Source organism: Heptranchias perlo, unplaced genomic scaffold (genome assembly GCF_035084215.1).
Source record: "Heptranchias perlo isolate sHepPer1 unplaced genomic scaffold, sHepPer1.hap1 HAP1_SCAFFOLD_47, whole genome shotgun sequence".
Classification (NCBI taxonomy): Eukaryota; Metazoa; Chordata; class Chondrichthyes; order Hexanchiformes; family Hexanchidae; genus Heptranchias; species Heptranchias perlo.
In genome coordinates, this window is record NW_027139484.1 from 506,637 (window position 1) to 578,513 (window position 71,877).

General features: G+C 45.9%; 1 protein-coding gene and 7 non-coding genes across 8 annotated transcripts in view; 6 read left to right on the top strand and 2 right to left on the bottom strand.

Annotated features, from left to right (window-relative positions):
* Positions 1-15,573: 15,573 nt before the first annotated feature.
* Positions 15,574-15,645, bottom strand: trnae-uuc (transfer RNA glutamic acid (anticodon UUC)). The gene has a single exon. It is a non-coding gene; the product is annotated as a tRNA-Glu (tRNA).
* A 264-nt stretch (positions 15,646-15,909) lies between these two features.
* On the top strand, positions 15,910-15,992 carry trnal-cag (transfer RNA leucine (anticodon CAG)). Its single transcript has one exon. It is a non-coding gene; the product is annotated as a tRNA-Leu (tRNA).
* A 5,220-nt stretch (positions 15,993-21,212) lies between these two features.
* trnaw-cca (transfer RNA tryptophan (anticodon CCA)) lies at positions 21,213-21,284 on the top strand. Its single transcript has one exon. It is a non-coding gene; the product is annotated as a tRNA-Trp (tRNA).
* Positions 21,285-21,947: 663 nt separating this feature from the next.
* On the bottom strand, positions 21,948-22,020 carry trnav-uac (transfer RNA valine (anticodon UAC)). The gene has a single exon. It is a non-coding gene; the product is annotated as a tRNA-Val (tRNA).
* Positions 22,021-23,153: 1,133 nt separating this feature from the next.
* trnak-cuu (transfer RNA lysine (anticodon CUU)) lies at positions 23,154-23,227 on the top strand. Its single transcript has one exon. It is a non-coding gene; the product is annotated as a tRNA-Lys (tRNA).
* A 78-nt stretch (positions 23,228-23,305) lies between these two features.
* On the top strand, positions 23,306-23,383 carry trnav-cac (transfer RNA valine (anticodon CAC)). Its single transcript is given in 2 exon segments — positions 23,306-23,343; positions 23,349-23,383. It is a non-coding gene; the product is annotated as a tRNA-Val (tRNA).
* Positions 23,384-35,767: 12,384 nt separating this feature from the next.
* Positions 35,768-35,839, top strand: trnaw-cca (transfer RNA tryptophan (anticodon CCA)). The gene has a single exon. It is a non-coding gene; the product is annotated as a tRNA-Trp (tRNA).
* A 33,579-nt stretch (positions 35,840-69,418) lies between these two features.
* LOC137313325 (probable G-protein coupled receptor 139) overlaps positions 69,419-71,877 on the top strand; it is a gene marked incomplete at its 3' end in the record, with an annotated part of 3,220 nt that continues 761 nt past the window's right edge. The window contains exons 1-2 of the mRNA XM_067979438.1: positions 69,419-69,488; positions 71,752-71,877. The exon at positions 71,752-71,877 is cut by the window's right edge and continues 761 nt beyond it. Coding sequence (XP_067835539.1) covers positions 69,419-69,488; positions 71,752-71,877 — 196 coding nt within the window. The remainder of the gene's footprint in view (positions 69,489-71,751) is intronic.

The following is a 71,877-nucleotide window of genomic DNA, read 5'->3' on the forward strand; positions in this document are numbered from 1 at the left end:
AGAACTCAAGCAAATTTGTCAGACATGACTTCCCCTTCATAAAGCCATGCTGACTTTGTCCTATTAAATTATGTTTATCCAAATGTTCCGCTACTGCCTCCTTAATAATAGACTCCAAAATTTTACCCACCACAGATGTTAGGCTAACTGGCCTATAATTTCAAGCCTTCTGCCTACTCCCCTTTTTAAATAAGGGTGTTCCATTAGCAGTTTTCCAATCTGCCGGGACCTTTGCCGAGTTCAGAGAATTTTGGATCCTATTCTCATTGTCGGTTTGTTAAATCGTGAAGCCTCTGTGGAATGGTTTAATGTTTCTACAGATCATTCAATTCTCTATTTGTTCACCTACACTGTTCACTTCATCTACAAATCATGGAATAAACAGAATCGAATGCCTCTTCCAGACAGATCTCTCAACAATTGGGATTCCTTTTCCTGCAATTATAAAGTAAAGGGATAGATGGCGGGATTGTTCAATTAACAAGCCGCTAACATCACACTTATTATCTACAGATAAATAGAAGGACTCCTGATTCCAGCAGATACAGTGCAAACTACGAACATACGGACATACGAATTAAGAGAAGGATTAAGCCATTCGGCCAGTCAAGCCTGCTCTGCCATTTTTTAAGATCATGGCTGAACTGATTGTGACCTCAATCTTACTTTCCCGTTTACCTCCTATAACCTTTGACTCCCTTGTTAATCGGGAATCTATCTAACTCAGCATTAAAAATGCTCAATGACCCTGCCTCGAGCGCTCTCTGGGGAAGGGAGTTCCACAGACTCAGGACCCTTGGAGAGAAAAAAATCTCATAATCTCCGTCTTAAATGGGAGGCCCCTTAGTTTTAAACTGTGACCCCTGGTTCTAGTCTCTCCCATAAGGGGAAACATCCTCTCAGCATCTACGCCTTCTGGTCCCCTCAGGATATTGTATGTTTCAATATGACGACCTCTCATTCTGCTAAACTCCAGTGTGTGCAGGCCCAACTCGTCCAACATTTCCTCATAAGATAGCTCCCTCATCCCAGGAATCAGTCGATTGAACCTTCTCTGAACCGCCTCCAAGGCAATTATGTCCTTTCATAAATAAGGAGACCGAAACTGCACGCAGTATTCCAGATGTGGCTTCACCAATGCCCTGTACAACTGGAGCAAAACATCACTACTTTTATTTTGCATTCCCCTTGCAATAAATGACAACATTCCATTTGCCTTCCTAATCATTTGTTGTATCTGCATACTAACTTTTTGAGATTCTTGTACGAGGACCCCCAGGTCCCTCTGCACTTAAGAGTTCTGCAATCTCTCTCAATTTAAATAATATACTGCTCTTCTGTTCCTCCTGCCAAAGTGGGCAAGTTCACATTTTCCCACATTATACTCCAGCTGTCAATTTTTTGCCCACTCACTTAACCTATCTATATCCCTTTGCAGATTCCTTACGTCCTCTTCACAACTTACTTTCCTACCTTCATTTGTGTCATCAGCAAATTTAGCAACCATACATTCGGTCCCTTCATCCAAGTAATTAATACAGCATAATATCGAAACATTTAATTTCACAGTGAAGTCCAGTAACAGTCAGCGCATTCATCCAGAGTGAAGCAGAGAAGGAGATGTGAAAGAGGCAGCAGCAAACTCAGTTCAGTAACCAGACATCTGAAGCGGCGTCAGAAACACACATAATGAAATAATATTTCATAACAGTGATCACCAATAAATACATTGAAATCCAAGTTAAACTGAAACATATTATTGGGGATGGAAGACACGCGCTGCCTCCTTGTAAACACTGAGACCTTGATCTGTCTCATTATCAATCACTGAAAACACATTGATGAAAACATATTCCACGACAGGTTAGTTCAACAACAAGAAACTGTTATCAGCTCCTGATGGTCTCATATCAACTCTTAGCCCAGACACCTGATTGCAATACATTCAGTACAGAGAAAAATCCAGTGACAATGCCAGTGTTGGATATACAATGTTCATTACAGATATCTGGACTGTGATGGAATACTCTCCACTTGCCTGGATGAGTGCAGCTACAACAGCACTCAAAAAGCTCGACACCATCCAAGATAAAACAGCCCGCTTGATTGGCACCCTGTCCACCACCCTAAACATTCACTCGCTTCATCACCGGTGCACAGTGGCTGCAGTGTGTACCATCCACAGGATGCACTGCAGCAACTCGCCAAGGCTTCTTCGACAGCACCTCCAAAACCCGCGACCTCTACCACCGAGAAGGACAAGAGCAGCAGGCGCGTGGGAACAACACCACCTGCACGTTCCCCTCCAAGTCACACACCATCTTGACTTGGAAATATATCTCCGTTCCTTCATTGCCGCTGGGTCAAAATCCCCGCACTCCCTTCCTAACAGCACTGTGGGAGAACCTTCACCGCACGGACTGCAGCGGTTCAAGAAGGCGGCTCACCACCACCTTCTCAAGTGCAATTATGGATGGGCAATAAATGCCGGCCTCACCAGCGACGCCCACATCCCATGAACGAATATAGAAAAAAATGCATCTCCTACAAGATCCATTCCATCATTCAACCAACAAAACAGAACAGGTAACTGTTAAAATATGCAGGGTGAAGGAACAATTTTCCAAGTACAGCAGCAGAGGTAACACCGATTTACACCATTAACAGATGAGATAACGGCTTACCCGGAACACCAATGGCTGCAAGAACAGGATAATAAATGCGTGTTATCTGAAAAATTACTGGATATTCCATTTCTGTGAGAAGCACTGATTTCTGTTACCCTGGAAACCACAGCTCCAGCAGGCACTCTGAGCTGATCCATTCCAACAAGCCCTGATTTATACAGGGGATAAGTCTCCACTGACACGGTTATACTCCTGACCATTGCTATTAGTTGCAGTCAGTTTAACAAACACATTACATCAGCAGCTTTGACTCCGATGTAAATAATGTGGCGAATAAAACACAAACATCTCAAAGTCCAGCATATTATCTGAATCAGATCTCTCTCGGGAATAAAGTTTAAATCTGTTCTCATACAGGACTGATCCAATAATAATGCGCGGGTCCATTTACAGTTTTTATACAATTGTATTGACCATGTTCACTCCTGGTGGTTCATTCATAAATATTACCGATTCTCCGCAGTGTCGACTGAATCCAGGGACACAAGCAGACCCGTTTCACTCTGTTCCTTCAGTATCCCAGTTAAAATATGAATTGTGAGTCTCTGACACGGGGACAGTTAAAGGGCAGGTTGAGGATTGCAGCCCAGAAATGACTGTGGGTGATATTAGGGGACGGACACTGAACGTGTCCCATTGACATTCCTCTCTCCGCTATTTTACTGCAGATGTTTACCCGTTTATTCTACATTGGTTAACGGCTGCATTAAAATTGGTCCCGTGTAAAACCGAGCTGAGCTCATGACCCGATTTGACCTCCATCACAAAGGCCCCGTGATTCCATCACCCGTCTCCATTCCTTCCTCAGCCCATTGCCATTGAAACCTTCATCAAGGCCTCTGTCCCCTCCAGACTCCATTCCTCCAATTCACTCCTGACCGGCCACACAACCTCCACCTTCCATAAACGTGAGCTCGTCCAAGGCTCTGTTGTCCGTGTCCAACCAGCACCATGTACTGCTCGGCCTCACTGACCCTCACTGGCTCCTCGTTCCATATCCCTTAAATTTAAAATCCTCATCCTTGGGTTTAAAACCCTCCATAGCCCACCCATCCCCGTCTCCATACCTACAGACAACTCACCCGTCGCCTCTTCAATCATCGGACACTGGTCTCTTTTGCTGGGACTTCCCTCACTTGGTTCCATTCACCTATCTGATCAGAGCCAGGAGAAGCTTCTCTTCTCAACCCAAGACCATTATCTCTGATGTTTCTAAAGGTTCAGTCCTTGGCTCCCTCCTCTTCATAAGAACATAAGAACAAAAGAAATAGGAGCAAGAGTAGTCCAATCGGCCCCTCGAGCCTGCTCCGCCATTCAATAAGATCATCGCTGATCTGATCCTAACCTCAAATCTAAATTCATGTCCAATTTCCTGCCCGCTCCCCGTAACCCCTAATTCCATTTACTTCTAGGAAACGGTCTATTTCTGTTTTAAATTTATTTAATGATGTAGATTCCACAGCTTCCTGGGACAGCAAATCCCACAGACCTACTACCCTCTGAGTGAAGAAGTTTCTCCTCATCTCAGTTTTGAAAGCGCAGCCTCTTATTCTAAGATTATGCCCCCTAGTTCTAGTTTCACCGATCCTTGGGAACATCCTTACCGCATCCACCCTATCAAGCCCCTTCATAATCTTATATGTTTCAATAAGATCGCCTCTCATTCTTCTGAACTCCAATGAGTAGAGTCCCAATCTACTCAACCTCTCCTCATATGTCCACCTCCTCATCCCCGGGATTAACCGAGTGAACCTTCTTTGTACTGCCTCGAGAGCAAGTATGTCTTTTCTTAAGTATGGAGACCAAAACTGTATGCAGTATTCCAGGTGAGGTCTCACCAATACCTTATATAACTGCAGCAATACCTCCCTGTTTCTATATTCTATCCCCCGAGCAATAAAAGCCAACATTCCGTTGGCCTTCTTGATCACCTGCTGCACCTGCAAACTAACTTTTTGATTTTCTTGCACTAGGACCCCCAGATCCCTTTGCACTGCAGTGCTTTCCAGTTTCTCGCCTTTAAGATAACAACTTGCTCTCTGATTTTTCCTGCCAATGTGCATAACCTCACATTTTCCAATATTGTATTGCATCTGCCAAATCTCCGCCCACTCACCCAGCCTGTCTATATCCCCTTGTAGGTTTTTATGTGCTCCTCGCTCTCTACTTTCCCCCCCATCTTTGTATCATCTGCAAACTTTGATATGTTACACTTGGTCCCCTCCTACAAATCGTTAATATAGATTACAAAGAGTTGGGGACCCAGCACCGACCCCTGCAGAACACCACTGGCTACTGGTTGCCAGTCCGAGAATGAACCGTTTATCCCAACTCTCTGCTTCCTGTTGGATAACCAATCCTCCACCCATGCCAGAATATTACCCCCAATCCAGTGATTCTTTACCTTGAGCAATAATCTTTTATGTGGCACCTTATCGAATGCCTTCTGGAAGTCGAAATACACTACGTCCACTGGTTCCCCTTTATCCACCCTGCACGTTATGTCCTCAAAGAACTGATGCAAATTTGTCAGACATGACTTCCCCTTCGTAAAGCCATGCTGACTTTGTCCTATTAAATTATGTTTATCCAAATGTTCAGCTGCTGTCTCCTTGATAATAGATTGCAGAATTTTACCCACCACAGATGTTAGGCTAACTGGTCTATAATTTCCAGCCTTCTGCCTGATACCCTTTTTAAATAAGGGTGTTACATTAGCAGTTTTCCAATCTGCCGGGACCTTTGCCGAGTCCAGAGAATTTTGGAAAATTATTACCAAAGCATCCACAATCCCTACTGTCACTTCCCTCAAGAGCCTCGGATGTAAGCCATCACGTCCAGGGGATTCATCCGCCTTGCGTCCCATTATTTTACTGAGTACCGATTCCTTAGTGATTTTAATCGTATTTAGCTCCCCCCCCCCCCTCGAGCCCCCTGTTTGTCCAGTGTTTGGATATTCTTAGTACATGCTTCCTCATCGACATGCTGCCCTTTGGTGACACAGTACGCAGACATGGACCAGCTTTCAGATGGACGCTGACAAAACCACTGCCTCTCTTGACCCTTCCAATATCCTTGTGTTGTCAGGCCCACATTCTGTTTTAGATGAGCCACAATTCACTCAAGTTAAAAATTGGGAAGTCATGATCTTTGGCCCCAAAATCCCCACATCCTTGCCAGGAATTCCATCCCCATCCCTGGCTTTTTGATTGGTGAGTTGCTCACCAACCACCGAAGCCCTTACTGACCTGTATTGGATTCCAGTCTCCTAAGCCTGTAATTTATTTATATTCTTTCTTACACTTAATTGAATCAGGGCATCACCCCTCCCTATCTCTGTAAACTCCCCAGTCCGACAGCCCCTCCCAAACACTCTACTCCTCCACCTCTGGCCACTTGTGCATCCGCAGTCCATTTGTCCTATTTTTGAAAGCCGTGCCTTCAGCCATGGCCACGCTCCTGAATGCCCTCCCGAAGCCCCTCCATCGCCCTCTCCTCCTTTCAGGTGTCAGACGTGGCTCAGTGTTCGCAGTCTCATCTGTGAGTTAGAAAGCTGTGCATTGAAGTCCAATTCCAGAGATTTGAACACATAATCCGGGCTGACATTGCAGTGCAGTACTGAGGGGCCACCAGTGCAGGTTAGTAGTGAGGTCGTGGTGCACTGTCGGAAAGTCACGACTGAGGGAGTGTAATACTGTCAGAGGCTCAGTACTGAAGGAGTGCTGCATTGTCGGGCAGTCAGTACCGAGGGAATGTTGCAATGTCGGATGGTCAGTATTGAGGGAGTGCTGCATTGTAGGAGGGTCAGTACTGTGGGAGTTTTGAACTGTGGGAGAGTCAGTACTGAGGAAGTGCTGCACTGTCGGAGGGTCAGTACTGAGGAAGTGTTGCACTGTCGGAGGGTCAGTACTGAGGAAGTGCTGCACTGTCGGAGGGTCAGTACTGAGGAAGTGTTGCACTGTCGGATAGTAAGTACTAAGGAAGTGCTGCACTGTCGGAGAGACAGTACTAAGGAAGTGATGCACTGTCAGAGACTCAGTACTGAGGGACTGGCACTCTGTTGGATGGTCAGTGCTGCGGGATCTCAGTACTGTTGAGGATCAGTACTGAGGGAGTGCTACACTGTCGGAGGTTTCGTACTGAGGGAGTGGTACATTGTCGGAGGGTTAATACTGAAGGAGTGCTACACTGTCGGAGGCTTCATACTGAAGGAGTGCTACACTGTCGGAGGCTTCGCACTGAGGGAGTGCTACAGTGTCGGAGGGTTAGTACTGAAGGAGTGCTACACTGTCGGAGGCTCAGTATTGAGGGAGTTTTGCACTGACGGAGAGTCAGTACTGAGGAAGTGTTGCACTGTTGGAGAGTCAGTACTGAGGAACTGTTGCACTGTTGAGTGGTCAGTACTGAGGGAGTGGCACTCTGTTGGATGGTCAGTGCTGCGGGAGCTCGGTACTGTTGGAGGGGCAGTACTGTGGGAGCGCTGTACTGTCGGAGGTGCCAACAGTAGGATACGTTAAATCGAGGGCCCATCTACCCTCTCAGATAGATGTAAAAGATCCCATAGCAATATTCGAAAAAGTGCAGGGGAGTTCATTCCGGTGTCCTGGCAAATATTTATCCCTCAACCAACATTACTGCAGCCGATTTTCTGGACATTTATCTCATTGCAGTGTGTGGGATGTTGCTGTGTGCCAATTGTCTGTCACGTTTCCTACATTACCACAGTGACTACACTTCACAATGTTCTTCATTGACTGTTCTGGGCGTCCTGACACCTTGAATAGCGCATTATAAAGGCAAGTTCTTTCCTTCTTTCAGACCTTTCATGAAACCTATTTCTTGCTTCAAGCTTTTGTCATCCCTCCTAATATCACCTTCTTCGGCCGGGGGTCCATTTTTGTCCTTCAGACATCGAAATTCTACTCTTGAAAACCAATCTTAACCCCTCCTACTCTCCATTTACTTCTCTTCCTTTAAACACCCTCCTTAAAACCACTCTTTCACCAGTCCTCCTGATATATTGTTACTCCTTTTACTTCTCCGTGAATCCCCTTGGGAATGTTTATTAAATAAAGGGCGGACTGTGAATTATTTTTTATTTTTGTATTCGTTCGTGGGATGTGGGCGTCGCTGGAAAGGCCAGCATTTATTGCCCATCCCTAATTGCCCTTGAGAAAGTTGTGGTGAGCCGCCTTCTTGAACCGCAGCAGACCGTGTGGTGAAAGTTCTCACTCCCACAGTGCTATTAGTTAGGGAGTTTCAGGATTTTGACCCAGCGACGATGAAGGGACGGCGATAAATTTCCAAGTCGGGATGGTGTGTGACTTGGAGGGGAACGTGCAGGTGGTGTTGTTCCCATGTGCCAACTGTCCTTGTCCTTCCAGATGGACGAGGTCGCGGGTTTAAGAGATGCTGTCGAAAAAGCCTTGGGGTGTTGCTGCAGTGCATCCAGTGGATGGTACACACTGCAGCCACAATTCGCCGGTGGTGAATGGAGTGAATGTTTGGGGTGGTGGATGGGGTACCAATCAAGCGGGCTTCTTTGTCCTGGATGGTGTCGAGCTTCCTGAGTGTTGTTGGAGCTGCACTCATCCAGGCAAGTGGAGAGTATTCCATTACACTCCTGACTTGTGCTTTGTAGCTGATGGAAATGCTTTGGGGAGTTAGGAGGTGAGTCACTCGCCGCAGATTACCCAGCCTCTGACCTGCTCTTGTAGCCACAGCATTTAGGTGGCTGGTCCAGTTCAGTTCCTGGTCAATGGTGACCCCCAGGATGTTGATGGTGGGGGATTCGGCGATGGTAATGCTGTCGAATGTTAAGGGGAGGTGGTTAGACTCTCTCTTGTTCGAGATGGTCATTGTCCGGCAGTTGTCTGACGCAAATGTTACTGCCACTTATGAGCCCAAGCCTGGATGTTGTCCAGTTCTTGCTGCATGCAGGCATGGACCGCTTCACGATCTGAGGGGTTGCGAATGGAACTGAACACTGCGCAATCATCAGCGAACATCCCCATTTCTGAATTTACGATGGAGGGAATGTCATTGATGAACCAGCTGAAGATGGTTGGGCCTTGGACATTGCCCTGAGGAACTCCTGCTGCATTGTCCTGGGGCTGAGATGATTGGCCTCCAACAACCACTGCCATCTTCCCTTGTGCTAGGTATGACTCCAGCCACGGGAGAGTTTACCCCCTGATTCCCATTGACTTCAATTTTACCATTGCTCCTTGGTGTCACACTCGGTCAAATGCTGCCTTGATGTCAAGGGCAATCACTCTCACCTCACCTCTCGAATTCAACTCATTTGTTTGCACCAAGGCTGTAATGAGGTCTGGAGCCGAGTGGTCCTGACGGAACCCAAACTGAGCATCGGTGAGCAGGTTATTGGTGAGTAAATGCCGCTTGATAGCACTGTCACCGACACCTTCCATCACTTTGCTGATGATTGAGAGTAGACTGATGGGGCGGTAATTGGCCGGATTGGATTTGTCCTGCTTTTTGTGGACAGGACATACGTCGGCAATTTTCCACATTGTCGGGTAGATGCCAGTGTTGTAGCTGTACTGGAACAGCTTGGCTGAGGCGCAGCTGGTTCTGGAGCACAAGTCTTCAGCACTACAGTCGGGATGTTGTCGGGGCCCATAGCCTTTGCTGTATCCAGTGCACTCAGCCGTTTCTTGATATCAATTGGAGTGAATCGAATTGGCTGAAGACTGGCTTCTGTGATGGTGGGGATATCGGGAGGAGGATGTGATGGATCATCGAATCGGCACTTCTGGCTGAAAATGGTTGCAAACGCTTCAGACTTGTCTTTTGGACTCATGTGCTGGACTCCGCCATCATTGAGAATGGGGATGTTTGCAGAGCATCCTCCTCCCGTTAGTTGTTTCAGTGTCCACCACCATTGACGACTGGATGTGACAGGACTGCAGAGCTTTGATCTGATCCGTTGGTTGTGGAATCGTTTCGCTCTATCTATAGCATGTTGATTCCGCTGTTTAGCATTCACGTAGTCCTGAGTTGTAGCTTCACCAGGTTGGCACCTCATTTTTAGGGACTCTCAGTGCTGCTCCTGGCATGCTCTTCTCCACTCCTCATTGAACCAGGGTTGATCCCCTGGTTTGTTGGTAATGGTAGAGTGAGGAATATGGCGGGCCATGAGGTTACAAATTGTGCTGGAATACAATTCTGCTGCTGCTGATGGCCCACAGTGCCTCCTGGATGCCCAGTTTTGAGCTGCTCGATCTGTTCTGAATCGATCCCATTTAGTACGGTGATAGTGCCACACAACACGTTGAATGGTGTCCTCAGTGCGAAGATGGGACTTCATCTCCACGAGGACTGTGCGGTGGTCACTCTTACCAACACTGTCCTGGACAGATGCATTTGCGACAGATAGATTGGTGAGGACGAGGTCAAGTCAGTTTTTCCCTCTTGTTGGTTCGCTCACCACCTGCTGCAGGCTCAGTCTCGCAGCTATGTCCTTCAGGACTCAGCCAGTAGTGGTGCTACCGAGCCACTCTTTGGTGATGGACATTCAAGTCCCCCACCCAGAGTACATTTTGTGCCCTTGCTGCCCTCAGTGCTTCCTCCAAGTGGTGCTCAACATGGAGGAGGATGGTAAGCGGTAATCAGCAGGAGATTCCCTTGCACCATGTTTGACCTGATGCCATGAGATTTCATGGGGTCCAGAGGCAATGTTGAGGACTCTCAGGGACACTCCCTCCTGACTGTATATCACTGTACCACCACCTCTGGTGGGTCAGGACAAACCCAGGGATTGTGATGGAAGAGTCTGTGACGTTGGCTGAAAGATCTGATTCTGGCAAAATCAGGATGTTGCCTGACTAGTCTGTGGGACAGCTCTACCAATTTCGGCACAAGTCCCCAGATGTTGGTGAGGAGGAGTTTGCAGGGACGACTGGGCTTGCTTTGCCGTTGTCTTGTCCTTTGCCAGGTGGTCCGTCCGGTTTTATTCTTATTATGACTTTTCGTAGCGAGATTTTGCAACTGAGTGGCTTGCTCGGCCATTTCAGAGAGCAATTCAGAATCAACCACATTGCTGTGGGTCTGGAGTCATATATTGGGCAGACCGTGCAAGGATGGCAGGTTTCCTTCCCTAAAGGGCATTATTAAACCAGATGGATTTTTACGACAATCCGGTAGTTTCATGGTCACCATTATTGATACTAGTATTTTAATTCCAGATTTTTATTTAATTAATTGAATTTAAATTCACCAGTTGCCGTGGTGGGATTTGAACTCATACTGCTAGATTTTTAGTTCAGTAACAGAACCACGATGCTGCTGTACCCTTTTAACATGGTTACCAGTTTACAGGGAATAAAGTTAGAATTAATTAGTTAAATTGAACGTGGTGACCTATGTACAGGGAATAAAGTTGGAGTTAATTGTTAAATTGACAGTGAATAAATTTAAAGATAACTGTTAAATTGAACATGTTAACCAGTATACAGGAAACAATTTTCCAGATATTTGTTAAACTGAACATGGTAAGCAGTATACGGGGGTTAAATTTCCAGGTAATTGTTAAATTGACCATGATGACTCGTATACCGGAAAGAAAGTTACAATTAATTAGTTAAATGGAACATGGTAACCAGTATACAGGGAATAAAGTTACATCTAATTGTTATATTGAATATGGCAACCAGTACGCAGAAAATAAAATAACAGTTAATTGTTAAATTGAACATGGTAAAAAGTATACTGGCAATAAAATTGCACTTAATTGATAAATTGAACATGGTAACCAGTATACTGGGAAAAAAAGTTGCAATTAATCAGTTAAATTCAACATGGTAAGCAGTGGACAGGAAATAAAGTTACAGATAATTAGTTAAATTGAACATGGTCACCAGGATACACGGAAAAATGTTACAGATATTTTTTAAATTGAACATAGTAACCAATTTACAGGGAATAACGTTACAGGTATTTGTTCAATTGACATGGCAACCAATATACAGAGAATAAAGTTCGAGCTAATTGTTAAATTGATCATGGCAATCAGTATGCAGGGAATAAAGTTACAGTTAATTGTTAAATTGATCATGGCAACAAGTATACGGGGAATAAAGTTACAGTTAATTAGTTGAATTGGACATGGTAACCAGTATGCAGGGAATAAAGTTACAGTTAATTGTTAAATTGGACATGTTAACCAGTATACAGGGAATAAAGTTACAGTCATTTGTTCAATTGTGATGGCAACCGGTATTCAGGGAATAAAGTTCGAGCTAATTGTTAAATTGATCAGGGCAATCAGTTTACAGGGAATAAAGCTACAGTTAATTAGTTGAATTGGACATGGTAACCAGTATACAGGGAGTAAATTTACAGGATTTTTTTGGATTGAACATGATAACCGGAATATAGGTAAAAAAGTTACAGTTAATTATTAAATTGAACATGGTAACCAGGATACAGGGAATACATTTACAATAGTTAGGTAAATTAAAAATGGTAACTAGTATAGAGGAAATATAGTTACAGTTAATTGTTAAATTGAACATGGTAACCTGTATACAGAGAATAAAGTTACAATTAGTCCTTAAATTCAACAAGGTTACCTGTGTACAGGGAATAAAGTTAAAAATAATGGTTAAATTGGACACGGTGACCAGTATACAGGGAATAAAGACACAGTTAATTGTTAAATTGAACATGGTAACCAGTATACAGGGAATAACGTTACAGTCATTTGTTGAATTGTGATGGCAACCGGTATTCAGGGAATAAAGTTCTAGTTAATTGTTAAATTGATCATGGCAATCAGTATAGAGGGAATAAAGTTAAAGTTAATTAGTTCAATTGGACATGGTAACCATTATACAGGAAACAAAGTTAGAGTTAATTATTGGAATTTAAAATGGTAACCAGTATACAATGGACAACGTTACAGCAAATTAGTTAATTTGGACATGGTAACCAGTATACAGGGAATCAATTTACAATTAATTGTTAAATTGGACCTGGTAACCAGTATACTGGGAATAATGTTACAGTTAATTGTTAAATTGAACATGGTAGCAAGTATACAAGGAATAATGTTACAGATAATTAGTTGAATTGAAAACGGTAACCAGTATACAGGGATGTGGCTAGTGGAGTCCCGCAGGGATCTGTCTTGGGGGCCTCAATTTTTCAAAATAGTTATTAACGACTTAGATGAAGGCATAGAAAGTCTCATATGTAAGTTTGCCGATGACACAAAGATTGGTGGCATTGTAAGCAGTGCAGATGAAAACATAAAATTAAAAAGCGAATTTGATAGATTAGGTGAATGGGCAAAACTGCGGCAAATGGAATTCAATGTAGACAATTGTGAGGTCATCCACTTTGGATCAAAAAAGGATGGAACAGAGTAGTTTCTAAATGGTAAAAAGTTAAAAACAGTGGATGTCCAATGAGACCTAGGGGTTCAGGTACATAGATCATTGAAGTGTCATGAACAGGTACAGAAAATAATCAATAAGGCTAATGAAATGCTGACCTTTATATCTAAAGGACTAGAGTACAAGGGGGCAGAAGTTATGCTGCAGCTATACAAAACCCTGGTTAGACCGCACCTGTGAGTAGTTCTGGGCACCGCACCTTCAGAAGGACATATTAGCCTTGGAGGGAGTGCAGCGTAGGTTTACTCTCATGACACCCGGACTTCAAGGGTTGAATTACGAAGATAGATTACACAAATTGGGGTTGTATTCACTGGAGTTTAGAAGGTTAAGGGATAATCTGATCGATGTTTATGAGATATTAAGGGGAACGGATAGGGTGGATAGAGAGAAACTATTTCCGCGTGTCGGGGATTCTCGGAGTCAGGAGCACAGTCTAAAAATTCGAGCCAGAAATTTCAGGAGCGAGATTAGAAACATTTCTACACACAGACGTGGGAGAAGTTTGGAACTCACTTCCACAAACGGCAATTGATACTGGCTCAATTGCGAAATTATATCTGAGTTTGATAGCTTTTTGGCAATCAAACGTATTAAGGGATATGGGCCAAAGGCAGGTATATGGAGTTAGATCACAGATCAGCCATGATCTTCTCAAACGGCGGAGCAGGCACGAGGGGCTGAATGGCCTACTCCTGTTCCTATGTTCTTATGATATTATTTATACAGAATTCCGACAGGCATTTGATAAGTTTCCACACAAGAGACTGTTGGCAAAAATGAAAGCGCATGGAACTTGAGGCAAAGTATTGACATGGGTAGAGAATTGGTTCGGAGATAGGAGACAGAGAGTAGTGATAATGGGTACATACTCCAAATGGCAGCATGGGACCAGTGGTGTCCCCCAGGGATCTGTAACTGGGGTCTCAGCTTGTTACCATATTTATCAATGTCTTTGATGAAGGAACAGACAGTCGTATATCCAAGTTTGCTGATGACACTAAGTTAGGTGGTACAGTAAGTAGTGTGGATGAAAGTGGAAAGTTGCAAAGGGACATTGATAGATTAAGTGAGTGGGCAAAACTATGGTAGATGGAGTTCAATGTTGGGTAAACCACGTTGGAACTATGGTCAGGATATTTTCCAAATGGTAAGAAGCTAGGAACTGTGGAGAAGCAGAGAGAATTAACGGTTCATTTACATAAATCAGTAAAAGCTGACTGACGGGTCCAAAAATAATTTAAAAGGCTAACGGAATGATAGCCTTTATCTCAGGGGGCTGGAATATAAAGAAGTGGAAGTTATGTTCCAGTTATACAAAGCTCTGGTTAGACTGCGTCTGGAGTAACTGCGTTCAGTTTTGGACACTGCACCTCAGGAAGGATAGATTGGCCTTGGAGGGGGTGCAGAGCAGATTCACCAGAATGTTACCGGGGCTAAAAAGGTTAAATTATGAGGACAGTCTGCATAGATTGGGCTCGTATTCCCTCGAGTATAGAAGATTGAGGGGGGGTCTGAGCGAGGTGTTTAACATGTTTAAATGATTCGATAGAATAGAGAGAGAGAATCAATTTCCTCTGGGGAATCAAGAACGAGGGGACATCACCTTAAAATTAGAACCATGCCATTCAGTTTCGAAATCAGGGAGCACTTTTTTTACACAAAGGGCAGTGGAAGTCTGGAACTCTGTCCCCAAAAGGCTGTGGATGCTGGGGGTCAATTGAAGCTTTCAAGACTGAGATGGATAGATTTCTGTTGGGTAAGGGTATCGAGGGATAGGGAGTAAAGGAGGGTAAATGGATTTCAGGTAAAGATCATCTCTCATCGAATTGAAAGGCGGAACAGGTTCAAGGGGCTGAATGGCCTCCTCCTGTTCCCAATGGAAATGTTCAGAATATGCTTTGTTGAGGCTGTGACGTCAGGGTCAAACCCCTGTCCAAAAAAGGCAGGCCACATTTGGGAGTTTAATAACTTTGAAATGAACATTTTTCTTTTGTGACTTGTGCAACTTCGATCAATTGAATAGTTATGAAAGAGAATCAATGCAGTCATTTGAACTTCTGGCTGATAACCCAAACAGAGGTTTCTGCATTGTAGCAGTTATCACGTTTGCTTTATACGTGGAAAGTCCCTGGTTCAATCCTGAACAGAAACATTATGTTGGGGCAAATTTATTTTTTCTCTGTGAAATAGCCGGTCTGTTAAATTTAACACAAATTCGTGGTCTCACGAGCACTGAACATTTTAAACCGAGCCCTTAAAAATACAGTGTGTAAAATGAGAAGGGATAAAAAGTTCATCGCACAAAAGAAATTATTAAAGTTTTCCAACTTCCCTCAGTCGCCTTTCATTCTGCAAAATAACGTTATCGGTTAATTAATGGTGATGAAAACAATGATTGTTTTTTTTTCTTCCCACAGACTTTGAGTCAGTTCATGCGATGAATACAACAAGTGTTCAAAAGTTGCTTCCCTGACCGGGAATCGAACCCGGGCCGCGGCGGTGAAAGCGCCGAATCCTAACCACTAGACCACCAGGGAGCGCTGTTGGTTGGTTTATCAGATGTAATATGGATTTCCCTTTCTCTGTGATTCAGCTTTTAATTATTTTTAGCTCCTGATTGCGGATATTCCCGTGATTAAATAGGAATAAAGTACAATATGCTCAGGAAAACCCGGGGAGGTGGCATCCCGCTCACCGAGCCTTTCCAGCATCATTTATCTTACCAAGCACTGGAGTGAGTGAAACTTTCTCCGGGGGGGTCTCAATGTGGAAAGGGTGGCGAGTGAAGGAGCTATTTGTAAGTCAGGATGGCCGAGCGGTCGAAGGCGCTGCGTTCAGGTCGCAGTCTCCTTTGGAGGCGTGGGTTCGAATCCCACTTCTGACATGAGTTATTTTGACTCCGATTTTATTTGTTGCTGGAGCTGCGGTTGATTTTTCGGCCCAGTTGATTTGCTCTTCCCGCAAAAAGCAACAAGGTCTCGATGCACGGCACGTTTTGCAGCCCACCGGCTCATCCCCAAAACGAGCTTTAAACGAAAATATGCTTTAAACACAAGGCAACAACTATGGAGAGAACAGACACTCGGGGAAATGTACCATAGCAACAGGAGAGGGCCATTCAGCCCCTCGAGTCCGCTCCGCCATTTGATAAGATCATCGTTGACCTGTGATCTAACTCCACATACCTGCCTTTGGCCCATATTCCTTAATACCTTCTGTTGGCAAAAAGCTATCGATCTCAGATTTTAAAATTGCAATTAAGCAAACATCAATTGCCGTTAGGGGAAAAAAGTTCCAAAATTCTTCCACCCTTTGTGTGTCGAAGTGTTTTCTAATCTCACTCCTGAAAGATCTGGCTCTAATTTTTAGACTGTGCCCCCAAGTCCTAGAATCCCCAACCAGCGGAAATAGTTTCTCTCTATCCAGAAAATGTCAATGACACATTCAACGAAAGGTGCAGTTCACGAAGGCGGCTCACCAGCACCTTCTCAAGAGCAATTAGGTTCTGGGCAATAAATGCTGACCTTGCCATTGACACCCACATCCCATGATTGAAGACAAAAAAAAGTCGCCTGCATGGCCGACTAATTTCCTGCTGCTAAACGACGGGAAGAATGAAACCATCGGCTTCAGTCCTTTGAACGAACTGTATACACTTGCCGTCGAGCTCAATCCCCACTTGGTCCTCTGCCCCGAATATCCACTGCATCAGAAAATCCTCCGTAACATCGAATCACAGCATGAAAACATCATAGAAGGAGGCCATTCGGCCCATCGTGCCTGTGCCAACTCTTTGAAAGAGCTATCCAATTGGACCTACTCCCCTTCCCTTTCCCCATAGCACTGCAAAATTTTCCCCTTCAAGTATTCATCCAGTTCCCCTTTGAATGTTATTATTGAATCTGTTTCCACCACCGTTTCAGGCAGCGCATTCCAGATCATGTCAAGTCGCTGCGTAAAAAAAAAATCTCCTCATCTCACCTCTGTTGCCAATTACCTTAAATCTGTGTCCTCTGGTTACCATCCTTTCTGGCACTGGAAATAGTTTCTCCTGATTTATTCTATCAAAACCGTTCATGATTTCAAACACCTCTGTTAAATCTCCCCTCAACCGTCTCTGCTCAAAGGAGAACAACCCCAGCTTCTCCAGTCTCTCCACCTCACTGAAGTCCCTCATCCCTGGCACCATTCTAGTAAATCACCTCTGCGCCCTCTCCAAGGCCTTGACATTCTTCCTAAAGTGTGGCGGGCAGAATTGTGTGGTGGCCAGCTGGGGCCTAACCAGTGATTTATAAAGGTTTAGCATAAGTTCCTTGCTTTTGTACTCTATGCCTCCTATTAATTAAGTCAACGATTCCTAACACTTTTTTTTCCTCAAACTATTCAACTTGTCCTGCCAACTTCAAAGATTTGTGTACGTATAGCCCCAGGTCTCTCTGTTCCCGCATCCCCTTTAAAACTGCACCATTTAGTTTAAAGAGCTGGTAAAGAGTTGGCACAGGCACGAAGGGCCGAACGGCCTCCTGTGATTCTATGATTCTTTCTTTTTGATTACACCTCTATGAAGCGCTTTGGGATATGCCCCAGAAGTGGAAGTCAGCAGTTCACTTTCTCCATTAACACTTCCATCTGACCTGGGCTGGATTAAATAGATGTTTTCGGGGTGTAATGGTTATCATGTTGGCTTCACACACGAAAAACTCCCGGTTTAATCCCGGGTCAGAAACAATTTGCTGTAACTTGCTCCACACAAACTTCCAGGCGCAAGCTTTCTCTCGTGTAAATTGGGCTGCAATCCTTTCACATTCAACAACGGCTGCACCAGATTCCTGGTCTCATCACCACTGAACACTTTTAAGCAGAATCCTAAAATAAAGTGCGTAAAATGAGAAGGGATGAAAGTCAGAACAGTTAGCGTAGTTTCGACAGTCACTCGGCAAACTTGTTAGCATTTCGTTCAGTGCGAAACAGAAAGTTGTGGGTTTATTAATTGTAATTATAAGAATCATCTCAGAGACTTGAAACAGTTTCTCCTTGTTTGCTCTATCAAAACATTTCATAATTTTGAACACCTCTATCAAATCTCCCCTTAACCTTCTCTGCTCTAAGGGGATAATCCCAGCTTCTCCATTCTCGCCACATAACTGAAGTCCCTCATCCCTGTTAACATTCTAGTAAATCTCCTCTGCACCCTCTCCAAGGCTTTGACATCTTTCCTAAAGTGTGGTGCCCAGAATTGAAACAATACTCCAGCTGCAGCCTAACCAGTGTTTTATAAACGTTTACCATAACTTTGTTGCTTTTATACTCTATGCCTCTATTAATAAATTCCATTTCACCAGGCTGTCTGTGTCCTCCTGAAGTCTGATAGTATCCACCACATTGTTCACAACATTCCCGAGTTTCGTGTCATCTGCAAACTTTGAAATTATACCCTGTATACCCAAGTCCAGGATATTAATGTATGTATCAAAAATGAAAACTTCTTGCAGTGTGACTTGTGTGATTTTAAGCCGAGTTCATACAACATCTTCTCATAATTTAACGCATTGCACCCTGGTAACAATCTGGTGAATCTGTGCTGCACTCCTTCCAAGGACAATATATCCTTTCAGATTAAAAGGGTATAAACTTGAAATAAGCGTCACTGTGGATCAGTTTTCGCTCACTCAAAGTTATCTCTTGAGTGAAATAAAAGAAAGCGCTTTTAAAGAATAAGGAAGCATCCACTATCGCCCCTTTTGACAAGCCTATTTGCGGCACTTTATCAATCGCCTCGACACAACATCAACCACATTGACCTCATCAGCCCTCTCTGTTAACTCATCACAAAACTCAATCACGATTTGTCTTTAACAAATCCACAGTGGCTTTCTATTATCAATCCACACTTGTCCAAGTGACTCTTAATTTTGTCCCAGATTTTCATTTCTAAAAGCTTCTCACCACCGTGGTTAAACTGACTGGCCTGTAATTGCTGGGTTTATCGTACACCCATTGATGAACAAGGGTGTAACATCTGCAATGCTCCAGTTCTCTGGCACCAAACCCTGTATCTAAGGAGGATTGAATGATTATGGCCAGGACTCTGCAATTTCCACCCTTACTTTCCTCAGCAACCTAGGATGAATCCCATTCGGACCAGGTGAATTATCTACTTTAAGTACAGCCAGTCTTTCTAGTATCTTCTCTTTATCAATTTTCACCACTTCCAGTATCTCAACTACCTCCCATTTTACTGTGATTTCGGCAGCATTTTCTTCCTCGGTATGGACAGATGCAGAATACTCATTTAGTACCTCAGCCATGCCCTATGCCTTCATGCGTAGATCTCCTTTTTGGTCCCTATTCGGCCTTACCCATCCTCTCACGACCCGTTTACTATTTATATGCCTTTAGAAGACTTTTAATGACTTGATGAAGGGATCCAATGTGATATATCCAAGTTTGCTGATGATACAAAGCTTGGTGGGAAAGGCAGCTGTGAGGAGGACACAAAGAGTCTGCAAAGGGATACAGACAGGTTAAGTGTGTGGGCAAGAAGGTGGCAGATGGAGTACAATGTGGTGAAATGTGAGGATATTCATTTTGGTCGGAAGAACAGAAGAACAGAATATTATTGAAATGGTGAGAAACTATTAAATGTTGATGTCCAGAGAAACTTGGGTGTCCTGGACACCTGAACTCCAGGTTGTGCTGACCTAGTATAAACATCCAAAACCTGATGACGGAGAAAGGCTGAATAAACACTAAGACAATAAACAACCCTTGGTGGTTTCTGAGAGTCAGCAAAGTGGGATGGTTTACGACCATGTGTTAAGATCAGTGGTGCTTACGTACAGAACAATGCAGCCGAATCGTATAAAGATAGGGCGTGCTCCCTCCTCAAATGCGAGAGCTCTCAATAGGGGACAGTCAGAAGTCCATTGCCACAGGCAGCCCGCAAAGGTGAGGTCTGATATACCTGGATTCGCAGACAGGTCAGGTTGTGTTGATTGTTTGTCATTAATGTAATCTGTAGACAGCTGTATTTTTTTTTAATTCGTTCACGGGATGTGGGCGTCGCTGGCAAGGCCGGCATTTATTGCCCATCCCTAATTGCCCTCGAGAAGGTGGTAGTGAGCCGCCTTCTTGAACCGCTGCAGTCCGTGTGGTGACGGTTCTCCCACAGTGCTGTTAGGAAGGGAGTTCCAGGATTTTGACCAAGCGACAATGAAGGAACGGCGATATATTTCCAAGTCGGGATGGTGTGTGACTTGGAGGGGAACGTGCAGGTGGTGTTCCCATGCGCCTGCTGCCCTTGTCCTTCTAGGTGGTAGAGGTCGCGGGTTTGGGAGGTGCTGTCGAAGAAGCCTTGGCGAGTTGCTGCAGTGCATCCTGTGGATGGTGCACACTGCAGCCACAGTGCGCCGGTGGTGAAGGGAGTGAATGTTTAGGGTGGTGGATGGGGTGCCAATCAAGCGGGCTGCTTTATCTTGGATGGTGTCGAGTTTCTTGAGTGTTGTTGGAGCTGCACTCATCCAGGCAAGTGGAGAGTATTCCATAATAATAATACTGTTGAATGTAAAGTTGAAGACAGCTGTAGTGCAAATCTGTTGTAAGTCAATCTATAAAACTTGCTATTTTGTAAGCACTCGGACTAAAATCAAGCAGAAGTTACAGATTGTTGATGAATTCACAACCCATAGTTGCGACAGTAACGGGAGAAATCCATTCACTTTACATACAAACATCACACCCATAGTTTATATTTTCACACGTTCTTTTTTGCATTTCGATTCGAAGTCCAAACACCGAAAGTCGAAGTGTTTTTCAGAAGTTTCCCCTCCTGTTATGTGTCTTGAGCAGTTTCCCACATCCTTTTCCTGTGATGTGATCATTCTGGGTGCAGGATGAATGTAATTGGATTTGCTGCAGTCCGCTGACAGCAGACGATGGAAGCGAGCGCCATGCTGCCGCTGACAGGTGAAGGACACTTCTGATGCTGCCTGACATCTGGTGGGAGTGAGCGGGCATTTGAAAGCCAACCCATTCCACCAATCTGGGAGCTATAAAGCGGTGCTTGACAAATATTGATAGAAACAAACGCCCATTGCAGCGTCCAGTCCTCGTGGCGCAACGGTCGCGCGTCTGACTCCAGATCAGAAGGTTGCGTGTTCAAATCACGTCGAGGTCACAGTTTTGTCCCTTCAAGCTGGTTTATATAATTCTGCAATTAATATTTTCTTTGCGTCTTCACAATTAACAGAACCCTGCTCTGAAGTCTGCCTCTGGCTCCCCAGTGTCAGGGAGGGAAGCACCTGATGCCCTCATTTATTTAATGCAACAAACAGAAGACAAACACACGTTTTAGTTCAAAAACCACCCTGCAGGTGGACACATGGTGAGATAAATACAGGGAAGAGATGCAGACAGTCTCCGGAAACATCGGGAAATAGACAAGAGAAATCGATTGAGCGCTTTGTTATCAGAAAATTGTCTGAACCTCCACGGTCAATGAAAGGGCTTTTGTTGGTCGGTTTCCCGTTGAAACTTATAATTCAGGAGAACTTGGTAAATGTTTGATTCGGTTCCCTCGTCTCCCACCAGCGGAAAAAGTTGGTCGATCCCACCCAACTAACTCCTTTCAAGAAGCCAATCTGTTTAATGCCTTCCAGATTTAAAGGGAATAAAATTTGAAATGAGCGTCACTGAGAATCAGTTTTCTCTCACTCAAATTTATCTGTTTAATGAAGTAAAAAATGCAGGTTAGAAAGAAGAAGGGAGCGGCCACTGTCTCCCTTTTGGGCACGAGAAGAAATTCTATCTGGATGTTCATGGAGACCAAGTTCCAAAATAATGTTTCTGCCCGGGATCGAACCGGGGCCCTTTTGTGTGTAAAGCAAACGTGATAACCGCTACACTACGGAAACTGATTGCATTTTATTCAACACATTGAGCAACTGAATGGGGTCCTCTCTCTGCTCGTACTTGGAATGTGTTATTTCAAGTCCAGCAAGAGATACAGACAGTGGCTGCTCCCCCTTTTCTTTAAAAACTCTCAGGGTAGTGGGTTTGAGCCCCACGTTGGGCGAGTACCGTTTTAAACTTTTATGCTGCTTCCACCGGTGAGCCCCAGCTCTGACACTTCCCCCACCCCCCCCTCCGTCTCACCGCGCACGATGGGGCCGCGCCCGGGCTGAATATCTCCAATTAGGTTTCCGCCCCTGTCGCAGCATGAAATGGTCCTTATCAAAGTCACAAATTATACCCTAAGTGACAACCACCATGATAAACTATCCCTCCTCATCCTTCTCAAATACAATATCTCACCGTGCTGTTATGCTGTTAGACTCGTTTCCTCTCTCTGCTCTTATTTGCAATGTGTTGCTTTTCCGTCTGACAACACTTAGTATCATCGTATTATGTTAGTCCGCAAGAGGAGATCATTCGGCCCATCGTGCCTGTGGTGGGTCAAACACACGTATTCGTTCAAAATTCGTTCAGAGATGGATTGAGTGCTTTTTTATCAGAAAATTGCCTGAACCCCCACAGTCTCCAGCTTTCCACCCGCAAATTTCTCAATCATGCACCCTACGTTTAAGTCCAAATCGTTAATATATACCACAAAAAGCAAAGGACCCAGTACCGAGCCCTGCAGCACCCCACTGGAAACAGTCTTCCAGCCGCAAAAACACCCGTCGGCCATTACACTTTGCTTCCTGCCACTGAGCTAATTTGGGATCCAACAAACCACGTTCCCATGGATCTTTACTTTTTTGACAAATCTGCCATGTGGGAAATTTTCAAAAGCCTTGCTAAAATCCATGTCGACGACATCAATTACGCTACCCTCATCGATCCTCCTTGTCACCTCCTCGAAAAATTCAATTAGGTTATTCAGACACGACCTCCCCTTAACAAATCCACGCTGACTGTCCTTGATTCGTCCGTGTCTTTCAAAGTGACAGTTTATCCTGTCCCTCAGAATTGATTCCAATAATTTAACATGGAGTCTTTCTCCTGCTTGCTGCAATAACGGAAAAAGCGGCCAGGGTGCATTCAGGCCCGGCGAGCTCAGTCGGTCAGAGCATGAGATTCTTAATCTCAGGGTCGTGGGTTCGAGCCCCACGTTGGGCGTGTATCTTTTTAAACTTTTATGCTGCTTTCACTGGCCAACAGTGCAGAAATGATGCAGAATGAAGCACAAAATCGGTAGTCAGGATGGCCGAGCGGTCCAAGGCGTTCAAGTCACAGTCTCTTCGAGAGGCGTGGGATCGAATCCCACTTCTGACATTGCTTATTTGTACGACTATGTGGCAATATTTTCTTTGTGGATTGGGCTGCAGCTGATTTTTCGACCAGGTTGATTTGCTCCTCCCACAAAAGCAACTGGCTTTGTCATGCAAATGTGACTTGAGAAGTTTCAAACGGTGATATGTTTGACATATTAATGACCTGGACAAAGAAATAGAACAGCAGTGGGAAACATTTAAAACGGTGATCAATAGAGTCCAGGAGAAATATATCCCACTGAAAAGCAAGAACAAACTAGCCAGAAATGACACACCAGGGATGAATAAAGAAATAAGGGCAAATTTGAAACTGAAGAAAAAGGCACACGCTGGACAATAAAGGAGAGAGGGGAATGTGAAAAGAGTGGGAAAGAAGTCTAAAGAATTATGAGAAAGGCAAAAAGGAATATCAAAAAAAGCAAAGTATTCTAGACACATCAACAGCCAAAGAAAGTTTAGGATAGGAATTGGGTCACTAAGGGATACACACGACAAACTCACAGGCAATGACAGCGAAATGGCAGAAATATTAAATAATCACTTTGTTTCAGTATTGTGGGCATGACAGTAGAAGAAGAGATCAAAAAAGCATGTAAGACATTTAAGATCGAAAGGGGGGAGATAATTGATAAACTAATCAAACTTAGAGTGGAAATTTCCTGTTCGGAGCCGAACCAGAGTTTCAAACCGCTCAGCCACGCTAATTTCCGTATTACTGATCAGGACCTTATTTCACAGGGTCACGATTACTGCGCTCCATTTAGAGAGGCTCAGTGAAAGGCGGAAATTGATCTATTAATAGAATCATAGAATAAGACAGCGCCATTCAGATGCCATTCGGCCCATCGTACCTGTGCCAGCTCTCTGAAAGAGCTGTCCAGTTAGTCCCACTCGCCTGCTGTTTCCCCATAGCCCTGAAAATTTTTCCATCCAAGCGTTTATCCAATTCCCTTTTGAAAACTGTGAGTTAAGAAAAACAATATTGAAAGGGGTGCTGGGGTCTCTGCAGCCTCGATATAGAGTGTGTGATGATTGAAGTTATCAAGATGGTTGCTTTACACATGGTATGTTGTGCAATCATCCTGAAATATCTTCAATATCCAACACAAATTGAATTGCAAACCTGACGGACCAACACTGGAAAACAAGTCACGAGTGAACGCAAATCATCTGGGACCCGTTTTCAGCCTCACGGCTCTTTAAGTAAAGTGAAATAACTTTGCATTGAAAAGATTTGGAACTTGCATCTGTGCCTTTATCTGTTCCATTTCTTAAAGTTGCTGGTGTCTGATGATGTACACGCCTCTGCTCACTCTATTGAACAAGAAAGGAGGTGTTTGACGTCGATGGGACCTGTTGCTTATGAGCTCATCCTTTACATTGAGTGGGTTCATGTCTTTTAAACGGCGTCAACTTGAGCCCAGCGGTGAACTTCGCAGCAAACAAGTTCGACACCGTCTCACCGCGGGCGCTGACTGCCATGTTGATTGTTATTTCATTCAGTCCTATATAAACAGTGACCGTGATTTTAAATTTGCACTAAGTGATTTTGAGGTAGTCTCCTTTAAATTTTTCAAAGGCGACCCCTAATTTATGATAGTCCGGCCATTTTACCAGCCGTGTTGAAAACAAAACATATCTTTACCTTTCGCGTCTTTTTTCGAAAGGCAAAAAATATATTTCCCGTGACCTCTGAAGGATGGACAAATGCATTTCAGAAAGCTGAAGCAAGTTCACCGAGCTTAAATCGTCTGAACACGTTAAAGGCGCTATATATATATATGTACATATATATATGTGCAAATAGTTGCTGTCTGTTTCAGTGGTTGTCTATTTTCTGTGTGTGTCCATCTGCAGGTCGATTTTGAATCAATACCAGTCATCGTGTCAGTTTGTTGCATGAAATAAATGAGGGTATCAGGCGCTCCCCTCCCTGCCACTGGGTCGGTACTGAGTCAGGGATTAGACCAAACTTCTGTTTTTTTTTGGTGAAAAAGCAATTAAAACCTTCATTCGGGAATTATCCAGTCTCATATGAGCGGTGAAAGAAACACTAACCCTGATGAGATGTGAACACGCAGCCTTTTAATCCGGAGTCAGACCTTTGCGCCACGCACTCTGAAGACAGGATCCTGGATGTTATTATATATATGAATGTTTCTCAAACACCGTTTCATATATTGGTTGAATGGATGGGGCTCATCAAATCTCCGCCAGATCCCATCGGGAATGAGACAGTGTTGGAAGCAACCTTCACACCCAATATCACGCTGGCATTCATCGCCTGCTCTCAGCGGGCTGCATGAACAGGGCTGGGAGATATGGACTTTGTTTATATTATTCAGCAATGTGAATCGTCAAATATTTATTAACTTTAATGGGGACAAGGTTTCAAAATGTTTCCGCCCGATTTCGAACCGGGGACTTTTCGCGTGTTCGGCGAATGTGATAACCACTACATGACGGAAACCTGATGCCTCGACCTCCGTATTAGGGATATAACCCCTTAGCCAAACTAATTTCCGTATTACTGTCCAGGAGCTCATTTCACAGAGATACATTTACTGCGCTGTATTTCGGAAGGCTGCAGAGAAGGATCGGTGGAGATGGTCAGGCAGGGAATCCCAGAGCATCGCGCCCACACAAACATTTCACTGTTTTTTTTCATGTGCCTGATATCCGACCGCAGTGTAAATTATGGCGAATCAGGCATGCTCAGATGATATTGTTCCCAGAGTGTTTTCTTGCAGCCAAATCACACATTCGTAAACTTGAAATGAGTTCAAGAGATCGGAGCCATTTAAAGTGCTCCCCGTTACTGCAGATCAGGAATTAAAACCTGGCACCGGCTTCAGGGCTATCAGAATGAGGCAATTGAATCCTAAAGTGGGAAGAAAAAGTTGCAATTTTCTTCTCTGGGTGGGCTCGAACCTCCAACCTTTCGGTTAACAACCGAATGCGCGAACCGATTGCGACACAGAGACTGCCCGGTACACTTTTTTGCAAGATACACTACAGTAACGTGTCACCTAGCCAAAGTTTCATGTTTCAGCCACAGAAATGTAGTTGTTCACTCTCAGTATTACTTTTCCAGAAATGAAGGAAGGGTCATTATTTGTGGAAACATGGAAACGGTCTGGTCTCGCTCACAGCATCGATATCACCGCCAACCAGCTCTCCTGCAACCGGCACGCTAATCGGTGCTTTGTCTATTACTTCGTGGCACTGTGGGAGAGCCTTCGCCACACTGACTGCAGCGGTTCAAGAAGGCGGCTCACCACCACCTTCTCAAGGGCAATAAGGGATGGGCAATAAATGCTGGCCTCGCCAGCGACACCCACATCCCATTGGGACCTTGTCAAAAGCCTTGCTAAAATCCATGTAGACTGCATCAAAGTACTCCAGGTGTGTTCTCACCAAAGCCCTATTTAATTGCAGCAAGACTTCCTTACTCTTATACTCCAACCTCCTTGCAAAAAGGCCAACAGAACATTTTTCTTCCTAATAGCTTACTGTACCTGCATGTTAACTTTCTGTGATTTGTTTGCAAGTACACCCAACTTCCTCTGAATACCAACATTTATTGGACTCTCACCTTTTTAAAAATACTCTGCTTTTCTATTCTTCCTACCAAAGTGGACAATTTCACATTTTCCCACCTTATACTCCAACTGCCACCTTCTTACCCAATCACTTAAACTGTCCATCTCCATTTGCGTCCTCCTCACGGCTTACTTTCCCACCTACCTTTGTATCATCAGCAAACTTGGATACATTATACTCGGTCCCCTCATCTAAGTCATTAATATAGAATGTAAACAGCAATTGCAACATAAATTGTCCGCCCAGGATCGAAAGCAGGGCCGTTCGCGTGTCAAACGAACTGGTAACCACGACACCACAAAAAACCGCTGGTGACTTATACTGGGCAGAGGGGAACTGACCAGTCACCTCTCTCTGCTCTGATTGGGACAGTTTTACCTCTCTTTAAACAACATCTCTCCTGTCCCACACTTAAATCATGGAATTGAATCATAGAATATTACAGCACAGAAGGAGGCCATTCGGCCGTGTTGCCCTGCCTACTCTTTGAAAGAGCTGTCCAATTTAGTCCAAAAAACCCAGCCTTTTCCCCATAACCTTGCAAATCAGTCCTCTTCAAGTACCTGTCCAATTGCCTTTTGAAAGTTCCTATGAAAGCTGCTTCCACCGCCCTTTCAGGGAGTGGCCACCAGATCGGAACAACCCTCTGTGTGAAAAAAATCTCCTCATTTCCCCTCTAGTCCGAAAAGCTCTCAATCCTCCTCCACGGATGCCTTTTTACAAACATTTCATTCATCAAAAACCACACAAGTTACACCGGAGAAAGTCTTCATTTTCAAGTAATGAACGTTCCGAAGGAGCTCCCTAATTTCCCTCCCCTAACATTATGAATCAGATCATTCTCGTCTGGATCCTTTTCCACATGAACAGGCCACGCCCACCCCCGTCAGGAAATAGCCATTCTGATTCTGTGACTGTGGCCAGCTTTGTTCGGGCAGTTGGTTTGACAGGGACCTCACACCATACCCTCCTCCCGTGTTTTCTTCCACATCCGGGCCTGGACTGATTTTTTTTCTCTGTCTCACCCGGGGCCGCTGAGTTTCCTGCTCAGATCACAAACCAGCTCTCCTACACCCGATCAACAATTCACCCAGTTTGTAAATTGAAACCGGAGCAAGTCCCTCGTCAGAGGGCAAGAGATGTAGGGGAGGCAGCAACCTCTGACTAAATCTCAGGCTCATCAGAGAGGTTTGTGTCTCTGAACCCCGAATAACCTTCTGCTCCTTTTATAGTTTTGATCATTGCGCACGAGGCGGCACTGACAGAATCGTCTCTTGCACTGACAGTCAAGCAAGCAGAGGGTTCACTTGCAAAAGCAGCGTCAAAGTTTAAAACAGAATTTGCCCAACGTGGAGCTCGAACCCGAGGGGCTGAGTTTCGAATCGGAGAAGGAGACAGCTCAGAAGCAGGTCATTCGGGCCATCGCGCCCGTGCCTTGTCCTACAAACCATGTACCAGATTCTCCTGAATTCCAAGGTGTGGAACGAAAGCGAACAACAACAGCCCTTACATTCGACCGTGGAGGTACAGGCAATTCTCTGAGAAACCGGTTTGTCTATTTCCCGGTGTTTGCCTGTCTCTCTGGCTGTGTTTATCTCTGTGCGTGTGGAGCTGCAGGCTGATTTTGAATTAATAAGTGCGTTTGTGTATGTTTCTTGCAATAAATAAATGAGGGAATCAGACGCTTCTCTCCCTGACACTGGGGAACTAGTGAGGCAGAATTCAGAGCAGGGTTCTGTTTATTGTGAAAAAGGGATCTCAATATGTATTATTCAGTCTCTTACCAGCGCGAAGAACAAGTGCGACCCAGACGTGATTTAAGCACTGAGCTATCTCATCTGGAGTCAGTACGCGCTACCATTGCGCCACGAAGTGAGATAGTAGAGAGTTGGGTTTTACCTTTATGAACGTTTCTCATTTACTGTTTCATTTATTTCAGATTCCCAAATCCCCGCCCACTCCCACCGGGTGTCAGGCAGCCTCAGAAGCAGCCTTCACCTGTCCGCGGCAGCTTGTCTGCAGCAAACCCAATGGCACACACCCGGCACCCAGAATCATCACATCACAGGAAAGGAACTGCTCAAAATGCAGAAGAGGACGGGCAGCATCTGAAAAAACGCGGAGACTTTCGGTGTGTGGAATTTGTTCAAGACTGCTCAGAAGACGGTGTTAAAATGTAAACTATGGATTTGTATCAATGGATGTCATGCTTCTTTATAAAGTGAGTGTTTATGTTCTGTGTGCCATTGAAAAATTTATTTTGATTATTTTTAAAATATGATATATCTTGTCATAAATATGTATGATTGCATCTGTGACATTTATAAATACATTTGGGTGTAACTGTGTGGTGGTTATCATTATATCTCTGTGCATCTGTGTTATGTATTTGTGTGCAATGAAAAATAAGACATAGAGGACTGAAGCCGATGGTTTCATTCTTCCCGTCGTTTAGCAGGAGGAAATTACTCGGCCATGCAGGCGACTTTTTTGTCTTCATTCATGGGATGTGGGTGTCAATGGCAAGGTCAGCATTTATTGCCCATCCCAAATAGCTCTTGAGAAGTTGCTGGGGAGCCTCCTTCGTGAACTGCAGCTTTCATTGACTGTGTTATTGACATTTTCTGGATTTGCAGAAACTATTTCCGCTGGTTGCGAATTCTAGGACGAGGGAGCACAGTCCAAAAATTAAATCTGAGATAGATAGCTTTTTGCCAACCGAAGGTATTAAGGGATATGGGCCAAAGGCAGGTATATGCAGTTGGATCACAGATCAGCCATGATCTTATCAAATGGCGGAGTGGGCTCGAGGGGCTGAATGACCTACTCCTGTTCCTATGTTACATTTCCCCATGTTACATTTCCCCAAGTGTCTGTTTTCTCCATATTTTTCACAGAGGAAAAAAAAACCTGCCCCAACATAATGCTCCCGCCCATGATCGAAACGGGGACTTTCTGCATATCAGGACAAGGTGATAACCGCTATACTACGGAAACCTCTGTTCTGATTAATAGCCAGAAGTTAGAATGACTGCATTGATTCTCTTTCATAACTATTCAATTGATCGAAGTTGCACAAGTCACAAAAGAAAAATGTTCATTTCAAAGTTATTAAACTCCCAAATGTGACCTGCCTTGTTTGGACAGGGGTTGACCCAGACGTCACAGCCTCAACAAAGCATATTCTCAACATTTCCATTGGGAACAGGAGGAGGCCATTGAGCCCCTTGAACCTGTTCCGCCCTTCAATTAGATCATTGATGATCTGCACCTCAAATCTATTTACCCTCCTTTGCTCCCGATCCCTCGATACCCTCAGCCAACAAAACTCTATCGATCTCAGTCTTGAAAGCTTCAATTGCCCCCCAGCATCCACAGCCTTTTGGGGGACAGAGCTCCAGATTTCTATTGCCCTTTGTGTAAAAAAGTGCTTCCTGATTTCGAACCTGAGTTGCATGGTTCTAATTTTAAGCTTATGTCCCCCTCGTTCTTGATTCCCCAGAGGAAATTGATTCTCTCTCTCTCTCGATTCTATCGAATCATTTAAACATGTTAAACATCTCGCTCAGACCGCCCCTCAATCTTCTATACTCGAGGGAATACGCAGCCTGTCGTCATAATTTAACCTTTTTCGCCCCGATAACATTCTGGTCAATCTGCTCTGCACCCCCTCAAAGGTCAATCTATCCTTCCTGAGGTGCAGTGTCCAAAACTGAACGCAGTTACTCCAGACGCAGGCTAACCAGAGCTTTATATAACTGCAACATACATTCCACTTCTTTATATTTCAGCCCCCTGAGATAAAGGTTAACACTCCGTTAGTCTTTTAAATTATTTTTGGACCCGTCCGTTAGCTTTTACTGATTTATGTAAATGAACCGTTAATTCTCTCTGCTTCTCCACAGTTCCGAGCTTCTTACCATTTGGAAAATACCCTGACCATAGGTCCAAAGTGGATTACCCCACATTGAACTCCATCTGCCATAGTTTTGCCCACTCACTTAATCTATCAATGTCCCTTTGTAACTTTCAACTCGCATTCCACACTACTTACTGTACCACCTAACTTAGTGTCATCAGCAAACTTGGATATACGACTCTCTGTTCCTTCATCTCAGTCATTGATAAATATAATGACAAGCTGAGACCCCAGTTACAGATCCCTGGGGGACACCACAAGTCGCATCCTGCCAATTGGAGTATGTACCCATTATCCCTACTCTCTGTCTCCTATCTGCGAACCAATTCTCTCCCCATGTCAATAATTTGACTCAAGTTTCATGCGCTTTCATTTTTGCGAACAGTCTCTTGTGTGGAATCTTATCAAATGCCTGTCGGAATTCTATATTAATAATATCATAGGAACATAGGAACATGGGAACATACCCTTTGTGTATAGAAGTGTTTTATAATCTCACTCCTGAAAGGTCTGGCCCCTCGTCCGAGAATCCCCAACCAGCGGAAATAGTTTCTCTCCATCCAGAAAATGTCAATGACACAGTCAATGAAAGGCACAGTTCACGAAGGCGACTCACCAGCACCTTCTCAAGAGCAATTAGGGATGGGCAATAAATGCTGATCTTGCCATTGACACCCACATCCCATGAATGAAGACAAAAATGTCGCCTGCATGGCCGAGTAATTTCCTGCTGCTAAACGACGGGAAGAATGAAACCATCGGCTTCAGTCCTTTGAACGAACTGTATACACTTGCCGTCGAGCTCAATCCCCACTTGGTCCTCTGCCCCGAATATCCACTGCATCAGCAAATCCTCCATAACATAGAATCTCAGCATGGAAACATCATAGAAGGAGGCCATTCGGCACATCGTGCATGTGCCAACTCTTTGAAAGAGCTATCCAATTAGACCCACTCCCCTTCCCTTTCTCCATAGCCCTGCAAAATTTTCCCCATCAAGTTTTTACCCAGTTCCTCTTTGAATGTTATTATTGAATCTGTTTCCACCACCCTTTCAGGCAGTGCATTCCAGATCATGACAACTCGCTGCGTAAAAACATTCTCCTCATCTCACCTCTGTTGCCAATGACCTTAAATCTATGTCCTCTGGTTACCATCCTTTCTGGCACTGGAAATAGTTTCTCCTGATTTATTCTATCAAAACCTTTCATGATTTTGAACACCTCTGTTAAATCTCCCCTTAACCTTCTCTGCTCAAAGGAGAACAACCCCAGCTTCTGCAGTCTCTCCACCTCACTGAAGTCCCTCATCCCTGGCACCATTCTAGTAAAACACCTCTGCACCCTCTCCAAGGCCTTGACATCCTTCCTAAAGTGTGGTGGGCAGAATTGTGTGGTAGCCAGCTGGGGCCGAAACAGTGATTTATTAAGGTTTAGCATAAGTTCCTTGCTTTTGTACTCTAGGCCTCTATTAATAAAGTCACCGATTCTGAATACTTTTTTTTTACAATCTATTCAACTTGTCCTGCCACCTTCAAAGATTTGTGTACGTATACCCCCAGGTCTCTCTGTTCCTGCACCCCCTTTAAAATTGCACCATTTAGTTTAAAGAGCTGGCACAGACACGATGGGCCGAATGGCCTCCTGTGATTCTATGATTCTATGTTTTTGATTACACCTCTTTGAAGCGCTTTGGGATATCCCCCAGAAGTGGGAGTCAGCAGTTCACTTTCTCCCTTAACACTTCCATCTGACCTGGGCTGAACTAAATAGATGTGTTCGTGGTGTAATGGTTATCATGTTGGCCTCACACGAAAAACTCCCGGTTTAATCCCGGGTCAGAAACAATTTGCTGGAACTTGCTCCTCACAAACTTCCAGGCGCGAGCTTTGTCTCGTGTAAATTGGGCTGCAATCCTTTCAAATTCAACAACGGCTGCATCAGATTCCTGGTCTCATAACCACTGAAAACTTCGAAGCAGTCTCCTAAAATAAAGTGAGTAAAATGAGAAGGGAAGAAAGTCAGAAAAGTTAGCGTAGTTTCGACAGTCATTCATCAAACTTGTTAGCATTTCGTTCAGTGCGAAACAGAAAGTTGTGTGTTTATTAATGGTAATTAAGAGAATCATCTCAGAGACTTGAAACAGTTTCTCCTTATTTGCTCTATCAAAACCTTTCATAATTTTGAACACCTCTATCAAATCTCCCCTTAACCTTCTCTGCTCCAAGGGGATAATCCCAGCTTCTCCAATCTCGCCACATAACTGAAGTCCCTCCTCCCTGTTACCATTCTAGTAAATCTCCTCTGCACCCTCTCCAAGGCCTTGACATCTTTCCTACAGTGTGGTGCCCAGAATTGAACACAATACTCCAGCTGTAGCCTAACCAGTGTTTTATAAACGTTTTGCATAACTTTGTTGCTTTTGTACTCTATGCCTCTATCAATAAAGCCCATTTCACAAGGCTGTCTATGTCCTCCTGAAGTCTGATACTATCCACCACATTGTTTACGACATTCTCGAGTTTCGTGTCATCTGCAAACTTTGAAATTATACCCTGTATACCCAAGCCCAGGTCATTAAAGTATGTATCAAAAATGAAAAGTTCTTGCAGTTTGACTTGTGTGAATTTAAGCCTAGTTTATATAACATCTTCTCATAATTTAACGCATTGCACCCTGGTAACAATCTGGTGAATCTGTGCAGCACTCCTTCCAAGGCCAATATATCCTTTCAGATTCAAAGGGTATAAACTTGAAATCAGCGTCACTGTGGATCAGTTTTCGCTCACTCAAAGTTATCTGTTGAGTGAAATAAAAGAAAGCGCTTTTAAAAAATAAGGAAGCAGCCACTATCGCCCCTTTTGACAAGCCTATTTTGTGGCACTTTATCAAACGCCTTTTGAAGGGCCACAAACACAAAATCAACCACATTGCCCTCATCAGCCCTCTTGGTTAACTCATCACAAAACTGAATCACGATTTGCCTTTAACAAATCCACAGTGGCGTTCTATTATCAATCCACACTTGTCCAAGTGACTATTAATTTTGTCCCAGATTATCGTTTCTAAAAGCTTCCCACCACCGTGGTTAAACTGACTGGCCTGTAATTGCTGGGTTTATCCTTACACCCTTTTTTGATCAAGGGTGTAACATCTGCAATTCTCCAGTTCTCTGGCACCAAACCCTGTATCTAAGGAGGATTGAAAGATTATGGTCGGGACCTCTGCAATTTACACCCTTACTTCCCTCAGCAACCTAGGATGCATCCCATTCGGACCAGGTAGCTTGAAGTACAGCCAGCCTTTCTAGTATCTCCTCTTTAGCAATTTTCACCCCATTCAGTATCTCAACTACCTCCCCATTTACTGTGATTTCGGCAGCATTTTCTTCCTCGGTAAAGACAGATGCAAAATACTCATTTCGTACCTCGGCCATGCTCTATGCCTTCATGCGTCGATCTCCTTTTTGGTCCCTATTCGGTCTTACCCCTCCTCTTACTACCCGTTTACTATTTATATGCCTATAGACGACTTTTAATGACTTGATGAAGGGATCGAGTGTAATGTATCCAAGTTTGCTGATGATACAAAGTTAGGTGGGAAAGTAAGCTGTGAGGAGGACACAAAGATTCTGCAAAGGGATATGGACAGTTTAAGTGTGTGGGCAAGAAGGTGGCAGATGGAGTATAATGTGGGGAAATGTGAGGTTATTCACTTTGGTCGGAAGAAAAGAAAAACTGAATATTTCTTAATTGGTGAGAAATTATGAAATGTTGATGTTCAGAGAATCTTGAGTGCCCTGGAAACCTGAACTCCAGGTTGTGCTAACCTGGTATAAGCATCCAAAACCTGATGACGGAGAAAGGCTAAATAAACACGAAGACACGAAACAATCCTTGGTGGTTTCTGAGAGTCAGCAAAGTGGGATGGTTTACGACCATGAGTTAAGATCAGTGGTGCTTACGTACAGAACAATGCAGCCGAATCGTCTAAAGATAGGGCATGCTCCCTTCTCAAATGTTAGAGCTCTCAATAGGGGACAGTCAGAAGTCCATTGCCACAGGCAGTCCGCAAACGTCAGGTCCGATATACCTGGATTCGAAGACAGGTCAGGTTGTGTTGATTGCTTGTCATTAATGTAACCTGTAGACAGTTATATTAAAATAATAATACTGTTGAATGTAATGTTGAAGACTGCTGTCGTGCAACTCTGTTGTAAGTCAACCTATTAAACTTGCTATTTTGTAACCACTCGGGCTAAAATCAAGCGGAAGTTATTGTTGATGGATTAACAACCCATAGCTGCGAGAGTAACGGGAAAAATCCGCCAAGAAACATTCAATTTACATATAAACATCACACCCATAGTTTATATTTTCACACGTTCTTTTTTGTAGTTCTAACCAAAGTACAAACATTCGGAAGTCCACGTGTTTTTCAGAAGTTTCCCCTCCTGTTATGTATTTTGAGCAGTTTCCTCCATGTATAAACATCACACCCATAGTTTATATTTTCACACGTTCTTTTTTGCAGTTCGAATCGAAGTCGAAACACCGAAAGTCTCAGTGTTTTTCAGAAGTTTCCCCTCCTGTTATGTATCTTGAGCAGTTTCCCACATCCTTTTCCTGTGATGTGATAATTCTGGGTGCAGGATGAATGTAATTGGATTTGCTGCAGTCCGCTGACAGCAGGCGATGGAAGCGAGCGCCATGCTGCCGCTGACAGGTGAAGGAGACTTCTGATGCTGCCTGACATCCGGTGGGGGTGGGCGGGGATTTGAAAGCCAACCCATTCCACCAATCTCGGATCTCGAAAGCGGTGCTTGACAAACATTGATAGAAACAAACACGCAGTGTTACATCCAGGCCTCGTGGCGCAACGGTAGCGCGTCTGACTCCAGATCAGAATGTTGCGTGTTCAAATCACGTCGGGGTCACAGTTTTTTCCCTTTCGGCTGGTTTGTATAATTCTGCAATTCATGTTTTCTTTGCGTCTTCACAATTAACAGAACCCAACTCTGAAGTCTGCCACTGGCTCCCCAATGTCAGGGAGGGAAGCACCTGATGCCCTCATTTATTTCATGCAACGAACAGAAGACAAACACACGTCTTCGTTCAAAAACCAACCTGCAGGTGGACACATCGTGAGATAAACACAGGGCAGAGATGCAGACAGTATCGGGAAACAGACAAGAGAAATAGATTGAGCGCTTCGTCATCAGAAATTTGTCTGAACCTCCACGGTCAATGAAAGGGCTTTTGTTGGTCGGTTTCCCATTGCACTGGAGAATTCAGGAGAACTTGGTCGATGATTGGTTCGGTTCCCTTGTCCACCACTGGCGGAAAAGGTTTGTCGATCCGACGCTACTAACTCCTTTCCAAAGCCAATATATCCTTCCAGATAAAAAGGGAATAAAACTTGAAGTGAGCGTCACTGTCGATCAGTTTTCTATCACTCAAAGTTATCTGTTTAATGAAGTAAAAGATACAGCTTACAAAGAATAAGGGAGCAGCCACTGTCTCCCTTTTTGGCAAGAGAAGAAAATCGATCGGGATGTATTTGGAGACCAAATTCCAACATAACGTTTCTGCCCAGGATCGAGCCGGGAACTTCCCCGTTTTAAAACAAACCTGATAACCGCTACACTACGGAAACCGACAGCATTTTATTCAACACAACGGACAACTGAATGGTGTCCTCTCTCTGCTCGGACTTGGAATGTGTTGTTTCAAGTGCAGCGAGAGACACAGACAGTGGCTGCTCCCCCTTTTCTTTAAAAACTCTCAGAGTAGTGGGTTTGAGCCCCACGTTGGGCGAGGACCGTTTTAAACTTTTATACGGCTTCCACCGGTGAGCCCCAGCTCTGACATTTACACGCACCCCCCCTCCCCCCCGCCTCTTCCCTCTTTCCGCGCACGATGGGGCCGCACTCGGGCTGAATCTCTCCAATTAGGTTTCCGCCCCTGTCGCAGCATGAAATGGTCCTTATCAAAGTCACAAATGATACCCTATGTGACTCCAACCATGATAAACTATCCCTCCTCTTCTTCACAAATACAATATCTCACCGTGTTGTTATGCTGTTAGACTGCTTTCCTCTCTCTGCTCTTATTTGGAATGTGTTGCTTTTCCGTCAGACAACACTTAGTATCATCGTATTATGTTAGTCCACAAAAGGAGATCATTCGGCCCATCGTGCCTGTGCCAGATCAAACCCACGTATTCGTTCGAAATTTTATCAGAGATAGATTGAGTGCTTTGTTATCAGAAAATTACGTGAACCCCCACAGTCTACAGCTTTCCTCCTCGCTATCAACCACACGGCCTATTTTTGGGTCACCCGCAAATTTCTTAATCAGACACCCTATGTTTAAGTCCAAATCGTTAATGTATACCAGAAAAAGCAAAGGACCAAGTACCGTGGCCTGCGGCACCTCACTGGAAACAGCCTTCCAGCCACAAATACACCCGTCGACCATTACCCTTTGCTGCCTGCCACTGAGCCAATTTTGGATCCAACAAGCCACATTCCCTTGGATCCCATGGGCCTTTACTTTTTTGACCAATCTGCCATGTGGGAATTTTTCAAAAGCCTTGCTAAAATCCATGTAGACGACATCAATTGCGCTACCCTCATCGATCCTCCTTGTCACCTCCTCGAAAAATTCAATCAGGCTAGTCAGATACGATCTCCCCATAACAAATCCATGCTGACTGTCCTTGATTAGTCCGTGCCTTTCTAAGTGACAGTTTATCCTGTCCCTCAGAATTAATTCCAATAATTTGAAATGGAGTCTTTCTCCGGCTTGCTGCAATAACAGATAAGGCGGTTAGGAAAGCTTAGGCCCGGCTAGCTCAGTCGGTCGAGCATGAGACTCTTAATCTCAGGGTCTCTCCAAGGCGCTGATTTCTGCGACCGGCGGCCCTTGACGCGCATGCCCGCTGCGCCCCTTCGAATGGAGATAGACCGTATTCTACCTCGCGCGGCATTCTGGGTAATGTCATCCGCCATTGTAAGCCCCTCTTGCTGATTATTCTGTGATGGGGTTTAGAAGGGCGAGGTTTATCCAATCAAAAGCAAAATAATGCGAATGCTGGAAATGTGAATTATAAAGAGAAAATGCTGGAAATCATCAGCAAGTGAGGCAGCATCCGTGGAGAAAGTCATCCTTAGGTTTCTGGTTCGAACTAGCGAGCGTGCTTTTGGAGGAAGCAGCAATGAGCTCAAGGCCGTTCTCTTAACTTTACAGGCAGCCGACTGATTAACATGTTGGTGCTGAGGGAGAGAAGGCCTCTTTTCATTTCGCAAACCTAAAAGCTTTTTGTGTCTGCCCGAACACTGCTGATTTGCTCGAGCATTTGCCTCTGCTCACCAGCAGGGAGTGCCTTTGAGTAACAAGACGTCAAACCGCACTCAAGGGCAATTAGGGATGGGCAATAAAGGCCGGCCTCGCCAGCGACGCCCACATCCCACGAACGAATAAATAAAAAAAAAACGCTTTCAGGACAAAAAGTCTTCTATCAGTCAAACAGGGCTCTGGCTGCTCCCTCAAGCGGGGAGCGGCTGTTCCTTCCCGGTAACCTCGTCTGCCTTCCGCAGGCTCGGGCTCTTCTCAGCATCATTCACGATTACTGGGGCTTCCCGTTCTGCTGTTGCTCACTTGATGATGTCCGATACCGCCGATTGGAGCAAAGTATTGATTGTATTCAGGGAGGGGCTAACCCAAGGCAAGATTTCTCTGCTGGTCATGGAGCTGCTTGGAGGCGAGTTCAAAGCAGCTCCTGTGAAGGGCAGGGACCGAGTAAATCTCCGTCAGGCCCACGTGACTGCACGAGTCGGGGTGATTAAAACGGTGAACAATCAAGAAACATAAGGATCTTTGCTGCTTCCCTTCGATCGCTCAGCTGGTAGAACAGAGGACTATAGTGGAAATCAATGGAGAATCACCCTTAGGTTGCTGGTTGAATTCCGTCTCCAAGTAGCGAATGTGATTTTGGAATAAGCAGCATTTTGATCAAGGCCGCTTCCTGTGGCTTCCCGTTCTGCTGTTGCTCAATACCGTGGATTGGAGCAAAGTATTGAATATATTCAGGGAGGGGGCAATTCGTGGCGCTGCCTGGAGGCGAGTGTGAAGTGATTATTGTGAAGCGTAATTCAGCGCCCGGAGTTAGCTGAAATGGTAGAACGCTCACTCAGCATGTGAGAAGGAGTGGAATCGATCCTCGTATTCTCCACTCAATTATTTACCTCAGGTAATTGTCCCAAAACAAAAATGGTGCCAGTTTTCAGCAAATCCAGAACGCACATGAATCCTCAGCTTCGATAAAGAGAGGTCAATAGGCAGTAAACCTTTTGGTGTGTTGCAGTGAGCAAAAGTTTTTGATTTTGTTGTTTCGCAAAGATGGAAAGATGAAGTGAGACATGGAAAAAAGCTTCACAGGTCCTGATATCTTTTCTGTGGATTGAACTCAGGATTTACAAAGTTAATAAATCTAATGCACTCCCTGCTGTGTGAAGAGCGCACGAATGGTGGAGACTGCCAGGCAGCACTGCCAATTAGTTCAGTTTGCAAGCTATCTTAAGTCATAAAGTAATGGATAGTTTGCAAAAACAATCCAGTCAGGGAGGAGTTGACCAGACAATATTCTGGTTTGTCAATAGACACGATATCCACTGCTCCACTGGTCTAGGGTGTGCAGAGAAAGTAACAGCTCACACTCCCACAGCGCTGCGGTATGAGCAGGAAACGAGTCAGTCTCGGTCATGCACATGTGACTCCACGAGTCCGGGAGTGTCACAAGACGCACAGTGAACATTTACCAAAGAGAGCAATCTTTGCTGCTTCCTTTCGATCGTTCAGCTGGTGCAGCGGAGGACTGTAACAGATAAAAGTCATCCTTAGCTTTCTGGTTGGAACAAGCGAACGTGCTTTTGGAGAAAGCAGAAATTAGCTCAAGGCCGTTTTCATTACTTTACAGACAGTCAAAAGCTTAACATGTTGGCGCTGAGGCACAGGAGACCTCCTTTCCTTTCTGAAACCAAAAGCTTTTTGTGTCTGCCCGAAAACGGCTGTTTTGCTCGAGCACTTGCCTCTGCTCACCAGCAGGGCGTACCTTTGAATAACAACACGTCAAACCGCACTCACTTTCAGGCAAATCAGCCTTCGATCGGTCAGTCAGACAGACAGACAGAGCTCTCGCTGTTTCCTCAAGCTCGGGCTGCTGTTCTTTTCCGATGACCTCGTCTGCCTTCCGCAGGCTCGGGCTCTTCTCGGCATCATTCACGATTACTGTGCCTTCCCGTTCTGCGGTTGCTCACTTGCGAATACTCGATACCGCGGATTGGAACAAAGTATTGAAAACATTCAGGGAGGTGGCAATTCGTGGCGCTGTTTGGAGGCGAGTGTTAAGCGACTATTGTGAAGGGCAAGTGAACGCGCTAAGTAGGGGAATTAGCTCAAATGGTAGAGCGCTCGCTTTGCATGCGAGAAGTAGCGGGATCGATGCCCGCATTCTCCACTCACTTTTTTACCTTGGGGAATTGTCCCGAAACAAAAATGGTGTCAGTTTTCAGCAAATCCAGAACCCACGTCAATCCTCAGCTTCGATAAATCGAGATCAATGAGCAGCAAATCTTTAGGTGTGCTGCAGTCAGCAAAAGTTTTTGATTTTGGTGTTTAGCAAAGATGGAAAGATGAAGTGAGACATGGAAAAAAGCTTCACAAGTCCTGATATCTTTTCTGTGGATTGAACTCAGGATTTACAAAGTTAATAAAACTAATGCACTCCCTGCTGTGTGAAAAGCGCACGAACGGTGGAGACTGCCAGGTAGCATTACCAATATGGTAAGTTTGCAAGCTATCTATAGTCATAAAGTAATGGACAGTTGGCAAAAACAATCCAGTCAGGTAGGAGTTGTCCAGACAATCTTCTGATTTGTCATTAGACACGAAATCCACTGCTACACTCGTCTCGGGTGTGCAGAGAAAGTAACAGCTCATACTGCCACAGCGCTGCGGTCTGAGCAGGAAATGAGTCAGTCTCGGTCATGCACACGTGACTCCACGAGTCCGGGAGTGTCAAAAGGCGCACAGTGAATATTGACCAAAGAGAGCAATCTTGGCTGCTTCCCTTCGATCGTTCAGCTAGTACAGCGGAGGACTGCAATACAATTAACAGAGAAAAGTCATCCTTAGGTTTTTGGTTGGAACTAGCGAACGTGCTTTTGGAGTAAGCAGAAATTAGCTCAAGGCCGTTTTCTTTACTTTACAGACAGTCTACAGCTTAACATGTTGGCGCTGAGGCACAGGAGACCTCCTTTCCTTTCTGAAACCAAAAGCTTTTTGTGTCTGCCCGAAAACGGCTGTTTTGCTCGAGCACTTGCCTCTGCTCACCAGCAGGGCGTACCTTTGAATAACAACACGTCAAACCGCACTCACTTTCAGGCAAATCAGCCTTCCACCAGTCAGACAGACCGACAGACAGACAGAGCTCTCGCTGTTTCCTCAAGCTCGGGCTGCTGTTCTTTTCCGATGACCTCGTCTGCCTTCCGCAGGCTCGGGCTCTTCTCGGCATCATTCACGATTACTGTGCCTTCCCGTTCTGCGGTTGCTCACTTGCGAATACTCGATACCGCGGATTGGAACAAAGTATTGAAAACATTCAGGGAGGTGGCAATTCGTGGCGCTGTTTGGAGGCGAGTGTGAAGCGACTATTGTGAAGGGCAATTGGTCTGGCTAAGCAGCGGAATTAGCTCAAATGGTAGAGCGCTCGCTTAGCATGCGAGAAGTAGCGGGATCGATGCCCGCATTCTCCACTCACTTTTTTACCTTGGGGAATTGTCCCGAAACAAAAATGGTGTCAGTTTTCAGCAAATCCAGAACCCACGTCAATCCTCAGCTTCGATGAATAGAGGTCAAGGAGCAGTAAATCTTTTGGTGTGCTGCAGTCAGCAAAAGTTTTTGATTTTAGTGTTTAGCAAAGATGGAAAGATGAAGTGAGACATGGAAAAAAGCTTCACAGGCCCTGATATCTTTTCTGTGGATTGAACTCAGGATTTACAAAGTTAATAAAGCTAATATACTCCCTGCTGTGTGAAAAGCGCACGAACGGTGGAGACTGCCAGGCAGCACTGCCAATTAGTTTAGTTTGCAAGCTATCTATAGTCATAAAGTGATGGACAGTTGGCAAAAAACAATCCAGTCAGCTAGGAGTTGTCCAGACAATCTTCTGATTTGTCATTAGACACGATATCCACTGCTCCACGGTGTGCAGAGAAAGTAGCAGCTCACACTGCCACTGCGCTGCGGTCTGAGCAGGAAATGAGTCAGTCTCGGTCATACACACGTGACTCCACGAGTCCGGGAGTGTCAAAAGGCGCACAGTGAATATTTACCAAAGAGAGCAATCTTGGCTGCTTCCCTTCGTACAGCGGAGGACTGCAATACAATTATCAGGTAAAAGTCATCCATAGGTTTTTGGTTGGAACTAGCGAACGTGCTTTTGTAGCAAGCAGAAATTAGCTCAAGGCCGTTTTCCTTACTTTACAGACAGCCGACAGCTTAACATGTTGGCGCTGAGGCACAGGAGACCTCCTTTCCTTTCTTCAACCTGAAAGCTTTTTGTGTCTGCCCGAAAACGGCTGTTTTGCTCTAGCATTTGCATCTGCTCACCAGCAGGGAGTGCCTTTGAGTAACAACACGTCAAACCGCACTCACTTTCAGGCAAATCAGCCTTCGATCGGTCAGTCAGACAGACAGACAGAGCTCTCGCTGTTTCCTCAAGCTCGGGCTGCTGTTCTTTTCCGATGACCTCGTCTGCCTTCCGCAGGCTCGGGCTCTTCTCGGCATCATTCACGATTACTGTGCCTTCCCGTTCTGCGGTTGCTCACTTGCGAATACTCGATACCGCGGATTGGAACAAAGTATTGAAAACATTCAGGGAGGTGGCAATTCGTGGCGCTGTTTGGAGGCGAGTGTTAAGCGGCTATTGTGAAGGGCAAGTGGACTCGCTAAGTAGGGGAATTAGCTCAAATGGTAGAGCGCTCGCTTTGCATGCGAGAAGTAGCGGGATCGATGCCCGCATTCTCCACTCACTTTTTTACCTTGGGGAATTGTCCCGAAACAAAAATGGTGTCAGTTTTCAGCAAATCCAGAACCCACGTCAATCCTCAGCTTCGATAAATCGAGATCAATGAGCAGCAAATCTTTAGGTGTGCTGCAGTCAGCAAAAGTTTTTGATTTTGGTGTTTAGCAAAGATGGAAAGATGAAGTGAGACATGGAAAAAAGCTTCACAAGTCCTGATATCTTTTCTGTGGATTGAACTCAGGATTTACAAAGTTAATAAAACTAATGCACTCCCTGCTGTGTGAAAAGCGCACGAACGGTGGAGACTGCCAGGTAGCATTACCAATATGGTAAGTTTGCAAGCTATCTATAGTCATAAAGTAATGGACAGTTGGCAAAAACAATCCAGTCAGGTAGGAGTTGTCCAGACAATCTTCTGATTTGTCATTAGACACGAAATCCACTGCGACACTCGTCTCGGGTGTGCAGAGAAAGTAGCAGCTCATACTGCCACAGCGCTGCGGTCTGAGCAGGAAATGTGTCAGTCTCGGTCATGCACACGTGACTCCACGAGTCCGGGAGTGTCAAAAGGCGCACAGTGAATATTGACCAAAGAGAGCAATCTTGGCTGCTTCCCTTCGATCTTTCAGCTAGTACAGCGGAGGACTGCAATACAATTAACAGAGAAAAGTCATCCTTAGGTTTTTGGTTGGAACTAGCGAACGTGCTTTTGGAGTAAGCAGAAATTAGCTCAAGGCCGTTTTCTTTACTTTACAGACAGTCTACAGCTTAACATGTTGGCGCTGAGGCACAGGAGACCTCCTTTCCTTTCTGAAACCAAAAGCTTTTTGTGTCTGCCCGAAAACGGCTGTTTTGCTCGAGCACTTGCCTCTGCTCACCAGCAGGGCGTACCTTTGAAAAACAACACGTCAAACCGCACTCACTTTCAGGCAAATCAGCCTTCCACCAGTCAGACAGACCGACAGACAGACAGAGCTCTCGCTGTTTCCTCAAGCTCGGGCTGCTGTTCTTTTCCGATGACCTCGTCTGCCTTCCGCAGGCTCGGGCTCTTCTCGGCATCATTCACGATTACTGTGCCTTCCCGTTCTGCGGTTGCTCACTTGCGAATACTCGATACCGCGGATTGGAACAAAGTATTGAAAACATTCAGGGAGGTGGCAATTCGTGGCGCTGTTTGGAGGCGAGTGTGAAGCGACTATTATGAAGGACAATTGGTCTCGCTAAGCAGGGGAATTAGCTCAAATGGTAGAGCGCTCGCTTAGCATGCGAGAAGTAGCGGGATCGATGCCCGCATTCTCCACTCACTTTTTTACCTTGGGGAATTGTCCCGAAACAAAAATGGTGTCAGTTTTCAGCAAATCCAGAACCCACGTCAATCCTCAGCTTCGATGAATAGAGGTCAAGGAGCAGTAAATCTTTTGGTGTGCTGCAGTCAGCAAAAGTTTTTGATTTTAGTGTTTAGCAAAGATGGAAAGATGAAGTGAGACATGGAAAAAAGCTTCACAGGCCCTGATATCTTTTCTGTGGATTGAACTCAGGATTTACAAAGTTAATAAAGCTAATATACTCCCTGCTGTGTGAAAAGCGCACGAACGGTGGAGACTGCCAGGCAGCACTGCCAATTTGTTTATTTTGCAATCTATCTAAAGTCATAAAGTGATGGACAGTTGGCAAAAAACAATCCAGTCAGCTAGGAGTTGTCCAGACAATCTTCTGATTTGTCATTAGACACGATATCCACTGCTCCACGGTGTGCAGAGAAAGTAGCAGCTCACACTGCCACTGCGCTGCGGTCTGAGCAGGAAATGAGTCAGTCTCGGTCATACACACGTGACTCCACGAGTCCGGGCGTGTCAAAAGGCGCACAGTGAATATTTACCAAAGAGAGCAATCTTGGCTGCTTCCCTTCGTACAGCGGAGGACTGCAATGCAATTATCAGGTAATAGTCATCCATAGGTTTTTGGTTGGAACTAGCGAACGTGCTTTTGTAGCAAGCAGAAATTAGCTCAAGGCCGTTTTCTTTACTTTACAGACAGCCGACAGCTTAACATGTTGGCGCTGAGGCACAGGAGACCTCCTTTCCTTTCTTCAACCTGAAAGCTTTTTGTGTCTGCCCGAAAACGGCTGTTTTGCTCTAGCATTTGCATCTGCTCACCAGCAGGGAGTGCCTTTGAGTAACAACACGTCAAACCGCACTCACTTTCAGGCAAATCAGCCTTCGATCGGTCAGTCAGACAGACAGACAGAGCTCTCGCTGTTTCCTCAAGCTCGGGCTGCTGTTCTTTTCCGATGACCTCGTCTGCCTTCCGCAGGCTCGGGCTCTTCTCGGCATCATTCACGATTACTGTGCCTTCCCGTTCTGCGGTTGCTCACTTGCGAATACTCGATACCGCGGATTGGAACAAAGTATTGAAAACATTCAGGGAGGTGGCAATTCGTGGCGCTGTTTGGAGGCGAGTGTTAAGTGACTATTGTGAAGGGCAAGTGGACTCGCTAAGTAGGGGAATTAGCTCAAATGGTAGAGCGCTCGCTTTGCATGCGAGAAGTAGCGGGATCGATGCCCGCATTCTCCACTCACTTTTTTACCTTGGGGAATTGTCCCGAAACAAAAATGGTGTCAGTTTTCAGCAAATCCAGAACCCACGTCAATCCTCAGCTTCGATGAATCGAGGTCAAGGAGCAGTAAATCTTATGGTGTGCTGCAGTCAGCAAAAGTTTTTGATTTTAGTGTTTAGCAAAGATGGAAAGATGAAGTGAGACATGGAAAAAAGTTTCACAGGCCCTGATATCTTTTCTGTGGATTGAACTCAGGATTTACAAAGTTAATAAAGCTAATATGCTCCCTGCTGTGTGAAAAGCGCACGAACGGTGGAGACTGCCAGGCAGCACTGCCAATTAGTTTAGTTTGCAAGCTATCTAAAGTCATAAAGTGATGGACAGTTGGCAAAAAACAATCCAGTCAGCTAGGAGTTGTCCAGACAATCTTCTGATTTGTCATTAGACACGATATCCACTGCTCCACGGTGTGCAGAGAAAGTAGCAGCTCACACTGCCACTGCGCTGCGGTCTGAGCAGGAAATGAGTCAGTCTCGGTCATACACACGTGACTCCACGAGTCCGGGAGTGTCAAAAGGCGCACAGTGAATATTTACCAAAGAGAGCAATCTTGGCTGCTTCCCTTCGTACAGCGGAGGACTGCAATACAATTATCAGGTAAAAGTCATCCTTAGGTTTTTGGTTGGAACTAGCGAACGTGCTTTTGGAGTAAGCAGAAATTAGCTCAAGGCCGTTTTCTTTACTTTACAGACAGTCTGCAGCTTAACATGTTGGCGCTGAGGCACAGGAGACCTCCTTTCCTTTCTGAAACCAAAAGCTTTTTGTGTCTGCCCGAAAACGGCTGTTTTGCTCGAGCACTTGCCTCTGCTCACCAGCAGGGCGTACCTTTGAAAAACAACACGTCAAACCGCACTCACTTTCAGGCAAATCAGCCTTCCACCAGTCAGACAGACCGACAGACAGACAGAGCTCTCGCTGTTTCCTCAAGCTCGGGCTGCTGTTCTTTTCCGATGACCTCGTCTGCCTTCCGCAGGCTCGGGCTCTTCTCGGCATCATTCACGATTACTGTGCCTTCCCGTTCTGCGGTTGCTCACTTGCGAATACTCGATACCGCGGATTGGAACAAAGTATTGAAAACATTCAGGGAGGTGGCAATTCGTGGCGCTGTTTGGAGGCGAGTGTGAAGCGACTATTGTGAAGGACAATTGGTCTCGCTAAGCAGGGGAATTAGCTCAAATGGTAGAGCGCTCGCTTAGCATGCGAGAAGTAGCGGGATCGATGCCCGCATTCTCCACTCACTTTTTTACCTTGGGGAATTGTCCCGAAACAAAAATGGTGTCAGTTTTCAGCAAATCCAGAACCCACGTCAATCCTCAGCTTCGATGAATAGAGGTCAAGGAGCAGTAAATCTTTTGGTGTGCTGCAGTCAGCAAAAGTTTTTGATTTTAGTGTTTAGCAAAGATGGAAAGATGAAGTGAGACATGGAAAAAAGCTTCACAGGCCCTGATATCTTTTCTGTGGATTGAACTCAGGATTTACAAAGTTAATAAAGCTAATATACTCCCTGCTGTGTGAAAAGCGCACGAACGGTGGAGACTGCCAGGCAGCACTGCCAATTAGTTTAGTTTGCAAGCTATCTAAAGTCATAAAGTGATGGACAGTTGGCAAAAAACAATCCAGTCAGCTAGGAGTTGTCCAGACAATCTTCTGATTTGTCATTAGACACGATATCCACTGCTCCACGGTGTGCAGAGAAAGTAGCAGCTCACACTGCCACTGCGCTGCGGTCTGAGCAGGAAATGAGTCAGTCTCGGTCATACACACGTGACTCCACGAGTCCGGGCGTGTCAAAAGGCGCACAGTGAATATTTACCAAAGAGAGCAATCCTGGCTGCTTCCCTTCGTACAGCGGAGGACTGCAATGCAATTATCAGGTAATAGTCATCCATAGGTTTTTGGTTGGAACTAGCGAACGTGCTTTTGTAGCAAGCAGAAATTAGCTCAAGGCCGTTTTCTTTACTTTACAGACAGCCGACAGCTTAACATGTTGGCGCTGAGGCACAGGAGACCTCCTTTCCTTTCTTCAACCTGAAAGCTTTTTGTGTCTGCCCGAAAACGGCTGTTTTGCTCTAGCATTTGCATCTGCTCACCAGCAGGGAGTGCCTTTGAGTAACAACACGTCAAACCGCACTCACTTTCAGGCAAATCAGCCTTCGATCGGTCAGTCAGACAGACAGACAGAGCTCTCGCTGTTTCCTCAAGCTCGGGCTGCTGTTCTTTTCCGATGACCTCGTCTGCCTTCCGCAGGCTCGGGCTCTTCTCGGCATCATTCACGATTACTGTGCCTTCCCGTTCTGCGGTTGCTCACTTGCGAATACTCGATACCGCGGATTGGAACAAAGTATTGAAAACATTCAGGGAGGTGGCAATTCGTGGCGCTGTTTGGAGGCGAGTGTTAAGTGACTATTGTGAAGGGCAAGTGGACTCGCTAAGTAGGGGAATTAGCTCAAATGGTAGAGCGCTCGCTTTGCATGCGAGAAGTAGCGGGATCGATGCCCGCATTCTCCACTCACTTTTTTACCTTGGGGAATTGTCCCGAAACAAAAATGGTGTCAGTTTTCAGCAAATCCAGAACCCACGTCAATCCTCAGCTTCGATGAATCGAGGTCAAGGAGCAGTAAATCTTATGGTGTGCTGCAGTCAGCAAAAGTTTTTGATTTTAGTGTTTAGCAAAGATGGAAAGATGAAGTGAGACATGGAAAAAAGTTTCACAGGCCCTGATATCTTTTCTGTGGATTGAACTCAGGATTTACAAAGTTAATAAAGCTAATATGCTCCCTGCTGTGTGAAAAGCGCACGAACGGTGGAGACTGCCAGGCAGCACTGCCAATTAGTTTAGTTTGCAAGCTATCTAAAGTCATAAAGTGATGGACAGTTGGCAAAAAACAATCCAGTCAGCTAGGAGTTGTCCAGACAATCTTCTGATTTGTCATTAGACACGATATCCACTGCTCCACGGTGTGCAGAGAAAGTAGCAGCTCACACTGCCACTGCGCTGCGGTCTGAGCAGGAAATGAGTCAGTCTCGGTCATACACACGTGACTCCACGAGTCCGGGCGTGTCAAAAGGCGCACAGTGAATATTTACCAAAGAGAGCAATCCTGGCTGCTTCCCTTCGTACAGCGGAGGACTGCAATGCAATTATCAGGTAATAGTCATCCATAGGTTTTTGGTTGGAACTAGCGAACGTGCTTTTGTAGCAAGCAGAAATTAGCTCAAGGCCGTTTTCTTTACTTTACAGACAGCCGACAGCTTAACATGTTGGCGCTGAGGCACAGGAGACCTCCTTTCCTTTCTTCAACCTGAAAGCTTTTTGTGTCTGCCCGAAAACGGCTGTTTTGCTCTAGCATTTGCATCTGCTCACCAGCAGGGAGTGCCTTTGAGTAACAACACGTCAAACCGCACTCACTTTCAGGCAAATCAGCCTTCGATCGGTCAGTCAGACAGACAGACAGAGCTCTCGCTGTTTCCTCAAGCTCGGGCTGCTGTTCTTTTCCGATGACCTCGTCTGCCTTCCGCAGGCTCGGGCTCTTCTCGGCATCATTCACGATTACTGTGCCTTCCCGTTCTGCGGTTGCTCACTTGCGAATACTCGATACCGCGGATTGGAACAAAGTATTGAAAACATTCAGGGAGGTGGCAATTCGTGGCGCTGTTTGGAGGCGAGTGTTAAGTGACTATTGTGAAGGGCAAGTGGACTCGCTAAGTAGGGGAATTAGCTCAAATGGTAGAGCGCTCGCTTTGCATGCGAGAAGTAGCGGGATCGATGCCCGCATTCTCCACTCACTTTTTTACCTTGGGGAATTGTCCCGAAACAAAAATGGTGTCAGTTTTCAGCAAATCCAGAACCCACGTCAATCCTCAGCTTCGATGAATCGAGGTCAAGGAGCAGTAAATCTTATGGTGTGCTGCAGTCAGCAAAAGTTTTTGATTTTAGTGTTTAGCAAAGATGGAAAGATGAAGTGAGACATGGAAAAAAGTTTCACAGGCCCTGATATCTTTTCTGTGGATTGAACTCAGGATTTACAAAGTTAATAAAGCTAATATGCTCCCTGCTGTGTGAAAAGCGCACGAACGGTGGAGACTGCCAGGCAGCACTGCCAATTAGTTTAGTTTGCAAGCTATCTAAAGTCATAAAGTGATGGACAGTTGGCAAAAAACAATCCAGTCAGCTAGGAGTTGTCCAGACAATCTTCTGATTTGTCATTAGACACGATATCCACTGCTCCACGGTGTGCAGAGAAAGTAGCAGCTCACACTGCCACTGCGCTGCGGTCTGAGCAGGAAATGAGTCAGTCTCGGTCATACACACGTGACTCCACGAGTCCGGGAGTGTCAAAAGGCGCACAGTGAATATTTACCAAAGAGAGCAATCTTGGCTGCTTCCCTTCGTACAGCGGAGGACTGCAATACAATTATCAGGTAAAAGTCATCCATAGGTTTTTGGTTGGAACTAGCGAACGTGCTTTTGTAGCAAGCAGAAATTAGCTCAAGGCCGTTTTCTTTACTTTACAGACAGCCGACAGCTTAACATGTTGGCGCTGAGGCACAGGAGACCTCCTTTCCTTTCTTCAACCTGAAAGCTTTTTGTGTCTGCCCGAAAACGGCTGTTTTGCTCTAGCATTTGCATCTGCTCACCAGCAGGGAGTGCCTTTGAGTAACAACACGTCAAACCGCACTCACTTTCAGGCAAATCAGCCTTCGATCGGTCAGTCAGACAGACAGACAGAGCTCTCGCTGTTTCCTCAAGCTCGGGCTGCTGTTCTTTTCCGATGACCTCGTCTGCCTTCCGCAGGCTCGGGCTCTTCTCGGCATCATTCACGATTACTGTGCCTTCCCGTTCTGCGGTTGCTCACTTGCGAATACTCGATACCGCGGATTGGAACAAAGTATTGAAAACATTCAGGGAGGTGGCAATTCGTGGCGCTGTTTGGAGGCGAGTGTTAAGTGACTATTGTGAAGGGCAAGTGGACTCGCTAAGTAGGGGAATTAGCTCAAATGGTAGAGCGCTCGCTTTGCATGCGAGAAGTAGCGGGATCGATGCCCGCATTCTCCACTCACTTTTTTACCTTGGGGAATTGTCCCGAAACAAAAATGGTGTCAGTTTTCAGCAAATCCAGAACCCACGTCAATCCTCAGCTTCGATGAATCGAGGTCAAGGAGCAGTAAATCTTATGGTGTGCTGCAGTCAGCAAAAGTTTTTGATTTTAGTGTTTAGCAAAGATGGAAAGATGAAGTGAGACATGGAAAAAAGTTTCACAGGCCCTGATATCTTTTCTGTGGATTGAACTCAGGATTTACAAAGTTAATAAAGCTAATATGCTCCCTGCTGTGTGAAAAGCGCACGAACGGTGGAGACTGCCAGGCAGCACTGCCAATTAGTTTAGTTTGCAAGCTATCTAAAGTCATAAAGTGATGGACAGTTGGCAAAAAACAATCCAGTCAGCTAGGAGTTGTCCAGACAATCTTCTGATTTGTCATTAGACACGATATCCACTGCTCCACGGTGTGCAGAGAAAGTAGCAGCTCACACTGCCACTGCGCTGCGGTCTGAGCAGGAAATGAGTCAGTCTCGGTCATACACACGTGACTCCACGAGTCCGGGAGTGTCAAAAGGCGCACAGTGAATATTTACCAAAGAGAGCAATCTTGGCTGCTTCCCTTCGTACAGCGGAGGACTGCAATACAATTATCAGGTAAAAGTCATCCATAGGTTTTTGGTTGGAACTAGCGAACGTGCTTTTGTAGCAAGCAGAAATTAGCTCAAGGCCGTTTTCTTTACTTTACAGACAGCCGACAGCTTAACATGTTGGCGCTGAGGCACAGGAGACCTCCTTTCCTTTCTTCAACCTGAAAGCTTTTTGTGTCTGCCCGAAAACGGCTGTTTTGCTCTAGCATTTGCATCTGCTCACCAGCAGGGAGTGCCTTTGAGTAACAACACGTCAAACCGCACTCACTTTCAGGCAAATCAGCCTTCGATCGGTCAGTCAGACAGACAGACAGAGCTCTCGCTGTTTCCTCAAGCTCGGGCTGCTGTTCTTTTCCGATGACCTCGTCTGCCTTCCGCAGGCTCGGGCTCTTCTCGGCATCATTCACGATTACTGTGCCTTCCCGTTCTGCGGTTGCTCACTTGCGAATACTCGATACCGCGGATTGGAACAAAGTATTGAAAACATTCAGGGAGGTGGCAATTCGTGGCGCTGTTTGGAGGCGAGTGTTAAGCGACTATTGTGAAGGGCAAGTGGACTCGCTAAGTAGGGGAATTAGCTCAAATGGTAGAGCGCTCGCTTTGCATGCGAGAAGTAGCGGGATCGATGCCCGCATTCTCCACTCACTTTTTTACCTTGGGGAATTGTCCCGAAACAAAAATGGTGTCAGTTTTCAGCAAATCCAGAACCCACGTCAATCCTCAGCTTCGATAAATCGAGATCAATGAGCAGCAAATCTTTAGGTGTGCTGCAGTCAGCAAAAGTTTTTGATTTTGGTGTTTAGCAAAGATGGAAAGATGAAGTGAGACATGGAAAAAAGCTTCACAAGTCCTGATATCTTTTCTGTGGATTGAACTCAGGATTTACAAAGTTAATAAAACTAATGCACTCCCTGCTGTGTGAAAAGCGCACGAACGGTGGAGACTGCCAGGTAGCATTACCAATATGGTAAGTTTGCAAGCTATCTATAGTCATAAAGTAATGGACAGTTGGCAAAAACAATCCAGTCAGGTAGGAGTTGTCCAGACAATCTTCTGATTTGTCATTAGACACGAAATCCACTGCTACACTCGTCTCGGGTGTGCAGAGAAAGTAACAGCTCACACTGCCACAGCGCTGCGGTCTGAGCAGGAAATGAGTCAGTCTCGGTCATGCACACGTGACTCCACGAGTCCGGGAGTGTCAAAAGGCGCACAGTGAATATTGACCAAAGAGAGCAATCCTGGCTGCTTCCCTTCGATCGTTCAGCTAGTACGGCGGAGGACTGCAATACAATTAACAGATAAAAGTCATCCTTAGGTTTCTGGTTGGAAATAGCGAACGTGCTTTTGGAGTAAGCAGAAATTAGCTCAAGGCCGTTTTCTTTACTTTACAGACAGCCGACAGCTTAACATGTTGGCGCTGAGGAACAGGAGACCTCCTTTCCTTTCTTAAACCTGAAAGCTTTTTGTGTCTGCCCGAAAACGGCTGTTTTGCTCGAGCACTTGCCTCTGCTCACCAGCAGGGAGTGCCTTTGAATAACAACACGTCAAACCGCACTCACTTTCAGGCAAATCAGCCTTCCATCAGTCAGTCAGACCGACAGACAGACAGAGCTCTCGCTGTTTCCTCAAGCTCGGGCTGCTGTTCTTTTCCGATGACCTCGTCTGCGTTCAGCAAGCTCGGGCTCTTCTCGGCATCATTCACGATTACTGTGCCTTCCCGTTCTGCGGTTGCTCACTTGCGAATACTCGATGCCGCGGATTGGAAAAAAGTATTGAAAAAATTCAGGGAGGTGGCAATTCGTTGCGCTGTTTGGAGGCGAGTGTGAAGCGACTATTGTGAAGGGCAATTGGTCTGGCTAAGCAGCGGAATTAGCTCAAATGGTAGAGCGCTCGCTTCGCATTCGAGAAATAGCGGGATCGATGCCCGCATTCTTCACTCACTTTTTTACCTTGGGGAATTGTCCCGAAACAAAAATGGTGTCAGTTTTCAGCAAATCCAGAACCCACGTCAATCCTCAGCTTCGATGAATAGAGGTCAAGGAGCAGTAAATCTTTTGGTGTGCTGCAGTAAGCAAAAGTTTTTGAGTTTGGTGTTTAGCAAAGATGGAAAGATGAAGTGAGACATGGAAAAAAGCTTCACAGGTCCTGATATCCGTTCTGTCGATTGAACTCAGGATTTACAAAGTTAATAAAACTTATGCACTCCCTGCTGTGTTCAGAACGCACTTATGATGGAGACTGCCAGGCAGCACTGCCAATTAGGACAGTTTGCAAGCTATCTGTAGTCATAAAGTAATGGGCAGTTTGCAAGAACAATCCAATCAGGTCGGAGTTGACCAGACAATCTTCTGATTTGTCATTAGAAACGTTCTCCACTGCTCCACTGGCCTAGGTTATGCAAAGCAAGTAGCAGCTCACACTACCACAGCGCTGCGGTATGAGTAGGGACCGAGTCAGTCTCGGTCATGCACCCGTGACTCCACGGGTCAGGGTTTGCCAAAAGGCGCACGATGCACAATCACCAAAAAGAGAGCTATTTGCTGCTTCCCCTCGATAACTCAACTGGTGGGAGCTCAGAATAATAGTTAATTAAACTCAAAGCAAAGTCATCCTTAAATCACTGTTTCAATTCCGGTTTGAAGGAACGTGTCTGCTTTTGGATTAAGCAGCAATTAGCTCAAGGCCGCTCTTTTAACTTTCCAGGCAGCCGACAGCTCAACATGTCGACACCTCTTTTCCTTTCTCAAACCTGGAAGCTTTCTGTGTCTGCCCGAACACAGCAGTTTTGCTCGAGCACTTGCCTCTGCTCACCAGCAGGGAGTGCCTTTGAGTAACAACACGTCAAACCGCACTCACTTTCAGGCAAAAACTCTTCTGTCACTCAGTCAGACAGACAGGGCTCTCACTGCTCCCTCAAGCTCGGGGTGGCTGTTCGTTTCCGGTGACCTCGTCTACCTTCCACAGGCTCGGGCTCTTCTCAGCATCATTCACCATTACTGGGGCTTCCCGTTCTCCTGATGCTCACTTGCTGATGCTCGATCCTCCGATTGGAGTAAAGTATTGATTGTATTCAGGGAGGGGGCCAACCCACGGCAAGATTTCTCTACTGGTCGTGGAGCTGCTTGGAGGCGAGTGCGAAGCAGCTACTGTGAAGGGCAATTTACAAGAAACAACCTCAAATATGGAATGAAGAGGGAGTAGCAACAAGGACACCGAATTGTCTGAGGGACAGGAAACAGAGGGCAGTGGTGAACGGTTGTTTTTCGGACTGGAGAGAGGTGTAGAATGGTGTTCCCCAGGGGTCGGTGCTGGGACCATTGCTTATCTTGATATATATTAATAACTTGGACTTGGGTGTATGGGGCACAATTTCAAAATTTGCAGATGACGCAAAACTTCGAAGGGTAACAAACAGTGAGGAGGACAGTGATAGACTTCAAGAGGACATCGACAGGCTGGTGGCAAGGGCGGACACATGGCAAATGTAATTTAACGCAGACAAATGCGAAGTGATGCATTTCGGTAGGATTAACGAGTAGAGGCAATGTCAACTATAGGGCACAATTTTGAAAGGGGTACAGGGTCAGAGGGATTTGGGGGTACGTATGCAAAAATCATTAAAGGTGGCAGGGCAAGTTGAGAAAGAGGTTAAAAAAGCATACGGGGTCCTGGGCTTTATAAATAGAGGCATAGAGTACAAAAGTATGGAAGTCATGATGAACCTTTATAAAATACTGGTTCGGCCACAACTGGAGTATTGTGTCCACTTCTGGGCACCGCAGTTCAGGTAAGATGTGAAGGCCTCAGAGAGGGTGCAGAAGAGATTTACTAGAATGATTCCAGGGATGAGGGACTTCAGTTATGTGGATAGACTGGAGAAGCTGGGGTTGTTCTCCTTCGAACAGAGACGGTTGCGAGCAGATTTGATCGAGGTTTTCAAAATCATGAAGGGTCGAGATAGAGCAGATGGAGAGAAACGCTTCCCGTTGGCGGAAGGGTCAAGGACCAGAGGACATCGATTAAAGTTGATTGGCAAAAGAACCAAAGGTGACATGAGGACAAACCTTTTTACACAGAGAGTGGTTCGGATCTGGAATGCACTGCCCGAGGGGGTGGTCCAATCATGGAAAGGAAAACATTTTCAGGGCTACGGGGATGGGGCGGGGAAGTGGGACTCGCAGGATTGCTCTTGCATAGAGCCGGTGCGCACTCGATGCTTCGAATGGCCTCCTTCCGCGCTGTAAACTTTTAATGATTCTGGTCGAGAGATCGCTGAGCATACGCGAGGTAGCAGGATCGATTCTTCCACCTGAGGGAGCTGTCCACGACCGAGTATTGCCGACCGGCACACTCCAAGGTGCAGGAGAACATGCTGCGGGACTCACTGAAGCGAGGTGCGGCGTTGCAAAGGCTCTATGGGGAAAGGCGACTGTGTAAGGCTGTCCCACGTGGTATTGTATAGAATGTATTAAAAAATATGTACCGTGGTTAAATTGTAATATCGGGATCGTACGATGTACGATCTGAAATTCATTGCTTTGAAATTGTGATATTTAATTTGATCTCTGTGTATTCTTAAATTTGATGAAATAAAGTATATTTTGTGAGAAAGTAAAAGTTTGCAGCTACCTTTGAGCCATGTAGCATTCGAACCTACTAATCTTCTGATGTATAATACCAGAACAGGATCTACCACGGTCCACTGGCACACGTTGTGAAAAGCAAGTTGCAGCATGCACTCCGACAGAGCTGTTGTATGAGCAGGTATCGAACCAGTTTCGGTCAGGCCCACGCGACTACCGAGTCGGGGAGTTTAAAACAGTGAACAATCACCACACAGAAGGATCTTTGCTGCTTCCCTTCGATCGCTCAGCTGGTGGAACAGAGGACTAGAGTGGAAAACAAAGCAGAGTCACCCTCAGGTTGCTGATTTAATTCCGTCTCGAAGTAGCGAATGTGATTTTGGAAGAAGAAACAGTTAGATCAAGGCCGCTTACTGTAGGTTCCCGTTCTGCTGTTGCTCACTTGCTGACGCTCGATACCGCCGATTGGAGCAAAGTATTGAATGTCTTCAGGGAGGGGGAAATTCGTGCCGCTGCTCGGAGGCGAGTGTGAAGCGACCATTGTGAAGGGCAATTCCACCACCGCAACTGGGGAATTAGCTCAAATGGTAGAGCGCTCGCTTAGCATGTGAGAGGTAGCGGGATCGATGCCCGCATTCTCCACTCACTTTTTTACCTTGGGTAATGGTCCTGAAACAAAAATGGTGTCAGTTGTCCCACGTTAATCCTCAGCTTCGATGCAGAGAGGTCAAGGGGAAGCAAATCTTTTGGTGTACTGCAATGAGCAAAAATTCTTGATTTTGGTGTTTAGTAAAGATGGAAAGAAGAGGTGAGACATGGAAAAAAGCTTCACGGGTCCTGATATCTTTTCGGTGGATTGAACTCAGGATTTACAAAGTTAATAAAACTAATGCACTCCCTGCTGTGTTAAGAACGCACTTACGGTGGAGACTGCCAGGCAGCACTGCCAATTAGGACAGTTTGCAAGCTATCGAAAGTCATAAAGTAATGGGCAGATTGCAAAAACAATCCAGCCAGGTAGGAGTTAACCAGGCAATTTTCTGATTTGTCATGAGACACGTTATCCACTGCTCCACTGGCCCCCCAGGGTGTGCAGAGTAAGTAGCAGCTCACACTCCCACAGCGCTGCGGTATGACCAGGTACCGAGTCAGTCTCGGTCATGCACCCGTGAATTTGATTTTGGAATAAGCAGCAGTTAGATCAAGGCCGCTCACTGTGGCTTCCCGTTCTGCTGTTACTCGATATCACCGATTGGAGCAAAGTATTGAAAAAATTCAGGGACGGGACCAACCCAAGGCAAGATTTCTCCACTGGTCGTGGAGCTGGGTGGAGGCGAGTGTGAAGCAGATACTGGAAGGGTCAATGTATGAGTATTAAACAGGGAATTCGCCCAAATGGTAGCGTGCTCACTTAGCGGGATCGATACCTGTATTCTTCATTTACCTTGGATCAATTGTCCAGAAACAGAAATGGCTTCAGTTTTCAGCGAGCCCATAACCCACTTAATTCCAAAAGTTCACCATGTGCTACGGTACAGAGAGGTCAAGTGGCAGCACATCTTTTGGTGTGCGACAATAAGCAGAAATTCTTGATTTTGGTGTTGAGCAAAGAAGTTTAAAAAAAGCTTTAGACTCCATAATGCCTTTGCTGAGGATCGAACTCAGAACCTTCCGGTTATCAGACTGACGCGCTGCCCTGCTGCGCTAAAAAGACACTTGGCATATAATTAAGCAGGCAGCACTAACGAGCAGGACAGTTTGCAGGGTGTCACGTCATAAAGTAAGGGGCAGGCTGCAAAAAGCATCCATCCAGGTCGAAATCGAATCAACAATCTTCGGAACTCTAGTCAGACATGATCTCCACTGCTCTACCGGCCCAGGGCTGTGGGGAGTAAATAGGAGCTCACACTCTCACGGCGCTGCAGTATGAGCAGGTACCGAGTCAGTCTCGGTTATGCCCACGCGATTCCACGAGTCCGGGAGTGTCAAAGTGCGCATGGTGAACAATCCCATTTCCTACATCCCTTCCATCACTTCGGTGGTAAGACAGAGGATTATAAGTGATAAATAAAGCAAAGTAATCCTTCGGTTGCTGGTTCAATTCAAGATCGAAGGAATAAGTCTGCTTTTACAGTCAGCAGCAATTATCTCAAGGTGGCCCTCTGAACTTTACAGGCAGCCGACAGCTTAACATGTTGGCGCTGAGGCCCAGGACACCTCTTTTCCTTCCTCAAACCTTAAAGCTTCAGGTGTCTGCCCGAACACGGCTGTTTCACTCGAGCATTTGTCTCTGCTCTTCAGCAGGGGGCGCATTCGAGGAGCAACTTTTAAAATTTCAAAATATACTTTATTTCATAAAAATTAATGATACCTACAGTTCAGGGTAAAAGTCGCAATTTCAATTCAAAACAATACAAAACAGATCGCACACACTATGATCCCATTAATTGAATACAAAACACAGTCCATATTTTCTTATACATTCTGTACAATAAAAGGTGGGGTGGCTTTACACGGTGGCCGTTCTCCATCGACCCAACGCGTCGGCCGCACTTCACTTCAGTGCGTCCCGCAGCACGTATTCCTGGACCTTGGAGTGTGCCAGGTTTCAGGTGGACCAAAGAGCCTCCTTCACTGAGTTAATGGTCTTCCAGCCTCAGGTCATATCTGTCTCGGTGTGCGTCCCCGGGGAAGAGCCCGTAGAGCAAAGCGTCCTGTTTTCCCGAAGTGTTGGGGATGAACTGGAACAGAAACAAAAGCATCTCTCTCCACAACTTCTGCGTGAAGGGGCAGTCTACCTGGAGATGGACGATGATCCAGTCCGTGCTGCAGTGTCGAGGGCAGCTCGCAGTGGTGGAAAGACCGCACTGGGAGGGCATTTCTCACCACCATCCAGGCCACATCCTGGTGCCTGTTGGTCAGTTCTGGTGATGAGACATTCTGCCAGATGGCATCGACCTTCTGGTTGGGGAGCTGCCCAACCGGATCCACCCTCTCCTTTTCCTGCAGGACCGCCAGAACGTTCCTCTTTCGACCACCGTCTGGCGGCCTTGAGGTCCAAGTGGTTCCTCCTCAGGAACTCTCCACCTGGGACAGGTTGGGGGTGGTGTGGGGGGGGGGGGGGCGGGCCAGCTGGACGGGACGTCCTGCGTCTGCTCGGCCAGCATGACCAGACCAAGTTTTCTCAGTGTATTGGACAGGTAGAAACTCAGCACGTAGTGACACTTGGTGTTTGTGTACTGGGGCTCTGCACACATCCTGAGGCAGACACACACAAATGTAAAAACTTTGGGGACGCTCTTCCCCCCTTTGTCTGGGGGTTTGTACATGGTGTCCCTGTGGACACGTTCTAACTTGCGCCTCCAGACAAGGTGGAAGATAGCCCTGGTGACTGTGGCAAAGGAACTGCGGGGAATGGGCCAGACCTGAGCCACATGAAGTAAAACTGTGAGTACCTCACACTTTATCACCAGGTTCTTTCCAGTTACATTTCTTGTTTGAAGCCTGGGGCCCCCCGAACCCGATACCCAGCACCATCACGTAGCCAGACATGATGGTGAAGGGGACAAAGTATTGGGTCCCCCACCTGCCATAGAATATGGCCTCACCCTTACTGCGGTTCACTCTGGCCCCCTGAGGCCAGCTCGAACTGGTGGCAGATGCCCATCAGTCTGTGGACCGACTGATCGGACCAAAAGACGGTGACGTCATCCTTGTACAGGGAGGCCTTAACCTGTGTGCCTCCACTGCCTGGGGTCGTCACCCCCCTGATACATGTGTCCTTCTTGATGGGCGCTGCAAATGGCTCGATAAACACACGAACAAGACCGCAGAGAGAGGACAGCACTGCCTGACTCCAGATCTGATTGGAAAACTCTCCGACTCCACCCATTGATTAGGAATGCGCTACGGATGTGCGCATAGAGTAGTCGGATCCAATCGCAGATTCCCTCCCCAAGCCCCATTTTGGAGAGCATTTCCATCATGTACGTGTGGGATATTCTATCGAAGGCCTTCTCCTGTTCCAGACTGATCAGGCAGTTGTTTACCCCCTGTCCTGTATGTCGGCGATCATATCCCTGAGCAGCGTAAGGCTATCAGAGAACTTCCTGCCGGGTCTGATCCGGGTGGATCACCCGCTCCAGCCGACTTGAGCGTGTTGGCGATAGCCTTAGACAGAATCTTGTAGTCGTCATTTACCAAGGAAATGTGTCGCCAAATTCTGATTTCCCCCTCTCCCCCTTCTGCTTGTAGATGAGGGTGATGATGCCTTTACTCATGGACTCTGACATGCTGCCTGCAAGAAGCAAACTCCCGTATACTTCCAGTAGGTCTGCGTCCATCCAGTCCCACAGAGCCGAGTACAACTCAACCGATAAACCATCGCTCCCCGGAGTTCTACTCTTCGCGAAGGACTGGACGACCTTTGTCAGCTCGTCCAAGGTCAGTGGCCGATCCAGGCTCTCCCGCTCGCTGTCCTCTAAGACCTCCGGAATAGAGGACAGGAAGGGTTGGGAGGCCATGCTGTCTCTGAGCTTTGCGTCATACAGCCCGGCATGAAAGGACTTGCTGATCCTCAGTATGTCGGTCTGTGAAGACGTCACCGAGCCCTCTTCCTCCTTCAGGCTGCTGATCACCAGAGGTCCCTCTGTGCATCTTCTGAAAGAAGAAACGTGAACACTTCTCGCCCTGCCCCACAGAGCGGGCTCTGGACTGAAAGATGATCTTCGAGGCCTCGGAGGCGAAGAGTGAGACTTGCTGGCCCTTCAACTCCCTGAGTTCCTCCCCGACATCGATCCCCATCGACTGCAGCTGGAGCAGATCCTGCATGCTTTTCTGGAGCTGGGACAATTTCTTCTGTCTCTCACTCGTCCCTTTAACTGGACGTGTCAAACCGTAAGATCAGAGGGTGAGGCCCCTTTAACTGGGCAGGTCAAACTGTGTGAACACAGGGTGATGCCCCTTTAACTGGAGGTGTCACACCGTGAGATCACAGGGTGAGGCCCCTTTAACTGGACGGGTCACACCGTGAGATCACAGGGTGAGGCCCCATTCACTGTACGGGTAAAACCTTGAGATCTCAGGGTGAGGCCCCGTTAACTGGACGGGTCACAATGTGAGAACACAGGGTGAGGCCCCTTTAACGACGGGTCACACCGTGAGATCTCATGGTGAGACTACTTTAACTGTCACAATGTCCGATCTTAGGGTGAGGCCCCTTTAACTGGCTGGGTCACACCGTGAGATGACAGGGTGAGGCCCCTTTAACTGAACGGGTCACACCGTGAGATGACAGGGTGAGGCCCCTTTAACTGAACGGGTCACACCGTGAGATGACAGGGTGAGGCCCCTTTCACTGGACGGTTAAAACCTTAAGATCACAGGATGAGGCCCCTTTCACTGGACGGGTCACACTGTGAGATCGCAGGGTGAGACTGCTTTAGCTGGCTGGGTCACACCGTGAGATCATGGGGTGAAGTCCCTTTAACTGGACGAGTCACAACGTTAGGTCTCAGGGTGAGGTCACTTTAACTGGACGGGTCACACCGAGAGATAACAGGGTGGGGTGAGGCCCCTTTAACTGGACGGGTCTCACCGAGAGATATCAGGGTAAGGCACTGTGATTCCAGGTGCTATTCCCTCGCTCGGCTAATTTAAATATATGAGGTTGCGAGAGTGTTGGAGAAATGAAGGCTTGAGATGGCAGAAGCACACAGGGTCTCAGCAGCAGTGGGACCAGGACTGTACTTTGTAACTGGTGCAGGGAAACAGCAGTGGGAACGGAAATCACAAAATCACAAGAGACTTAGAGGTCCATGTACATAGATCATTCAAACATCATGGACAGGTACAGAAAACAATCAGAAAAAGGTAATGGAATGCTGGCCTTTACAACTAGTGGACTAGAATACGTGGGTAGAAGTTATGCCACAACCATACAAAGCCCTGGTTAGAACACACCTGGATTACTGTGTTCAGTTCTGGGTACCACACCTTCGAAAGGATATATTGAATTTGGGAGTGCAGAGCAGATTTACTGCAATGATACCTGGGCACTAAGGGTTACATTTCGAGGAGAGAGTAAACAAACCAGGCTTGTATTCCCAGGAATTTAGAAGATTCAGGGATGATTTGATCGCAGGTTTCAAGGTATTAAGGGGAAGTGATAGGGAAGATAGAAAGAAATTATTTCCGCTGGTTTGGGAGTCCAGGACTAGGGGACATAACCTAAAAATGAAAGCCAGGACTTTCAGGAGTGAAGTTAGGAAACTCATCTACACGCAAAGGGTGGGAGAAGTTTGGAACTCTCTTTAACAAGCGGCAGCTGATGCTAGCTCAAATGTCAATTTTAAATCTGATATTGAAAGATTTTTGTTAACTAAATGTATTAAGGGAAATGGGGCTAAGGCGGATATATGAAGTTAGGTCACAGATCAACTATGATCTGATTGAAAGGCGAAACAGGCTCGAGGGACTAAATGGCCTAATCCTGTTCGGATCTTCCAATATACCTATATGTCAGTTTTCTGTGTTTATAATCACTTCATTGTAGTTCCCTCCGTGTCCAACACTGTGAGGCCTTCCCTGGTGTGTCAGCTTTCAGTGTTTTTAAACACTAAAGTGGATTTCACTCCGTGTTCAACACTGTGAGGCCTCACCTGGTGTATCAGCTTTCAGTGTTTATGAACACTTCACTGTATTTCACTCCGTGCCCAACACTGTGAGGCCTCCCCTGGTCTATTAGCTTTCTGTGTTTATAAACACTTCACTGTATTTCACTCCGTGCCCAACACTGTGAGGCCTCCCCTGATCTATCAGCTTTCAGTGTTTTTAACACTTCACTGTATTTCACTCCGTGCCCAACACTGTGAGGTCTCCCCTGGTGTATCGGCTGTCAGTGTTTATAAACACTTCAATACATTTCACTGCATTTCCAAAACGGTGAGGCCTCCCCCGGTGTGTCAGCTCACTGGGCTATAAATTGGGTCGTTTAACACCTGTTCTATCGGCGCTCAGCGGCCTCCCAATGTGCCCCGATGGCGTCCGGAATGCGCGCGCATAAATCTAGCATGACGTGCTCCGTCGGCCACCTTGGAGGTGATGCTCCCACTGACACTATGGGATAACATGTTGAAAGTAGTCGCTTATTAATAGCAGGGAGAAACACTCCAGTGACACAAATAGGGCCCGTGGAAACTGACATTAATTACAGTCACTGAACAAACATATTCAGTTATCAACTTTAAATCCAACAATGTTTATATCACAACAAATATTTAACCAAATAGTACACAGATGGAAAACCCAAAGCGCAGTACATTATTTTAATAAATATTTGGAAGAAGAGAATCTATGAGACCCACAGTCTGACAGCACTGATGTGAAGGGAGAGCAGCTTCATTAACAGATTGCAGATTATTTCTGAGTGAAATCCTTTAATTTCAGAGAGTTACTCTCCACTTCACAAGGGTTGGGTTTGAACTCAGAGATGGGAACTGAACCATTCTACTGGTCAGTTTGGAGACCATTCTGCGAATATTGGTACAATCTCAGGAGACCCCGTCAATATTGGCAAGTCGGTGGATCCTCTTGTCAATAATGGAGTTGTGGGAAAGATGGGCACGGATTTGGGAGGCGACAAAACTTTCAAGGACTTTGGGGAGGAAAGGGAGGTTGGAGATGGAGGCGATAGTTTGCAAGGACAGAGGGGTCAAGGGTGGGTTATTTGAGGAGGGGGCAATAATGGTAGATTTGATGGGGAGGGGGACAGTACCTGAGGATAGGGAACCTTTAGCAATATCAGCTAGCATGAGGGCCAGGAAGGGAAGTTGGGTGTTCAGCAGTTTACTGGGAATAAGGTCGAGGGTGCACGAGGTGGATCTCATGGTCAAGATGAGCTCGGAGAGGGTATGAGGGGAGACAGGAAAGAAACAAGAGAAAGACGTGAGTTCAGGGCGAGGGCAGGGCGGAGCCGTAGGGGAAGTTTGGCTTGGTGGGCTAGGGGAAGGGAGGCAGCTGAACGGGTGGTCTCAATCTTAGTGACAACGTATTCCATGAGCTCCTCGCACTTTTCGTTGGAGGTGAGGGTGGAGAGGGCAGGGGAGAGGGGTTTAAGAAGATGATTTGTAGTGGAGAAGAGAAGCCGGGGGTTATCTTTGCATTCCAGGATGATCCTGGAATACTGAGCAGTTTTGCAGGGGAGAGCAGGACCCAATAGTGCCCGAAAGAAGGCCCAAAAGAAGGTGATATTAGGAGGAATGACAACAGCTTGGAACAAAAGATGGGTTTCATGGTCCAGACGTCTGAAAGAAGGAAAGAACTTGCCTTTATATAGCGCCTTTCAAGGCCTCAGGACGTCCCAAAACAGTCAATGAAGAACATTGTGAAGTGCAGTCACTGTGGTAATGTAGGAAACGTGACAGACAATTTGCACACAGCAACATCCCACACAATTCACTGAGATAAATGACCAGAAAATCATTTTTAATGATGTTGGTTGAGGGATAATTATTGACCAGGACACCGGGGAGAACTCCTTTGCACTGTTTTGGATATTGCCGGGGAATCTCTTACACCTATCTGAGAGGGCAGATGGGCCCTCGCTTTAATGTGTCCTACAAAAGTCGGCACCTCCAACAGTACTGCGCTCCCTCAGTACTGATCCTTCTACAGCACTGCGCTCCCGCACTGCTGATTCTCCAACATTACTGTGCTCCCTCAGTACTGACCCTTCTACAGCACTGCGCTCCCTCACTACTGATTCTCCAACATTACTGTGCTCCCTCAGTACTGACACTCCGACAGCACTGCACTCCCTCAGTCGTGACCCTCTGACAGCACTGCGCTCCCTCAGTCGTGACCCTCTGACAACACTGCGCTCCCTCAGTCGTGACCCTCTGACAGCACTGCGCTCGCTCAGTAGTGACCCTCCGACAGTACTGTGCTCCATCAGTCGTGACCCTCCGACAGCACTGCACTCCCTGAGCAGTGACCCACCGACAGTGCTGTGGGCCCTCAGTAGTGACCCTCCGACAGCACTGTGCAACCTCAGTAGTGACCCACCGACAATGCTGTGCTCCCTCAGTAGTGACCCTCCGACAGCACTGTGCACCCTCAGTAGTGACCCTCCGACAGTGCTGTGCTCCCTCAGTAGTGACCCTCTGACAGCACTATGCTCCCTCAGTAGTGACCCTCCGACAGCACTGTGCTCCCTCAGTAGTGAACCTCCGACAGTACTGTGCACCTTCAGTAGTGACACTTCGACAGCACTGTGCACCCTCAGTAGTGAACCTCCGACAGTACTGTGCTCCCTCAGTGGTGACTCACTGAGAGTACTGTGCTCCCTCAGTAGTGACTCTCCGACAGCACTGTGCACCTTCAGTAGTGATCCTCCGACTGTACTATGCTCCGTCAGTCGTGACCGTCCGACAGCACTGTGCTCCCTCAGTGATGACCCTCCAGCAGCACTGTGCTCCTTCAGTAGAGACCGTCCGACAGCACTGTGCTCCCTCAGTGATGACCCTCCAGCAGCACTGTGCTCCTTCAGTAGAGACCGTCCGACAGCACTGTGCTCCCTCAGTACTGACCCTCCGACAGCACTGCAATCCTTCAGTAGTGACCGTCCGACAGCACTGCAATCCTTCAGTAGTGACCCTCCGACAGCACTGTGCTCCCTGAGTTGTGACCCTCCGACTGCACTGCAATCCTTCAGTAGTGACCCTCCGACAGCACTGTGCTCCCTGAGTTGTGACCCTCCGACAGCACTGCAATCCTTCAGTAGTGACCGTCCGACAGTACTGTGCTCCCTCAGTACTGACCAGTGTATCCAAGATTGCTGATGACACAAAGCTAAGTTGGAAATTAAGCTCAGAGGAGGATATAAAGAGTGTGCAAAGGGATATAGACAGGTTAAGTGAGTGGGCAAGAAAGTGGCAGTTGGAGTATAATGTGGGGAAATGTGAGGTTATTCATTTGGTATGAAGAATAGAATAACAGAATATGTTTTAAACGGTGAGAAACTATTAAAGGTTGGTGTTCAGAGAGATTTGTGGGAACTTGCCCACAAAACGGAAAGTTAACATGCAGGTGCAGCAAGCAATTAGGAAGGCAATTGGTATGACGGCATTTATTGCAAGGGGGTTGCAGTACAAGGGTAAGGAAGTTTTGCTACAATTGTGCAGGGATTTGTTGAGACCTCGCCTGGAGCACTGTGTACAGTTTTGGTCTTCATATCTAAGGAAGGAAATACTTGCCTTAGAGGCGGTGCCACGAATGTTAACTGGATTGATTCCTGGGTTGAGAGGGTGGTCATATGAGGAGCGATTGAGAAGAATCGGCCCTCATTCTCTAGTTTAGAAAAATTGGAGGTGATCTCATTGAAACTTATAACATTCTTCGAGAGCTTTGACAGTGTAAGTGCTGAGAGGCTGTTTCCCTTTGCTGGAGAGTCTGGAACTTGGGGTCATAGTCTCAGGATAACTTGTGGGCGATTTCGGACTGAGATGAGGAGGAATTGCTTCACTAAGGGGATTATAAATCGTTGGTATTCTCTCCTCCAGACGATTGTGGATGCTGAATCGTTGAAAATATTCAAGGCTGAGATCGATGAACATTTAGACTCTAAAGGAATCAAGGGATATGTGGATAGGCCGGGAAAGTGGAGTTGAGGTCGTAAATCTGCCATGATCTGATAGAATGGCGGAGCATGCTCGAGGGGCCGTATGGCCTCCTCCTGCTCCTTATTCATTAAGTTCTTATGACCATCCGATAACACAGTGCTCCCTCATTACTGACCATTCGACTGCACTGTGCTCCCTCAGTACTGACCATCCGACAGCTCTGTGCTCCCTCAGTACTGATCATCCAACAGCAATGTGCTCCCTCAGTACTGATCATCCAACAGCACTGTGCTCCCTCAGTACTGACCATCCGACAGCTCTGTGCTCCCTCAGTACTGATCATCCAACAGCACTGTGCTCCCACAGTACTGATCATCCAACAGCACAGTGCTCCCTCAGTACTGATCATCCAACAGCACTGTGCTCCCTCAGTACTGACCATCCGACAGCACAGTGTTCCCTCAGTACTGACCATCCGACAGCACAGTGCTCCCTCAGTAGTGACAATCCGACAGCACTGCTCCTTCAGTACTGACCATCCGACAGCACTGTTCTCCCTCAGTACTGCACTGCAGTGTCAGCCTGGATTATGTGTCCAGGTCTCTGGAGTGGGACTTGAACTCACAAATTTCTGACTGAGAGGTGAGAGTCCGACCACTGAGCCACGGCTTGCACCTGAAATGGGGAGAGGGCAATGGAGGGGCTTACGGAGACCACAGTGGAGCGTGGATATGGCTGAAGGCACGGCTGTCAAAGGTAGGACAAATGGACTGTGGATGTACAAGTTGCCAGAATTGGAGGACCGGAGTGGTGAGCAACTCACCAATCAAAAAGCCAGGGGTGGGATGGAATCCTTCGCTCGGACTTCCCAATTTTTAAATGGAGGAAATTGTGTCTCGTCTAAAACAGAATGTGGGTCTGACAAACACAAAGACATTGGAGTCATAGAATCATAGAAAGGTTACTCCACAGAAGGAGGCCATTCGGCGCATCGACTCCGTGCCGGCTCTATGCAAGAGCAATCCATATCCCCGTTGTCCTGCAATTTATTTTCATTTCAAGTACTTATCCAGTTCCCTTTTGAAGGCCATAATTGAATCTGCCTCCACCACCCCATCTGGCAGTGCATTCCAGATCCTAACCACTCGCTGTGTAAAAAAGTTTTGACTCGTGTCATCTTTGGTTCTTTTGCCAATCTCCTTAAATTGATGTCATCTGATTCTTGACCGTTCCGACAATGGGAACAATTTCTCTCTTTCTACGCTCTATCTCGACCCTTAATGATTTTGAACACCTCTATCAAATCTCATTGCAACCTTCTCTGTTCCAAGGAGAACAACCCCAGCTTCTCCAGTCTATCCACGTAACTAAAGTGTCTCATCACGGGAATCATTCTGGTAAATCTGGTTTGCACCTTCTCTCAGGCCTTCACATTTTTCCAAAAGTGCGGGGCCCAGAACTAGACACAATACTCCAGTTGTGGCCGAACCAGTATTTCATAAAGGTTCATCATGACATCCTTGCTTTTGTGCTGTTTGCCTCCATTTATAAAGACCAGGATCCTCTATGCTTGTTTAACCGCTTTCTCAACTTGCCCTGTCAACTTCAACGATTTGTGCACATATAACCCCAGATCTCTCTGTTCCTGCACGAAGGGTCAAGAGAGGCGATCGTTTTGTCGGCGTCCATTTGAAAGCTGGTCCGTGTCTGCAGACTGCGTCACCAAAGGGCAGCATGCAAATGAGGAAGGGGAGGGAGCCAAGGATTGAACCTTTAGAAACATCAGAGATAACGGTGATAGGGTGGGAAGAGAAGCTTCACCTGGCTCTGTTCAGATGGGTGAGTGGAACCAAGCGAGGGTAGTCCCACCAAAATAGTTCCGTACCGATGAATGAGGAGATCATTGGTAGTTTTACTGTGTGTGTGAAGATGGGGTGGGGTGGGCCAGGGGGGTTTTAAATCCAAGGATGAGAATTTTAAATTTAAGTGATATGGAGCTGGGAGCCAGTGAGGGTCAGTGAGTCCGAGCAGGACCTGGTGCTGGTTGGACACGGACTATACAGTTTTGGACGAGCTCACGTTTATGGAAGGTGGAGGTTGGGTGGCCGGCCAGGAGTACATTGGAGGAATGGAGTCTGGAGGGACAGAGGCATTGATGAGAGTTTCAATGGCAATGGGCTGAGGAAGGAATGGAGGCGGGTGAGGGAATCACGGGGCCTTTGTGATGGAGGTCAAATCGGGTCATGAGCTGAGCTCGGTGTTACACGGGAACAATTTTACTGGAGCCGTTCACCAATGTAGAATAAACGGGTTAACATCTGCAGTAAAATAGCGGAGAGAGGAATGTCAATGGGACACGTTCAGTGTCCGTCCCCTAATATCACCCAGGTATTTCTAGGCTGCAATCCTCAACCTGCCCTTTAACTGTCCTCGTGTCAGAGACTCACAATTCATATTTTAACTGGGAAACTGCAGGAACAGAGTGAAACGGGTCAGCTTGTGTCCCTGGGTTCAGTGCACACTGCGGAGACATCTGTCTAAATTATAAATGAAACACCAGGAGTGAACATGGTCAATATAGTTATATAAAAACTGTAAATGAAGCCGTTTATTATTGTTGGATCAGTCCTGTATGAGAACAGATTTAAACTTTATTCCTGAGAGAGGTCTGATTAAGTAATATCGTGGACTTTGAGATGTTTGTGCTTTATTCACCACATTATTTACAGCGGAGTCAAAGCTGCTGATGTAATGTGTTTGTTAAACTGACTGTAACTAATAGCAATGGTCAGGGGTAAAACCGTGTCAGTGGAAACTTATCCCCTGTATAAATCAGGGCTTGTTGGAATGGATCAGCTCAGAGTGCCTGCTGGAGCTGTGGTTTCCAGGGTAACAGAAGTCAGTGCTTCTCACAGAAATGGAATATCCAGTAATCCATCAGATGGAAGACATCTATTATCCTGTTCTTGCAGCGATTGGAGTTCCAGGTAAGCCGTTATCTCAGCTGTTAATGGTGTAAATCAGTGTTGACTCTGCTGCTGTACTTGGGATATGATGTTTTCTCCGACCATGTTTAACACAGTCACCTGTTCTGTTCTATTGGTTGAATGATGGAATATGTTAAGTCTCTGCTCTTTCGGTCTTGTAGGAGCTGCATGATAACCATAATGACCCTTTTATATCCAACCCTGGCATTGATACTGGTTTATTTCCTGTATTGAATCTATTGTTGACAAATGATATCATTTTAACTTCCAAACTTTCGATATTGTCGGAGTTACATTATATCTGTAATGACTTTGTATGTACAAAGCTGGCATTGTTAATGGATTATTCTCTGTGTGGAATATATTGGAATTTGGCGTCTGGGCAAAGAGTTGGTATCAGACCATCAGGAGCTGTTATCAGTTTCATTTTGTGGAACTAACCTGTCCTGGAATATGTTTTCATCAATGTGTTTTCAGTGATTGATAATGAGACAGCTCAAGGTCTCAGTGTTACAAGGAGGCAGTGCAGTGTCCTCCCTCCCCAATAACATGCTCCAGTTTAACTGAGATTTCAGTGTATTTATTGGTTATCACTGTTCTGAAATATTATTTCATTATGTGTGTATCTGACGCCGCTTCAGCTGTCTGGTTACTGAACTGAGTTTGCTGCTGACACTTTCAAATCTCCTTCTCTGCTTCATTGAGAATGAATACACTGACTGTCTATTACTGGACTTCACTGTAAAATGAAATGTTTGGTTGTTATGTTGTCTCAATTTGCACCGTATCTGTTGGAATCAGGAGACCCTCTAAGATTCCTTAGATTATAAGTGTGATGTTGGCGTTTGTTATCTATCCCTTTACTTTATAATTACAGGAGAAGGAATCTTAATTATTTTAAGATCTGTCTGGAAGTGGAATTTGATTCTGTTTATTCCATGATTTGTCGATGCAGTGAACAGTGTAGGTGAACAGGTGGAGAATTGAATGATCTGTAGAATCATTAAACTATTCCACAAAGGCTTCACTATTTAACAAACTAACACTGAGAATAGGATCGGTGGAACACGGGGCTGGTGAACAGAATGCAGGCACAGGATGATAGGATTTAATCGGATATGAAAATGGACTTGAGAAAGAGAGTAGAGTGAGCGATAGAGAGGGGGACTGAGAGGGAAAGCGAGAGGCTGTGGTGTGAATAATTCATCAGAATGAACTGCTGAAACTTCCAGTGCAATTAAACATAGAAAATGTGATTTGAAGGTGTTATTATGATGTGGTCAGATTGAATTAGATTTTATTGTGGGACTCGCTCCTCGTGTTTATATCCCTGTCAGGACCTCAGTCTATTTTTTGTGAATGTTCCATGTTTTCCAACTTGACACTAAATATAGTTACAATTTACTTCAAGAATAGAATCAGAAATGTCTTGATCATAATGAATTATTCGGATTCTGTATTTTTAAAGTTCGGCTGAATTCAATAACAACGTGGTTGATTTTATTAATACTTTTCAATTTAAGTTTAATTGAATGTAGAAATTAAATTTATTAAAGACATTTTACACCCAGCACAGGTTCCCTGACATCGATAACCACAGAAATGAACAGTTGAATGTATTAGTTGGATTGTGTTCCTGAGACCAATAGATTAGATTTCCTCTCACACTCTGCTGCAGTCTCTCCCTGTGAATCCCAGCCTCTCCTCCCAATGCAATGAATCCTCTGTCTCCTCATCCCTTACTTCAGTTTGTCCGTTTTCGCAAACTACCTGCCCCTCATTCCCCTCCAGCTCCCACACGTTCATTTACACAACTCTTTTCCTTGTCTCCCTCCCAACCTCACTCACTGTCAGCTCTCTTAACCCAGAGCGACACACAATCTGCACCTCCCCCGCCCCCTCACCTTCCTGACCCTTCCCTCTCTTTCCCGTCAGTCCGGAGCCCAAATCCGGCTTTAATCCGCTGGATTCCCGGTGTGTAAAACCCCTTCTCCCTTCCCCACCGGCACTGCGCCCTCACTCAGCCCTTCCAGTGGATCCGGTGCTCACTTTATTCACTTTCTGTATCCATCTCCCAATTCATTATTGATCATTGTGTTTTAAAACATATCCCTGCCCGAAAGCGCTGCCCAGGTCAATCAATCACTTTCAACCCTTCGATGCAGCAACAAAGCTGGAAATTTCACCCCAGATCCTCTCAACCTGCTGCTTTGACTCCAGGTCTGATCAGTAATTTCTCTGCTTCTTTTTCTCTCTCTTACAGTTAACTTGGTGGCGATAGTGATCCTGTCCCGAGGAAAGTGCGGTCTCTCCAAATGTATCAGTGTCTACCTGGTGGGAATGGCAGTGGCCGATCTCATGGTCGTTGTCACTCGTGTGATATTGGTGT